Below are 71,490 nucleotides of genomic sequence, written 5' to 3'. Positions count from 1 at the left end.
AACTTTGCCAGGACCTCCTTTTGTTTTTCTTATACGCCTAATGGAAGAGGCAGATTGTCATCGCAGGGGAGGAGATAAGTTAACCTACCACGCAACCGTTGCTAGTCCATGATTCTCCTAGAGAGCAACGATGCAGAAGATAAGGCCATACATACAAGTGCAATCAAACTCAATAAAGACATTACCTAACCTTCACTGACAACACTATCAACTACCACGGCAAGATATAGCTAGCCCGTGCGCCAGGACTTTCAGCTGCACCACCATGCATGGAAACAGGAGACTTTGAGGCTGCAAACTGTTACAGGCTAAACGATACCTACTAGATAGAGAAAAGATTATCTTAAACAGGTAATAAACTAATTACTCTGTCTGCAGGTTTGCATGAATGTACATGCATATTGGCCTAGTAATAACTAATCAGCATGTGCTTGTATTCAAGTGTGTACATAAACGAAAATGAATGCACCTGCACCTGCACATGTTTGGGACCATGTACCTTTATAATTACTGGTATGGCCAGATTTTGTTGCTTGACCATCTATAAATATGAAGACGACCCGCATCAAAATCGTATGTAACAGGATTAATAGATGGTTGACATCCATGTATCACGTGCTTTCATATGTTGAAGTGAATATCTCCAATCCTGTGTATTCAAATAGTTAAATACCTGGTTAAAACCATTGCAGCAAATATACGCAACCCTCAAAGATGGGTCTTTATTTAAGAATATCAAATTACATGGATTAATCCAATCTGCAAAGCATTTCATTATCCAAGAAAGTCGGATCATATGGGTCAGAACAGAAAGGTCAATTTCAAACCATTAAAGACTTTTATGGTCATGACTCAGCAACTAATCAAGTAATTCTATTCTCTTCCTACACCTAGATCATGCTCTTACTGGTACAAAACAGGGGACTCCAATCCCACATGGTTGAGTTTAATATTTGAAATAGAATTTTGAGACACGAGGCATAGGCAAATACTATGGATTTGACACATGCAATCTAAAATACCCTGACGTTGGATTTCAATGAATGAGACCCTAAACCTTACTTTTTCCAAGAAGCATAAGAAATATTCAGTCTCACCATAATACAATTCCGCTGGCAACTTCAGCTTATATACAAATATAAGCCCAGATCAACTCACAAAAATAAAAGTTTTCTGTCATCTTTATCGCTTGGAATAATTTTCATGTCAAATTAGTGGACAAATGGAGATATTTGAAATTTAGAAGTAAAACTCCTCATTTTGTTTTGCTGGATATTTGAACTTGTCATGATCCAACAGTTACATAATGAAAATGAAAATAAAACAGAGAACAGATTTTTTTCTGGGAAAATATTTGCTTACAGCAGCAAGTTTGTCATATTACACTTGAGAAAGCTGCTCTACAATACCCCCAAGCCTTTCATATGCTTTTCTGATCAAATCCACGATAAAAGACTACAGACACAAAGATTATACTATTTGTTTAGATAACTTCAGTAGAAGAAAAAGTAAATCTAGTCCTTACTGTAAGAAGATCCGAGTGAAATTCTAAAATAAACATATTTCGTCAAGGATCCTCCATTTTATGTTCACTGCAATGTGGGTAAAGAAAGAAAATAAGTACACATTATAAAGAAAAGTTGGGAAAAACAAAGAGAAATTACCTGTTCTGGGAAAGGAGAACTGAGAAGAATATTGACCTTGGCAGCTGAACAGCTAAGGACCTGTCCAGATGAACGAATACATAATGAGCTCAACAATGGAATTCGGCTAAAATTAGGTTCTCCCTTTTCTTCCTCACCTCATCCTTTTCTTGAGGATAGGCAGAAGAAAATGAATGAAAAAAACTAAAAAAGCAACATCAAGCATAAGCAAATGCAATGTACCTCAAGTAGGGGTGTTTGAATGCCATCAATTTAAAACTTTATATTGCTTTTCCAAGCATGGTTAAATACATTCTGACTCAATCAGAAGCTAGATTGTCAGAAGATACTAGTAACTCCACAGCCTCAGATAAAGTGTTGTTTTATTAAATTGCTTTTTAGATGGTCTAATCAGTGAGAACGTGCAAAAAAGAGAGCATTATCTGCTATTTGAGAGTTAATCTCAGAAGGCAATTGCTGAAGTAGCCCACTGTTAGACAAGTCTTCCAAGCCTTTGATATCCTGTTGCAAGCGAGTTGCAGATGAAATAGCATGATCAAGAACTACAGGATCATCTGGGGGATTATGCAGAAGACTAAGCAAGGTCTGCCTATAAATTTGAGCTGCCAATAGTGGCCTTGCAACCTGCCGGTTTTTACATATCATAGCCACCTTAATGACATGCTTACAGAGATTTCCCTGACTTGACAAGTGGCAATCACAGAGGGAAAATTCTGAACCAGGATTCCAAATTGCATAAGCCAGGTTTCTATCTGTTTGCGAGATGACCTTTGCCAACTGGAGGTTCTGCTCGTCCAATATGACATCAACATCTGGTATGTGTAAGGCCTGATACCAAGCATTACTTGAGAAAGATTCGTCTCTAATATTTGGAAGATATCCTGTTTCTATGGTGTATTGATCTAACCAATATAAGGAGTGAAATTCAGTGGTCAAACTATGGATCAACCAGTCAATTCTAGGCCAGAAATTAGCATGTTGCTCCTTAAAAAGCTTGTACTTCAATCTTAGGTGATAAGATTCAATGGCAGCATGGGGCTCTGGACCAACAACAGGAAGTGACCTAATGCCACCAACCCACATCTCTGCAAGAAAAAAGGCATAGGCATTCAGAAATTTGACATAACAACACATCACTATAGTTGTCATTTGTCAACAATTACTATCATTAATTGCTAAATGGCTACAATTAATTACAGTGTTACCACATTAGTCCTAGAAGCAATATAGTTCAAAATTCATGTATAAACAGCAAAACAGACCTTTGTTATTGACTAAAAAAAGTCAACAACATATGGACACTCACCCATGTATGGTAACCATCGGCTCTTGAAATAATCCATAAAAGCAGATTGATCAACAAATATTTCCAAGAATTCTTCAACTGCATCCATCACATTTGGCCCACTTCTGGAGGAATATAAAATCCAGCCCAAGTGCTTAAACATCTCTCGCTGCACATCAATGTTGCAGCACTTCTTTAAAAGATTCCTTATCCAAGAACGGCGAACATGCCAGACACACAATAGAACCCGGCACTGGAAAGCATCTCTGCAAATAAGCAACTTAGACTTCACATTCCTTTTATAAAATCAAAATTATGCAAATAAAATAGAAACATCATATCAAAATTTACCTTACGACTGAAATCCCAAAAGAAGGGTCATCTACTAAAAAGGCATTGAGTCTCCATCTAGGGTCCTTTGTTCGGATTCTTTCAGCAAGCGAACCTATCCATTTATGACTATCTTGACCAATCAAAGAGGAGGTAATAACCCACGCAATAGGAATTGCATTTTGGGATGAGTCAAAGACGAGTAATGTGGATAGGGGATACTGTCAATGGAAGGGATTTTCACTGAGTATAAGGTCTCAATCATTTTGAAATATAATAAAGATAAAGAAATAGAGCTAAATATATATGTGATAACAAGGTAGATTCCATGCACCCGTAAGTTTGAGCAACAATGTCTTTCACTATATCCTCTTATTGTATTTCTATTGGTTTGAAAATCATTGCTATTATTTTCTTTGGTATTTTCCTCAGTTTCAAGCGTCACGTATTCTGGTAATTCCAGATTTTCATGGAATTACAGATTTCTAGCATACGCCCTTTGTCTTACGCTTTCCTATATATATATGTATATATGTATATAGATATATGTATATATATATATATATATATTTGGTTTTTATCTATGGTTTAGGATTTTTTTTTTTTTTTTGCAGTATCCTATTTTAAATATTAAGTCCTAGTAATAATAAGATTATTAAACTCTATAAATAAGCATGAAAAAACTTTCACTAGATAGAGAACAAGATTATGAGAATTTTACCAAATGTTATGCTAGATTTGGAATTGTTTCAAATAACCATAATCTAGGTGTAAAGCGTAAGAAGATCCTGTGAAGCCATGATCTTTCTCTTCTTTTCATTCTTTATTTTAAGTTTCACTTTTGTTTCAGACTGGCAAACAGCTTTGAATCATTCTCTATAAACAAACAAACACACAAAGTCACAGACGCACACATATATGTACCAACAAAAGAGTACCTTAAGTTTTTTTGAGCCAAACGTAGAATGAGAAGTTATTGAACCATTATGTCCATAATGAAGCATCTGTTGCAGCTGCCAATCTGTCTGTATCCCCAAAAGAAATGGTTCTGAACCAGAAGCATCTTGGAAGTAAAAAACATGCTTTTGATGCCTTTGTACCCATACCTTTACACTGCATTCATCATCAATATGAAGTTCATGTGAAGTATTACGAATAACTCTTTCAATGTTACGAACATCATTTCGTGTGAGAAAATCATCTCGGTTGTGCGGGCCCCCGTGCTCTTGGACCACCTCCATATGATGCTGAATTATGTTGTCCAAAGATATTCCAACATAAAGCATAGACATCACCTTCTGGCGTAATTCCTCGGAGATTCTTGGAGCATACATAGCTCTTGTTCCCACAGCATCCTGATCAAGTATCCCATGACAAGGGGCCCCCGTTTTATCCACATGTTTTCTTTGATTATAAATTATAAGGGCAAGGAGGGGACGGGTGTACAAGCGTTTTACAGTAAAGTGGCAAAGGCAACCTCTCATCATGTGGCGTCTACCTGGTCTGCTTCCCTTCCCTGTGGCAGGTTTGAAATTTGAGACATCCCCAAGACCAGACTCACTATCTCGGTAATCTTCAGGACCATATGAACACCAGTATCTGCAACATTACCAGACTACCTTTTATGTTACTTAATGTGCATAAAGATGGGATATTAGCATAAACACAAGCATTATTGCAAGAAAAGATATGGTAGAATACACACTCACGCAGATAACTGCCTGCCCACCCATCAACACTTGCACATATAAAACATGATATGCTGAAATAATTTTCCTACTAAATTTTTTTGCAGCATGATTAAAACTGCTAGCCTTTTAAAAGACAAAATATGAAAAAACTGCTATGGCCAGTTGAGAAAAAGTTTTGCACAACATCTGCTACCTCTAATCATGAAAAAAAATGGCAGACTAAAGAACTATTGTCATCAAAAAAATTCAAGAAGTATTATATATAAACAGGGTTTCAATGGACAAAGAAATTAATGAAAAGAAAGAATAGAATAAATAATTAAAAGGTAGCACAAAGTTCAACCAGCAAGGCCATAAATTTCTTAAACAACATATAGTATATAGCCATGAAACTGAAATAGAGGAGCATTTTAAGCAGCTACTAGCAGAAAGTTATTTTCAAAGAAACATAAAATCCAGCAATCTTGTTTTCTAAATGGTGTTCAATTTGCAACATACAGTGTATACTCAAGATATCCATCGACCCTTGGTTTGCTGATACTTCCTTCAGATCTCTTCCTCCTTGACTCAATACGGAAACTAGCAGGACATTCTGCATTAGAAGACTCCCCTTTTACAAAATCATCTACTCTAGCAAAAGGTATTAGAGCAATATCATCACCACCTTGGCGACCACCCTCTACTTTTACCCATTTTATGTCAGCAGCAGAGAACTCTGTGCAAGGAGGATCTTGCACCGGAAGGTTAAGAATATCCTCCATTCTTGGCATCTAAAATTAAAAAAAAAAAGAAAAAGGATACAAATAAAAAGTTAATGCAAGGCAAAGCATAAACACAAGACTCTAAAAATTGAAGGGCAAAATATCCATATTTATAATCCTACCCCTCATCTTTTCATTTTCACAAAGTGCCATATTACCACCTAATTTATCGCTCAAGCAATTAATGATTATCAATCCTTCTACTTAAGCATCTTATTTAGTTCAAAATTAGCGTTCATGTTTACCTCGGACCATACCTCTAAATTTATTTTGGATAACATCTCAAGTTGGAAGCTTAATGGTATTAAATCAAAAGTCAGAAGAAAAAATTATTACAACTTCCTTTGGATTCGATAACATGGGCAGAGATTCGTTCACATAGAATGACACACCCAGGTTACACTCAGCAACTAAACTAGTTATTAATAATAATAACAACAAAAAAAAAGACATCATTCAAGACAGCTCCCAAGTATAGATTGAAAAGTAAAGATCTTTAGAAAACAATGCTAGTACTAAACACTGATAAGATAAGAGATATTCTAGAGAAAGATATTAAATAGTTACCTTTGATTCATGGCCCTTCATGCTCGCTCTACTTGTTGAAACTACACAAGTTTTCAATTTTATTTTACTTTCTTCCACTAAATTCAACAAAAATAAATAAATAAATCAGAAACCAAAGCTCAAGCAATTGATTTGAGAATTAACTTGATCCATGAGAGAGAAATACCAAAAAAAAATATTTTACAAACAACCCCACCATGAAAATGCTTCAGTTCGGACATCCAAAGGCAAAATTCAAAGACCCCACAAGATAAAAATCAATAAAATAACTAAAAACAAAAAAACTTCAACATGAATAAAACAAGTGTGAGAAAATAAATCAGGAACAAACAATGAAACCCATGAAAACCCAACGTGAAAAATGAAAGGCTGCTTTTGAAATTTAAGAAATTTACCTTGGAGAGTGATTGTGAGAGAGATTATTATAACAGTAAACTGAAAGTACTATTTTTTTCCGGTAGAATGAAAGCTCTCCTTTCTGCTTCTTTGGAGATGGGGGGCTTTTGTTTCCTGGTCTGCGGGAACAGTGATCAAGTATGTGAAAAAAAGGAGAAACCTTTTTTTTTTTAATTTCTTTCATTTTTCGGCAAAACAAAAATTAAAAAAAAAATTACATGAAAACAAAAATGAGCTAGATAGACTTGCACAGGTACGATGTAATTTTTTTAAAAAATTATAAATAAAAAATATTATCATAATTAAATATATTACATCATTAAATAATAAAATAAATAAATTAATCAATAAAGTAGAATTTAATTAAATAAATTTAACATAAAATTACATTAATTTCACATATAGTAAGATTTAATCTTTAAATCTCAAAATTTTAGAAAATTTTTTGTTACTAAACCAATAAATCAGAGTTGATTGTAGGGTGTATATATTATACTATATTTATTAATTAAATTTTTTTTTTTTTTGATTGAAAGAAAAGTAAACAAAAGTAGTTTTGAAAAAAATTAAAAAAAAAATCAAAATTTCTAATCTATTTTTGTCCGGTAGGACTTAAAGGAAGAATAAAATTTTTTTAATATTTGTATTCATGTAAATTAAATTTATTCACGAATTAAATTGAGTTCAAATTGAATTTATCTTTAATATTAATAAATTATTTATTTGTTTAAGCTCAAACTTGAAAATTCAAACTCAAGTTTGACTTTAATTGTAAAATAATACTTAAGTTCGTCCATCAATAAAAAGTAAATTATGTCTAAAAATGAATTATAACTAACAATGTTGAGAAAAGAAAAAATTAATCACAAAATTTTGATAAAAAGTAAAGTGGATGCTTTTAAGCTCTAAGTTGTAGAGTAATGCCTGATGAGAGAAAACTAAAACAAAGAAAAGGAGAAAGAAATTTTGAAGATGTTCAAGGAGAAGAAAAACATAAAAGATATATGGAAGAGCTTGCTTTGGGAGAAGATAAAATTTACAGACAAAATCCTATAAAGTTACAAAAGTTAGGCTTTTACTGTTTTTACTCTCAATGTTTTGACATCTTTCTCAGTTTTTATTAAAATTTAAAATCAGTTTTTAATTAAAAATGTAAATTTTTTAAATAAAATCTAAAAATAATCATAATAATTTAATTATATATAATTTAATTGGGCAAACTCGAATTTTAATTTTTTTATCCAAAACTTGATACAAAATTTAAATAAAACTAAAATTTATATTCAAACCCGTTTAAGAGATCATAACTTTTTATCTAAGCCTTTTTAAATTTGAGTAGAATTTCAATCTAAATGAATAGTCCGATCCTTAAACAGATTTGGTGTAAACCAACAAAAAAGTATTATCATATAATTTTTTAATTTTTTTATCCATTAAATAAGAGATAAAAGATAAAAATTGTATGTATCAAATTCTTATCTTACATTTATTTGTATGCTTTTTTAACCATTAGTCAATAAATTAAACATTTCAATTCTGATAGTTGTTAAATGACATGGATGTAAACAACTTTCATTACTTTAGTCGATCCTAATATCGATGAGTAATGATTTAGGGTTAATTGTTATAATGTATTAGTTTGGGAGTTCGTTCGCTATATGTAAAAAGTCAAGAATAGCCATTATTTTTTTTTGTTGATGTGCGATTCCCTACCAAGTTTATCTTTTGGTCTATGAATTTAAGATTGAGTTTGGGAGTACGATTGCGGGTAGAAAATATTATAGCACCTCTATAAATACCAGTCCAAAGAGGATACCAATTAATTATATAGAATCCTAGAATCGTCTCGTTTGAATAATATTTTACTTATTTTTATTATTTTATTATTTGAATATTAAAAAATTTTCAATTATTTTTTATACTTTCAGTAAAATTTAAGAAAATTTTTTACCTTAAAAATATTTAAAGAAATCACTTATTTTCTTGAAAAGACTCTACCATCAAATTTATTTTAATATTTTGAAAGCAAAGTAAATTATAATTTCCTTATGCCAACATTTATGGTATAATAGAAAATTTTGGAAGAAAATCACTATTTGTGATTCCCTCTTAATTCCATCATTAACAAAAATTTTAATCTATTTTGTAATATTTATTGTTTATTTTATCATTTTATTTATTATTTTGTATTTTTGAAAAATTCTAAATATTTCTAACATTTTTATAATACTTTAGAAAATTTCTTTATATGAATATTAATAAATTACTACTTGTGACTTTATTTTTTATTAATAATATTGTTTTTATGTTTGAAAATATTTCTAAAATATTTTTAATACTTTTACAATATTTTAGAATTTTTTTATGTAAATATTTTAAATAAAATCATCACTTGTAATTTTGTTTTTTAATAATATTATTTTTTATGTTGAAAATATTTCTAAAATATTTCTAACACTTTTAGAATATTTTAAAAATTTTTACGTAAATATTTTGAATAAAATCATTATTTGTGATTTTATTTTTTACTAATATTATTTTTTATGTTTGAAAATATTTCTAAAATATTTCTAATACTTTTAGAATAATTTAGAATTTTTTATGCAAATATTTTTAATAAAATCACTATTTGTATTTTATAGTTATTTTATAATATTTTATTTATTTTTATTCATTCATTATTCTAAATTTCATATTTATTATTTTTTATCATTGTTATATTTACTTGAACATATTCTAAATTGTATATTAAAAATAATACTAAAAATAGAATAATAGAATAAATAATGAAAAAAATTAAAAAAAAAAAATTTGCCTATCAATGTTAATCAACGCCGATGGTCCAATCCCAGTTTGGTGCGATCTAGTGTTGTTCAACGGTGTAAGAACGGTTCGGCTGGACCAGTGAGTGGCTAAGGGAGAAACAGGTTGCGAGTCAGTTTGCATAGACCTTAAGTTGGATCCGAACCCACACGCTGATCTTCTAGCCCCTAAATGATGTCATTTTATGTTTGATTTTTTTTTTTGGTAGAACTATAAAAGGTATATTTTTTTATTTCATTTTAGTTCAAACCTTTCTCTCTCTAAAAAAGAGAGCTTATTTCTTTAAAAATAAACTAACCCACCAAAAAACCCGATAATCTCAGAATCTGACAACTGGCCATCGGCTGTTATCTCTGGTGGTTGGTTTTCATTCAAAAATAACCATAAAGCTTCTTTCAATCAGCTAATCATGAATCTAACCTTAGTTTTTCCAAAAACTAACCGAATTTGCCTAGATCTAAGTCGAAACCCACGATTTTAAAATTAAAACTTTTGCCTCTACCGCTCTCAAATGCTACTATTTCAAACTATGCCCTTTACCTATTTAAAGCCTTTCTCTTCACCCAAAAACCTAACCTCAAAACTCTTCAAAATCCCCTAAACCATAAGCCTTTTTCTTTTTTTTTTTTTAATTTTGTGTTATTTTTTGGATTTGTGGTGCTACGGTTCCTTAAAAAAGGATGTGGCTGATTTTGTTCTTTTTTTTTATGTTATGGAGGGACTATAGGTTTCTATTGTTTCAATAGATTTTTTTTTTTGGCAAATTGGTTTGAATAAAGGTGGTTGATGGTGATAATAGGCTTAGGTAGACTAGATGTGGGTGAAGTATAGTGGTGCAGGCATGCCAATTGAAATGGTGCTTGGCGATGGTATCGACTGTGGGTCTAGTAGGAGCTGGGCAGAGGGTTATGGAAAATGGGCCTGGTAGTGTTGTTTAGGTTATTTTTTTTCATGGTGATGGAGATAGTATTGGCTAGATGATTTAGGCAATGTGTTTTTATTTGAAATAAATGGCCTTCTAATTCCCTTATCATTTTCATTTTTTAGGCTCAATTTAAAAAGCTAATATGGGAAGAAATCCTAGATTTCCTAGGATTTGGAGAAGACTTTTCTCCTTTGAATTGTGCTGCCAAGTTAGGCAGTGGCAGGGTGGGCGATCAAAAAAATTTTCAATAGCAAAAATGCTTGAATTTTGGCTATTTGAAATTTTCAAGCTTTCTCTCTCTCTCTCTCTCTCTTTCTTTTACTTTTGTTTAAAACTAATTAATGAAATAATATATAAAATAATTGTACCTATAAACAATAAAACATGATCAAAATATCTGAATAAGTTTAAATTAGACATATAGATACAATTCAGATCCATTTCGATCAATCTGGATAAAATTTGGTGTCTACAATAGCTTGTTTTTTACATATTATTGAGAATTAAGAATAGAACAAAGACTAAAATATAACACTTGTGTCTGGACAGACATATGTTGAATTTTTTTTTTAAAATCAAATCTAAAAGCTCTTCTCACTAAAAAAATTGAAAATAAAGCATAGGCATCATTATAAAAAAATAACTTCAAATGTCATCACCAAAGAAAACTCAGATATCATCACTGAAAATATGCAAATGATTTTGGATATCGCCATCAAAGAAAGCTCCAAATCACCATTGAGAAAATGCAAATGACTTCACATATTGCCATCGAAAAAAATTTAAATATCAACATTAAGAAAATGTAAATGACTTCGGATATCACCATTGAAGGGAATTCAGATATCACCTCTAAAAAAAAACAAATGACTTTGAATATTGCCACCGAAGAAAAGTCAAATATTACCATCAAGAAAATGCAAAATGCAGAGAAAAAATACAAATTTAAACTTTAAACTTGGTTATCATCATCGAGTGATGTTGAAAATGTCTTGGATATCACCACCAAGAAAATGAAATTCAAGCCTTAACACTCGAATATCACCGTTAAGAAAATGTAATTATAGCTTTAACACTCGGATATCACCACCGAATGATTTTGAAAATGTCTCAAATATCACCACTAAGAAAATGAAATTTAAGCTTTAACACTCGGTTATCACCATCGAGAAAATGCATTTCTAGCTTTAACACTTGGATATCACCACTAAGAAGATGAAATTTAAGCTTTAACACTCGAATATCACTATCGAGAAGATGAAATTCATATTTTAATATTCGGATATCACCACTAAATACTCGAATATCACTATAAAAAAACTTGAATATCACTATCGAAAAAATTAAATTCATATTTTAATACTCGGATATCACCACTGAATACTTTGAAAATAATTTATCACAATATTTTTCTTGATTGATATCGATTTCATTAGGTTAACAATTTTTATGGCAGCTAGATTGGGTTTAAAGCCTTTATCTTATGTCATCGCATTGAAATTTCTAAAAATTCTTGATCTTTTGAATATGTTTTTACCATTTTTTTTCTTTTCTTTTTTTCTTCTTTCATGTTTTCAAAATTGGCAAACACCACTATGATGCAAATGTCTTCTCTTAAAATAATGATGCAAATGAAATGCAAATGTCTTTTACAAAAATGCCAATGCATACATTCCTATCAATGGTGGACAAACTAATGATGCAAAAGTAAAGTCAAAAGATTCAAATGCTCAAAAAAAAATTTTCTTAAAAAAAAGTTAATATCCAAAGCTTCTTCTAAAATTTTTCAAAATTCTCTTTTTTCAATCTCGAATCTTTCATCTCATTTCAATTCCAAATCTCTTTTTTTCTGCTTATTTTTTTATCAATATTTGCTTTTTTTTCTTTAGAATTTGGATTTCTCAATTTTTTTCCATTTTATTTTCACTTTCAAATTAAACATGCATATGATCAGCTTGAACTTAATGAAAGGGAATTGAAGAAAACAAACCATTAAACTATGGTGAAACTCAATTGTTTAAACATACTTTTGTATTAAAACTTGTTTCCCATTGTGTCGCTTATTTTCCTCAAAATTGTTTTTTTTCAAAATTTTATTTTCCTTCCTCAAAACATTTTTTAATGATAAAATTCTCACAAAAAAATTATCTAAGTCAACCTTTATGTAATAATATGACTCTTAAGTCTCTAAAAAAAATGGTGATCATTATTTTGCACATGTTTGAACAGAGTGGCAATTCCATTTTTTCAAATGGCTTGGATGATTAATTATCAAATTGAGGCATTGATTATCAAAAGGAACCTCACCACTTGATAAAAGAAAATTAAATTTCTATTTATCTAAGCTCAACAACAAATTCTTTTAAAAGGTTCTTTTAATGTACACTCATATTTGACACAATTTTCAATATCACAATATGATATTTCAATAGATGTTAATACCAACTATGGTAGGTTCAAGATCATATTGAAAAATCCCAAGATTTTTTATGATAGCTCTTGCACACATCTCAATCATTGGTTGCAATAAGTTTTCATGTTGCAATCTCATTTCTACTCTAGACTACCCATTTCTAGATTTTCACCCTAAAGCTTCATTCTTTCATTTTTCTCTCTCTCTTTTTTTTTTTTTTGATTCATCATGCACTCAAATCTCTTGTGAAGGAGAAAATTTTGCAAAAAAAAAGAGGCAAAAATAAATTGGTCATGAGAATTCTTTAAAGAACAAACTCTTTAGTTCAAGTATCCATGTTTGATTGAAATAAACTTTTTAAGGTATGTAACATAAGCTAGGGTTCGAGGTTTTAAAAGAATGGATAAATAGGCTTAAAACATGTGTTTGAAGGTGATCAGATCAATAATCATTTCATATCATGTGAAAGACTTTCTTTTAGGTATTCATCTCTTTTATTTTTTCAGTCTTAACATCTCATCATCTCATTTATTTTTCTTTTTTTTTGTATATATATTTTTGTATCATTTCCACTTTTAATCTTTCTTGCACTTTTAACTTTTGCCAAAATATGTTCAAAACTTCTAAAACTTAATTTATCTAACATTTACTGCTACAACATAAACCATTCTTCCTTTATTGTTAAAGCATGACTTCACCAAATAGATACTTCTTTGTGTTTTTCTCTAATGTAGAAAGTGATTCTCGATCAAGGTTCATTTAGAAAGAATTCACTAATTCAAAGAAATAGCAAATGGATAATTTTTTTTGTAAAAGAAAAAAGAAAGATGACCATTTGTTATCTCAAGCCTGATCACTTATGCTAAAGAGTGATTCTTTGAGAAATTTGAATTTTGTTTTTATCACTTCTCTTTTTAGGATCATTTGAATATCTAAAGTGTACGATGTAACCACTGATCTTTTTTTTTATTTTTTTCTTGATTTTCACAACTCATATGACAACCAATCTTTGTCCTATCTTGATAAGCCAACAAGGTTTATATGACAATGAAAATCATGTTGAAATGGTTTATTTAGGTCTCAATTGTACACATCATCACCAAATTAGATAGTGGTATGAACTAGGTAGTCTTGGGGTAATTGAAAATCATGCTCTTATGTCAATATGCCCCTAGATAAAAAATGGTGCATTTGTGTATTTATTGCTATTTAAATGACTTGTGTTTGAAGTATAGCCTTAACACCTATCAAATCACCAACATCTAGATAAAAAAATATTGTTGTTTGATTTTCAAAGAACTCATAAGCTTTTTCTAAATTGATTATTTCAGTGTTTTATTGCCTTGACGAGAGGTGTCACAAAGTTCAAACTTGTATCCTTTAAAGCATTAAGGTTTTTCAAGTGGTTTTGGGACATGAAAATATCTATTTGGAAAGATTCATAATAATGATCACCATTTTTTTTTTAGACTTTTTATTATGAAAAGAAAAGAAAATTTATTTTTTAAAAAAAACTTAAGACAAAAAAAGAAATAGAAAAAACATTTTCTTAATTAACATTCAAATTCAAACTTTCATACAAGTCGTGAAGTTCCCATGCTTGTTCAATACATAAGTGAAAAATTAAAAAGGAAACAAAAATGTCACATTTTTTTTTATTTTGAATCAATCAATGTCTTTACAATACTGAATTAAGTGTTCACCATTTATCCACAAAAGCATAAAGAACCATTCTTCAATTCCTCTCTTCATCTTACCATTGCATCGAAATTATTCATATCTATGCTTTGACATTCTTAGTTCACCTTTTTTCTATTATATCAAGATAAAGAGTCTTCAATGATACGATGATCTCTCTTTGTTCCAAACTCTATTTTCTCAGCTTTAATAAGATATTTAACCTTGTATTTTAGTGCGGGGTAATTCTTTGTTGAGTGACCCTGATTTTCATTGTGGTTATCACATTTTACATTAGGATCATACATTTTTTAGTAAGGGGGTTGAAAGAGTTTCTAGACATACAGGCTCCAAAAATTGATTTTGGATAAGTTGGGGTAACAATTTGATGTAAAGATATAGGAATAAGGTTAACATTATTCTTTTTTTTGTTACTTTGTTACTTTTTTTTATTATTCCTAAATATATTTGATTGATTAATTAACTGGTTAAGGCATAGATGTAAGTGTTTGGAGGTGAAAGCTTGGTTGAACTTTTAACTTGTTCAAAAAAAGATTTGATGAGATATTACTTATGGCAGGGTAGTAAGGGTGGTCAATTAGGTGAGGTTAATACAGGGCAAAACCATTGTCTCGTTACTCCTCATGAGTTATAATTTGCTCATTTTTTTCTTTATTGAATGCCTCATTTTTCTTTGTATCTTTACCATTAAGTTTTTCACTCTTGATTGCATTCTTAATTATCTCCCTAGAAATTACCATGTCCATAAATTTTTTTGTGGCATTCCCAGTCATCTTATCATAATAAAGTGTTCAAAGAGTGTTAACAAACAAAACAGTGATTTTTTCTCTATGAGTGATGGTTGAACTTGAGCAGTTACATTTCTCTATCTTTTAGCATACTTTTTAAAGCTCTCACAGTTTTTTTGTTCATATTTTGCAATGACAAACGATCTGGGGCCAAATCTATAATGTGCTTGTATTAGGTTACAAATGCCTTAATCAATTCTTTCCATGAAGTGATACAAATTTTGTCTAACTGAACATACTATCTAGCAACAGATCTCGTAAGATTATCTTGAAATACATGAATTATGAGCTTGTCATAATAAATATGGGTAGCCATTTTCTTACAGTGCATAGTAACATAGGTCATTGGGCGTTTAATCCCATCATACTTTTTAAATTCTAAGACTTTGAATTATGCGAAACAATCACATTTAGCACCAAACAAAGCTCTGATGGATCATTGATCCATAAAAATTTATTCCCTCAATAACTCGAAGTTTAGTTTCTATAAGAACCATCTTCTTTTAGGCGCTTGAATTTTTTATTACTTTAAATAAACTTTCTTTCAATTTTTTTAGTTTTTTAAAATCATCAAGGATTTGAATTGGACCATATTTATTTTTAGGAAAAATGTATCTTTGGGACTATCTTTGTGCAACAGCTGAAGAAATTCTAGGATGAAAGTGTACCCTAAAAAGTGGGTCTTGTTATGATTGTGTTTCTTAAGATACTTGGATTTGATGTGAACCAAACCCAATAAGATATGAGGAATCTTCAATTCTCTGATCATGGGCTTTTTCCATTTTTTCATTCAAAATTTTCAACATTTCCATTATCTGGGCCAAGTATCCTCTCATTTCATCTTGATCTTTCTCATGTTTCTCAATTTGACTATTTTGTTCTTGCTCCATAGATATTAGGTAAATGATAAGTAGATTTCTTTGAAACTTTTAACAATAAAGCTTTTAAACCATTATTACTACAATTAAGAATTAGGATGATGGGTAGCTACAAATTTATGCAAACTAAAAAAAATTTATATGAATGAATGGATAGATGCATGCGTTGAATGTTATCAAATAAAAAAGCTTTTTTAAAATTGAAAATCATCCTGACAACAAGAATATCCAAATAACATTCTTAAATAATCCTAAAATTTATTGCTTGGTCTTGTATTTTAACTTTAAGATCATAGTATTGCCATTCATAGGTTCTTCAACTAATACAATTAGGCAATGAACTTTCAGCAATCTTGAGCTCCCATTTATTTTTGAAACATAACAGGTTGGTTTTAATTTAACCTTGCATTTTATGTTTGAAAATGAGACAGTTTTCTATTGAATGGCCCGTATTTTCATAATGATAATCACACCGATCATCAACATTATACCATTTAGGATATGAGATTTTAGTGGCTCTAAAGAAAATGGTTCAATCAAATAGTGCTTAAAAAGTTACTGGAATAACTCAATATATGTCATAGGGATTGGATCAATGATGGCTTTCTTTTTTTTTTTTACTTAATGATTTTTTAGGTTGAGTAGTTGTTTGTCTTACCAGTGCAAGCCTTGGATTAGAATTAGTTGTATATGCCTAATTGTTCATTAGGAAACTTGGTTGCTGTATGGATTGATAAACACCAGGGTTTTGGGATACACTACTCTTAACTGAGAAATAATATGGGTTTCAATTGATTTGTAGAGGTTGAATGGGAGCAGGTTTTGTTTGGGTTCCCAAAAAAGATTATTGAAAGATAACTAGATGGGGATGTAGATTTAGGTATGAACCAATTTGTGGGGTCTAGATGAAGTTAGAAGACCTTATCTCTTTTATTTTTTTTCTAACTCAGTCTTTTTTTAAGCCATTAGATACATTAACACACCCAGTATTTGTTTGATGTATAAGCAAATTGGGTGTGATGAGGCTTCTTGAGAATGGACAATTCAAGCTTTTCCACTAACTTGGTAAGTTACTTTTTTTTTCTCGTATGTTATGACCAAAATTTTTTTGGTTGAGTTCCAAAATTTGTATCCATGCTTTTAATTAATCTCCCATGTTTTCTGAATTACTAACCTAGATAAAACAAAAGATTTCTCTATTATGCAATGACATGATAAATTAATGATAATGATCTATGAATGAGTGAAATGCAAGAAATGAGTGAAATAAATAAATAAATAAACAAACAAATAAATAAATGCAAACCTATTGATGTTAACATGATTTATGCAAAAGGAAGTAACAAACAAGAATAGAGTTAGCATCTAATATAAATAACGAAAAAAACAAAACAAGTTAGTGCATAACTTATGTAAAATAATAGGTACGTGACCTCAATTTGGGTTATTTCTACAAAAGGGAAATACATGGCTCTACCTAAAGCTGAACCCCTAAGGTTCACTATATGCAAGGTTTAAGGTTTGATATAGGCTAAAAGAGTTCCAAATTGTTCTTTACTATCATTCATGTTAGACTAGTAAGGCATTCCGATCTTCACCCATAATAGGCTTCAAACAAAAATAATTCAATTTAAGTGGGAGTATTTCACTAGCCATTGAGAAAGTTAACACCTCACAAGAGCATAGATACTCTACCCTCTCCTAAGAAATATAAAGCTTTGGTCTAGAGCTCATGTTATGATAAGTACGTGGAATGTGTGAAGGAACAAATTCTTGAACATATTTCAAACAAATAAACAAATAAGAAAATAATCAGATAGATAAATGAATAAAAAATTAGACTATTCAACCAAGACTTTAGAATCATATAAAATTAATTTTTCATTTGACTCTCTTAGTCTCCAACGGAATGGCTAAACTGTCATAACATATCAGCTTGAGAGCTCGATCGCTAGAAGTAAAAAGTTAAGAGTCGCCACTAATCTTTTTTATTGAGGTACGATTGGCTACTAAGTTTATCTTTTGGTCTATGAATTTGAGGTTAAGTTTAAGAGTCTGATTACGTGTAGGAAAGATTATAGCACCCCCACAATGTTCGTCCAAAGATGGTACCAATTAATTCTATAAAATCCTAAAATCATCTTGTTTGAATAGTTTTTTACTTATTTTTATTATTTGAATATTGAAAATTTTCTAAGTTATTTCTAATACTTTCAATATAACTTAAAAAATTTTATCATCTTAAGAATATTTAAAAAAATCACTTATTTCCTTGAAAAGACTCCATCGTCAGATTTATTTTAATATTTTGAAAGTAAAATAGATTATAATATCCTTATACCAACACTTATGGTATGATAAAAAAATTTGGAGGAAAATTACCACTTGTGATTCCCTTTTAATTTCATCATTGACGAAAATTTTAATCTATTTTATAATATTTATTGTTTATGTTATCATTTTATTTATTATTTTGTATTTTTGAAAATTTCTAAATATTTCTAACACTTTTAGATTTCTTTAAAAAATTTCTTTATAATAATATTAATAAAATCACCACTTGTGACTTTATTTTTTATTAATAATATATTTTTTTATGTTTGAAAATATTTCTAAAATATTTCTAACATTTTTAGAATATTTTAGAATTTTTTTACGTAAATATTTTAAATAAAACCACCATTTGTGATTTTTTTAACAATATTATTTTTTTTGTTTGAAAATATTTCTAAAATATTTCTAACACTTTTACGATATTTTAAAATTTTTTACGTAAATATTTTAAATAAAATCACCACTTGTGATTTTATTTTTTACAAATATTATTTTTTTATGTTTGAAAATATTTCTAAAATATTTCTAACCCTTTTAGAATATTTAAGAATTTTCTTCATACAAATATTTTTAATAAAATCACTATTTGTGATTTTATAGTCATTTTATAATATTTTATTTGTTTTCATTCATTCATTATTCTAAATCTATATTTATTATTTTGTTTTTTATCATTGTTATATTTTTTTTAACATATCCTAAATTGTAAATTAAAAATATTAAAAATAATACTAAAAATAAAATAATAGAATAAATAATAAAAAAATGAAAAAATACCAATTTTGTTGGTCAACGACAAGTTAACACCTGTCAATGGTAAGTCAACACCAGCAGTCTAATCCTAATCTGGTGCGATCTAGGGTGGTTCAATGATTTATGATCGATTCAATTGGATTGGTAAGTGGCTGAGGGAGAAACGAGTCGTAGGTCGATTTGCACGGACCTCGAATTGGATCTAGGTCCACGTGTGAAACTTCTGGCCCCTAAACGACATCGTTTTATGTTTGTTTTTTTTTTTTTTTTTGTAGCACTATAAAAGGTAGATTTTTATAGTTCATTTTTGTTTAAACCATTCTCTCTCTAAAAAAGAGTTCTTTTTTCTAAAAATAAACCAACCCATAGGAAAACCCAACAATCCCAAAATTGGACGACTAGTTGTCGTGTATGCCACCATCTTTGATGGTCGATTTTCACTCAAAAATCACTACATTGCTTCTTTCAATCTTCTAATCATGAATCTAACCTTAGTTTTTCCAAAAACCAATTGGATTTGCCTATATCTAAGCCAAAACCCACAATTTTAACATTGAAACCGCATTCGCTGCTCCTAAATGCTACTATTTCAAACTATGCCTTTCACTTATTCCTAGCCTTTCTCCTCACCCAAAAATGCAATCTCAAAACTCCTCAAAATCACCCAAACTACAAGCTATTTTCCTTTTAAAAATTTTTTTTTTTGTGTTATTTTTTGGATTTGTGGTGTTGTGGTTCCCCAAAAAGGGATATGGCTGATTTTTATTTTTTTTTTTAGTGTTAGGGAGAGACTGTGGGTTTTTATTATTGCAAGAGTTTTTTATTGTGGCAGGTTAGTTTGAATGGAGGTGATTGATAGTGATAACAGGCTTAGGCAGACTACAAATGGGTAAGGTATGGTGGTGTGGGCATGCTGATTGAGATGGTGCTTAGCGGTGGTATTGGCTGTAGTTTGGTGGGAGCCAGACAGAGGGTTGTGGAAAATGGGCCTAGCAGTGTTGTTTAGGTTTTTTTTTTTTGTGGTGATGGAAATGGTGTTGGCTGAATGATTTAGGTAATGTGTTTTTTTTCAAAAGAAATGGCCTTCCAATTCCCCTGTCTCTTCATTTTTTAAGCTTAATTTACACAATGTTTGGATAAATATTAATAAAATAAAAGAAAAGAAAAGAAAGTTTTTTAAAGGAAAGAGAATGATATATGTACCATTTATTTGGATAAGTAAAATTAATAAAGAAAAAAAAAGGAAAAGTATTCTAACAACCATTGTTTGGATAAAGAGTGAAAAAGAAATGAAATGATTCATTGTAATAATCTTTTTCAATTATACCCTTTCATTGTTTGTGATTTTAAAGTACTCCTGGATATAATAATCTTTTTATAAAAATAAAATTTTTTCAACTTTTTTTTCTTAGTTTTTTCCCCAAAATAGAGTATTAAAAAGTGAGCATTATAAGGGAAATCAAAGGTTATTGAATTTTTACTTCTTTTCTTTTCTTTAAATTAAAAGTTTATCCAAACAAAAAAAAAAAGGTTTTTATGCTTCCATTACTTTTTTTTATTTTCCTTTCCATTCTTTCCCCTCCTCTCAATCTTAACATGGTGTTAAAAAACTAATTTGGGAAGAAATCCCAGATTTCCTAGGATTTGAATAAGACTTTTATCCCTTGAATTGTGCTGCTAAGTTATACAATGATAAGGTGGACAATCAAGAAAAAATTTCTACAATGAAATGCTTGAATTATGGCTGTTTAAAATTTTCAAGCTTTCTATTTATTTATTTTTTACTTTTGTTTTAAAACTAATTAATGAAATAATATATATAATACTTGTACTCTCTAAACAATAAACATGATCAAAATATTTGAATAAGTTTAAATTGGACATACATATGCAATTTGGATCCATTTTGATCAATCCAAACAAAATTCGATGTCTACATTAATCAAGAATCATTTTATCTATATCTATAAGTTTAGATGGAGTTTAAAATGATCTTAAAATTTGATAATGATTCATGATTCAAATTTTTTTAGTATAGATATTATTATATTACGTACATATTTATTGTTCAAACTAAATAATTAAACATTAAGATTTATACATTTTTAAAAAATATAAACAATATTTGAACAAAAAATAATTTTTGCTTTTGTATATAATTTAGTTTTTAATATTTCTTTGTATCTTATTACTTTTTTTGTTAATTTTTTTTATCATAAGTCAATAGAAATATGTATTACATTATTTGAATTTGAAAACTTTTTTCTCATAAATTTACACTTTGTAATTTATAATATTTAGTTTTAATTTGAATTATAATGTTATTCATGAATTTCAATTATGTAATTATATTTTTATTTATATATATATTTAAAAAATTTTAAAATTTAAAATTGATTTAGGATTGCATTAGACCGATTCTCTATAATGATCAGTGGTCTTAGAAAGACACGAATCGATTTGTAATTTAAAAATTTTAGGTTAAATGCTTAATTTAAGATATAATATTTGGACTTTTTTTTCAATTAAGGATATCATTTTTAATTTGGTTCAATTTAAAATTAAATGTTTTCAAATTGGTTCAAAGTAGGGCTCCATCACTATAGTATGACAAATGCATATTAAACTAAAGTGAATATATATATTTTTTTACTATAAAGGCTAAAAAGAATTTTTTTCCTTCATTTTTTACATTTATATCTTTCTTTAATAAAAGAGAGAGAAAGAGAGAGAGGAGAGAGAAAGAGAGAAAGAGAGAGAGAGGAAAGAGAGATAGCATTTCTCTCTAAAAATGAAACCCACTAGAAACTAAGATGCTTGGATTTCAATCATCACCATTGTGTTGGCCATGTAAGCTACCACAAGTCGGTCACCTTTTGATCCTAAAATTTTATTAGATATTCTTCTCGATCTTTTAGTCTCAAATTCGTGTTTGATTTTGTCCGAAATAACATAGAATCGCCCATATCTAGACTTAAGTTACAACTTAAAACTTGAAAATATGCTTTCTTTCCACATGTTAAACAACTTCTCCTCTTAATATTTGTTTTTTCAAGCTGAGACCTACTTTTTCACCAAAAATCTAGACCCAAAACAACCTAAAATACCCAAACTACTTTCCCATTTCAGTACTATTTTTGTTTTTTTTTTCTTTTTATTGATCCTATTGCTTTGGTGCAGTTGTTCTCCTTTTAGGGATATGTTTTTTTATGTATTTTTTTAGTTTTTTTGTTGTTGTTAGATATAAGAGATTTTGGCTTTTCTTTTTTTAATCTTTGTATCTTTATCTGAACAAGAAAAAAGTACAAATGATTGATGAAAAGTTTGGAGCATTTTGGAAGTGCGAAAATGAAGGAAAGGTGGAGGATAAAAACATAATGAAAAATAGAATTGTTTGGAGCAAAGGAAGTAAATTTTTTTGGGGTTGAAATGGTGGGTCTTTTTTGCAGATCTAAGCATTTTCAAGTGTTTGTTATAAAATTCATGTAGATAACATGAATGAAAGAGCCAAGATAGATTAGTGGATAAATTTTGGGCTCATTTCGACGAAGAAGGTTGATGGTCGATGGTGGCTATAGTGGTAGTCGGCCATTTGGGTTTATGAGGGGTTATTGGTTTTCGGTTTCTAGGCTTTTATGTTTAATTTTGGGTTTAAAGCATTTTTAATTAATAAAAAATAATAATTTAATGGTAAAATAAACCTAATGACCATGCAAGTCATTGCCGTCATGCAATCCTAATTTGAACACATCCGAAAATGTTTAGTCCTACATTGAATTAAATTAAAATTGATATTTTTAATTGAGAAAACATCGAAATGTTTGATCCTTAATTGAGTGTTTAGCCAAAATTTTAAAACCAAACCTATATGAATAATCTATAATACTAACTTCATGATTGTCACAAATCATGCTCACCCTTATATACAAGGCCTTAACATTTGCTAGTGCTTCTAGACTAGTTTGTTTTAGTATCACCGATCAAGTTCTTTTTTAATGGCTCTAAATACACCATTCAACTTTTTATTCACACTCTAACATATTTTTTTTTCAAAAATATTCATATATAAAATACCAATTTTATCTTTTAATAAATTACAATTTTACTTTTTTTACACCCCATGTTAAGACTTTCGAAAATCTATTTCCAAGAGTTTTAAAAGGCTCTCGAAAATCCATTTTCGAGAAACCTTCAAAGTTTTCAAAATTTTGAATAGCCTTCAAATCGAGAAACCTTCAAAGTTTTCAAATTTTTGAATAGCCTTCAAAGCTCTCAAAAATATATTTCCAAAAGCTTTTTTAAAAGCTTTCGAAAATCCATTTTTGAAAAGCACAATTTTGACAAATAAACTTTATATCCTATTCACACTTCATTTAACATTTAAGACCCCGGAAATCCATTTTCAAGATCTATAAAAAGCACTTAAAAATCCATTTTTGAATAGCTTTCGAAACTCTCAAAATGGATTTTTAAAAGCATTAAAAGGCTCTTGGAAATCCATTTCTTAGAAGCACGATTTCAATGAAAAAAATTTTCATAAAATTTTAACTTTCACACAATTTCAATAAAATTAAAGAACAAAAATCTCAAAATCTTACCTATAGTGAACGAAAAACTAAAAAAATTGTGATTTAGGGGTTGGTTTGCTGGTTTTAAAATTAAGTTTGGATTGAATTTGGATTAAAAGTGAGAGGATGAAGAAGAGATGAAAAGAGTATGAAGGGAAATGTGATGTTGTTAAGATGGAGTGTATTTAGAAAAAATAGAGAATTATTTTTCAAATATGATATTTAAAAAGTGTTTTGGTGAATGTAAATAAAATTTCCCGTCCCCTTTTGATTGTAAGCCGGAATGTTTTTTTAGTATAGCTAAATGTTCTTTTAATCAGGAATAAAGAAAAAAAAAATACAAAGTAGCATTTTGGATGAATGAAGTCTATGAATCATAACTTTTCACCGATTCTTAGGATTTATTGAGATGAAAAATAAAATTGATTTGTAATAGTTATGAAGGTACAATTAGTTATTATAATAAATAAGTGATAAGATTAAAATTAATAGTGAGATATTATTATAATAAATAAGTGATAAGATTAAAATTAATAGTGAGATATGTGTTTGAATACAAAAGCAATTATGACAATGATGTAAATTATAATAAAAAAAATGATTATTAAAAGTATTAAAATAAAAATTGTATATAGTAAAAATTTTAAATGATTTAATATATATAATTAATAAATAATTATAAAAATATTAAATAATTTTTATATCAAATAATAATTTTATTAATAAATAATTAAAAATAATAATTTCAAATAATATTTTTATTATATTAAATTAACAAAATTAGTTTACTATTTTAAATAAAAATAAAATGCAAAAAAATAAAAAAACATTATAAAAATTTTTTAATTACAATATCATTTAAAAAGAGAAAAGAAAAAGCACCCAAAAAAAAAAAAAAATGGTCGACAGATTATTAAACCTAAATTGTTCAGTGACTAAAAGCTACCAAACACGCCTCACCATTAACATCCAAATGAATATCCAATGCAATTAGCACAAACTTTTATTGCAATTACCCTCTCACTCAAGATACAAGTGATTACAAACGAGGCCTAATCCAAGATAAAAGAAAGATCGAAAATCAGATTGTAAGGCAAATGGGAATTTGATGAATACATGGAATTGGAAAATGTCACATTGGATTTATGAAATTCTCCCACTGCCATATTCCCTTGTAGTAGGCATTTCATTACCAACTTTGTTAAATCTAAAAACTATGGGCCAATTAAAAAGAAAATCCAAAGCTATCTTGAAGAGTCGTAGATATAGTTGTGATAAGATTCCCGAAAATTTATTCTGAATATTGCTGTCACACATCACCAACTAATGAAAGCCAAGAATTAAAGGGAAATTCTCAAGAATAGAATTGCTTCATGTTATGTTTCAATCGTTAAAGGTGGATTTAAATCTTTTATGTTTTTAATTTTTCAATAGATTATGGTTCTTATTCTCTAATCTATAATTCCTTGTGCTGTCATTTTGGGAATATGTTTTAGTATATGAATTTTCGGTCGCATCAAATGAACTTGTTAAGGTTTTCTAGGTCACCACAAGATGCTTCACGCCACAACTAGCGGCACATATTTTATATGAAATAGCGGCCTTTCATGAGCCAAAAGGACAGTCAAAAGGGGCTTCTAAATATATCATCCAATTTTATTTTTTTTTATATTTCATCAATTTTTTTAAAAAAATATTCATATAGTAAATATCAAATTTATCTTTTAATAAAATATAATTTTACTTTATTCTTTTTTTTTTCTCTTTTCTTCTTTTTTTTTTTTTTTATTCTTCTTTCTCATATACCTAGTCAAATATGGTATTTTTATGTTTTTGAAAATTCATTTCCGAGAATATAGCATAATTTCAAAATTTTACTTCTAAAATTTATGATATATTTTTGTAAATAAATTTTTAAAATTTATGTTGTATTTTTAAAAATAAAATTTTTTGAAAATAAATTTTCAAAAAGTTTAAATTCTACATAATCTATTTCGTAAATCTTAATCTAATTTTGCATACATTTAAATCAAATCAAATGAAATAAATGTCGAAATCTTACTTTAATCAAAGAAAACTCTAAAAAACATATAATTTTAGAGTTAATTTGATGGATTTAGGATTAATTTGGGTTGAGATTAAAGAGAGAAGAAAGAAAAAAGAAAAAATATTGAGGGTATGAAGGGAAAATCAATTGTTGAAGGATGAGATGTATTTAGCAAAAATAAAAAATTTAAGTTAAAATTTAAGATATATTTAATAACAGAATGGATAGAATAAAAATAGGGTTGTAAATAAAATTCTGCCAGTCAATCTCCCCTCCACCAGCTAAGCCGTCACCTTTATAAAACCCACATTCCATTCTCATTCTCTAGTCACTGGTATAGTTCTCAGCCATGGAATCTCAAAACCCCCAAACCCCTGAAAACCTAGCTGAAACACCTCCCAGCCGCAACCCCACCTCTCCTTTACCAACCAACATAATTCATAAAGTGAAAAACAACTTTGTTTTTCAATCCAAATGGGCAGAATTGAATGGTGCCATGGGAGACTTGGGCACATATATTCCTATTGTGTTGGCCTTGACACTTGCCAAGGACCTTAATCTAGGCACCACATTAATACTCACTGGTGCCTACAACATTGTCACTGGCGCCATATATGGTGTTCCAATGCCGGTCCAACCCATGAAGTCGATTGCAGCAGTAGCCATATCTAGTGGTTCGGATTTTAATATCCCGGAAATTATGGCAGCTGGAATTTGTACTGGTGCAATTTTGTTGGTTTTGGGTGCTACAGGGTTGATGCAGCTAGCGTACAAACTGATACCTCTATCTGTTGTTAGGGGAATTCAGCTGTCACAAGGCTTATCGTTTGCTATGACTGCTGTTAATTACATTAGAAAGGTTCAGGATTTTTCCAAGTCAAAATCTCGAGGGAATAGGCATTGGCTGGGATTGGATGGATTGATTTTGGCTATTGTTTGTGCTTGTTTCATAATTGTTGTTAATGGTGCAGGCGGAGAAAGAAATGAACGAGATGCTAATGTTGATGAAGAAAGGAATATGAGAAGAAAAAGAATCAGGAAAATCATGGCTACTATTCCTTCAGCTGCTATCATTTTCTTGTTAGGTGTAGTTTTGGCATTCATACGAGGGCCTAAAGTGGTGAATGACATTAAATTTGGACCTTCTTCTATAGAAGTTGTGCAAATAACTAGTCATGCATGGAAGGAAGGTTTTATCAAGGGTACGATTCCCCAACTGCCTTTATCAGTACTAAACTCAGTGATTGCAGTCTGCAAGTTATCATCAGATCTTTTTCCAGGAAGGGAATTCTCAGCCACCTCGGTTTCGATAACTGTCGGGCTAATGAACTTGGTGGGTTGCTGGTTTGGTGCCATGCCATGCTGCCATGGTGCAGGTGGACTAGCTGGGCAGTACAAGTTTGGAGGCAGGAGTGGCGGTTGTGTAGCCATTCTTGGGGCAGCCAAAATGGTCCTGGGTTTGGTATTAGGAACTTCTTTAGTGACTATTTTGCACCAGTTTCCCGTTGGCCTCTTGGGTGTTTTACTCTTATTTGCAGGGATTGAACTAGCGATGACTAGCAGGGACATGAATTCCAAGGAAGAGTCGTTTGTGACATTAATATGCACAGCAATTTCCCTTGTAGGCTCAAGTGCAGCACTTGGCTTTGTTTGTGGAATGGTAGTGCACGTGCTTCTTAGGCTAAGGAACTTGAGCAGAGATCAGTCCAGCTCTACAGTTTGCATTCGTGGGACTCCATAACATCATGTTTTTTATTTCAGCTTTGAATAAAGAACGCCTGAAAGAACTTAATAAGTCTATGTTATTTCATTGAATTTCCTTGGTAGTAGTATTTAATAAGTTTTTTTTTTCTTTTCTCTTTTTTGTCCCTTTTTTGTTGGCTTTCAAAATCCAAACCCCGAAAGAAGGAAAGAAAAGAAAGAAAACAGAACCAATGCACAGCATATTCTCTATGATCCTGTCTTTTTATATGTTGGTTGAGACAAGCCCTCCCCAGACTGTTCACCCGCCTTTGTAAATGCAAGAATACATTATCCCTCCCACGGTTGTTCATTATGCCAAAGTCAATCTAACGCTGAAAACACACATCGTGTCACGGACTAAGCTTTCTCTCAACAAGCAATAGACCGTGCGGCACTTGAATGGGCGCTCCCAACCAAGTCAGCCTTCAATAGATCGATATCTGAACCAATAACCATAAGCCATGGTTAGTCCCAAGCATTCACAATAAGACACAATATATCGAGATCAATCTCAAGCACACACACAAGAAAGCACATTCGCATCGAGAAAAAGAAAAGCACATCGAGGCAACAATCGGGACATTCAATGGGGGTGAGTTTTATTACAATCGAGAATCATACATCGGGACCTCCCACCATCACCAGGGCCAAGGGGGCAGCCCTTGGTGGGTGGCCTAAGCTCGCATAGCAACCGATGAGACAGCCCAACACTATGCTGCCGGCTCACCTCCCTTAAAGAGCCTTAGAGATTTTAGAGCTATGCTACCAGTAACCATTACAATGTTTGAAATGGGGATACTTTTCCTAGCACAAGGGATCTACCCGGCCATGGCCCTATACATGGGTGGCTCATGGCAACCTAAGTCCTGGTCATGGCCCTATACAAGGTTGGCTCATGACATCCTCCCCCACCTATTCTATCGACGTCCTTGTCGACTTGCTGGCTTGAAATCTTCGATCTTCCTTTGAAATCTCTGGAGGTCGTGTTCTCTCTCCCAGCTGGTTTCTTCTAGTCCTAATCCCTCCCACTTCATTAAGTACTCCCGAACTAGTCTTCGAGATATCTTGGTTTCCCTGTCAGCTAAGATCTCTTCGACTCGACGCTTTGAGGGTGGCTTCATGGTGATGGCAGCTCTGGTTGGCTCCCTTCGGCTAACATCTGTAGGATCTGCATGGAAAGGTTTCAGGTTGCTCACATGAAATACTGGGTGCACCTTCATCCACTTTGATGGGTCGATTTTGTAAGAAGCATTTCCCACCTTGGAAAGGACCCTTACTGGACCTTCATATTTGTGCACCAGTCTACGATCTCTCTTTCTTAAGAACCTGGTTTATTCAGGAACTAGTCGGACAAGAACCAAATCACCAACTTGAAATTGTTGAGCCTTACGACCCTTGTCTGCCCATTTTTTCATCCGTTTTGATGCTTTCTCCAGGTAGGCTTGTGCAATCTCTGTGTTTTATTTTCACTCATTGCTGAGATTGAAGGGTCTCAGATTTTTTCCTCCATATTATTTCAAGGAAGTGTGGGGTAGCCTTGGTAATTGTCCAGTGACCACTTCAAATGGGCTTTTATTGGTGGAAGAGCTTTTGTTGGAATTAAAGCAAAGTTAAGCCACGTCCAATAATGAAGGCCAGTCTTTCTGATTGGCTTGAACAAAGTGCCTCAAGTATTCCTCTAATAATTCGTTGAACCGTTTCGTTTGACCATCGGTTTGAGGGTGATAGCTTAAGGAGATATTGAGTTGAGACCCCAATATCTTGAAAAGTTCTCTCCAGAAGGACCCCGTGAATCTCGGATCTCGATTACTGACAATGTTTTGAGGGAGGCCCCAGTATTTGACCACATGTTTGAACAATAGTCAAGCAATGTCTTCCGCTGTGCAATACTTGTGAGCGGGAATGAATGTGGCGTACTTGGAGAACCGATCGATCACTACCAAAATAGCTCAATGGTCACCAACCTTGGGTAGGCTGAAAATGAAATCGAGGGAGATGCTTTCCCACGATTTGGCAGGTACTGGTAGTGGTTCAAGCATGCCTGTAAGTTTTTTCCTTTCAACCTTGTCTTGCTGGCAAATGAGGTAAGTCTTCGTATAGTTCATCACATCTTGTCGCATGTGAGGCCAATAGTACCATTGTTTCAATAACGCCAAAGTGCATTGCCAGCCCGGGTGTCTCACCCACGGTGTGTCATGACATTCCCTCATCAGCATCTGTCTCAGACCTTCTGCTCTTGGTACAAACACTCGAGGCCCCTTGGTCCATAAGACCCCATTTTCTTGCCAAAGTACTTGGACTTCCCATCTTTCACTAGCTTCAGGATGGCACAAGCTTGTGGGTCCTTCCTTAAGTGATCTACAATCAACTTGTGAATGTCTGTGGTGGCTCTGTTGGCCGTCATTAGGGTAATTCTCCTAAGGGCCGCTAAATCTACTCATCTACTCAATGCATCGACCACTTGATTAGTCTTTCCAGTAGTGTGCTCAAAATAAAAGTCGAACTCCATTAAAAATTCTTGCCACCTAGCTTGTTTTGCCGTAAGCCTTGGTTGGGTGAGAAAATGGCTAACTGCCGTATTGTCTATCTTCACAACAAAGTGTGAACCCAACAAGTAATGTCGTCAAGCCCTCAAGCAGTGAACCACCGCCAGGAGTTCTTTTTCATGGGCCGTATACTTCATTTCAGCTTCACTTAGCTTCCTACTTTCAAATGCTACTTGGTGATGTTGTTGCAAAATCACTCCTCCAATAGCAAAATCGGATGCATCCATCTGAACTTCAAAAGGCTTTTCGATATCAGGGAGAGCTAAGATGGGATCCTTCATAATAGCATCCTTCAATCCCTCGAAGGTCTCCTGGCATTCACTCGTCCAACACCATTTATGCTCCTTCTTCAATAGCTCTGTGAGGGCCGTGATCTTGCGAGAGTACCCTTTCACAAATCTTCTATAATAGTTGGCTAGTTCTAAAAATAAGCGAAGCTCACTAACGTTTTTCGGTGTTATCCACTCTTTGATGGCCATAACCTTTTCCATGTCCATTTGAATGTGGCCACGTTCGATAATATGACTGAGAAAATGGATTTGGGTCTGAGCAAATGCACATTTCTCTCTTTTTACGTACAACTGGTGATCCTGTAATCTTTGAAGTACCTGTCGCAAGTGTTCTTGATGTTCTTCTAATGTGGAGTTATATACCACTATATCGTCTAAATAGATGACTATAAATTTGTTTAAGTAGTCATGGAACACCTGATTCACCAATGTACAAAATGTGGCAGGAGCATTGGTTAGTCCAAAGGGCATAACAAGAAATTTAAATGCATCATACCTTGTCACACAAGTGGTCTTTGGCTTATCTCCCTCAACGATTCTGACCTGATGGTAGCCAGATCTCAGGTCCAATTTGGAGAAGTATTTGACCCGGCTTAATTGATCAAACAAGTCTGTTATAAGGGGGATAGGATATTTATTTCTTACGGTGACTTTGTTCAGGGCCCTGTAGTCAACACATAATCGTAAACTTCTATCATGCTTCTTTTGAAACAGTACTGACGCTCCGAAAGGAGCCTTCGATGGTCTGATGAACCCGACTTGTAGCAGTTCGTCTAACTATTTTCTTAGTTCGACCAATTCTGGTGGGGCCATGCGGTAAGGAGCTCTAGCAGGGGGTTTCGCTCCTGGGAAGAACTCAATTTCATGGTCCACTGCTCGTCGAGGGGGTAAAATCTTAGGCAACATCTTTGGCATCACTTCTTTAAATTCTTCCAACACTTTTTCCACACCATCAGGTATTGGTTCTACTTTCGACCCTTTTTTGTAAATCGGCACAGCCACAAAGGAGGGTTCCCCTCTCTTTACCCCTTTCTTGAACTGCAAAGCTGAAATCATTTTCTTCCCACTCTTTAGTAAGATGTTGGCTGGCACCACACACGGGTTTTCCCTTAAGAACAACAAGCAACTAATGACGGTGATAGGGATGACTTGAGCCAACATCATGAAGTTCAATCCGAGAACATCAAAGTCATCCATGGGGGAAACTGTAAAGTCAACCTTCCCTTTCCATGGCCCCAATTGGGTTGTCACACTCTTGGAGCTTCCACTGATCGCAAAGGCTGACGAATTGACCGCCTTCATTCGTCCACAATCTTTACTAATCTGAAGACCACACCTCTTTGCTTTTTCTGATGTGATGAAAGTGTCGGTTGCACCTGTATCCACCATGGCCTTAGTGATTTTCTCATTGATCGTCAAGTTCACATACATTAAGCCTTTACTCTGCTCTTTCTTTATAGTGTTCAACTGGGTGCGGAGGGCATTGAGGAACCTTATTGAACCCATCCTAGCTGGCTCCTCTTCAGTTTCTTCAACGCTCTCTGGCATTTTTACAGACTCTTGAGACGAGGTCTTTAAGGCATTAAGGGCTCCCCTATGCGAGCATTCAGCCACCCGATGCGATCCCTTGCAAAGAAAGTAAGCTAACGATTGTCTAGGCTTGAAAATTCCTACGTTGCTTGTCTTGGGTTAGGTACTATCTCGATCAAAGGACCTCCTGTCTGATCCCCCACTGAAGGGCCGATCCAACCTAGTCATCTTTCTCCCACTTCCAAAGTTAAAGCTACTGCCAGCTGATAGAGGATTCTTTCGTTTTGAAGAGCCATCATTGTAATCGTGGAGACGTTCAGCTGCAGCCATGGTCGTGGCCACGTCTTGCACTTTCTGCCTTTGTAGTTCTGTCCTCGCCCAAGGCTTAAGGCCCTCAAGAAAATAAAACATTTTATCCTTTTCGGACATGTCCCGAATATCCAACATCATGGTAGAAAAGCTCCTTACAAACTCTCGCATCGTTCCTGTTTGCACCAATTCTTGAAGTCTCCTTCGAGCCATGTACTTCACATTCTCAGAGAAAAACTAGTTTTTTAGTTCTCGCTTCAGATCCATCCAAGTCTTAATCGGGCACTCGTCATCGATAAACTTGGAGCGTCACCACAGCTCGGCATCCCCTGCGAGGTACATCGATGCCATTGCTATCTTGTCTTCCTCTAAATCCGTGTGTACAGCTCGAAAGTACTGTTCCATGTCAAACAAGAAATTTTTAAGTTCCTTGGCATCCCTTGCCCTTTCATAGCATCGAGGCTCCGGCACCTTGGGCTTTTTTTCCCTTTCCATCGAGCTCGAACCCGATCTGGCCACCGCCATTTGTAGGATGCTCACCTGTGCTCTGAGCTCCTCAAACTCCTTCTGGAGAATGTTCAAAGCGTCTCTAGCCTCTTCGCTCACATTATGGAGAGTATCGGACAACTCCTACTCAGTTGTCTCGATCTCCCTCACTCGATCTTTAGTTGTCATATGAGTTTTCATTACGGCCACCGCGGCCTCAAGTTTCTCGATTCTCTGTTGATGATTGGGTCCACCACTTGTGGCCATCTCATCCATTTTTCTAGCACTTCTCAACCTTGCTTTGATACCACGTGTCACGGACTAAGCTTTCTTTCAACAAGCAATAGACCGTGCGGCACTTGAATGGGCGTTCCCAACCAAGTCAACCTTCAATAGATCGATATCTGAACCAATAACCATAAGCCATGGTTAGTCCCAAGCATTCACAATAAGACACAATATATCGAGATCAATCTCAAGCACACACACAAGAAAGCACATTCGCATTGAAAAAAAGAAAAGCACATCGAGACAACAATCGAAACATTCAATCGGGGTGAGTTTTATTACAATCGAGAATCATACATCGAGACCTCCCACCATCACCAGGGCCAGGGGGCAGCCCTTGGTGGGTGGCCTAAGCTCGCGTAGCAACACTACGCTACCGACTCACCCCCTTAAAGAGCCTTAGAGATTTTAGAGCTATACTACCAGTAACCATTACAATGTTTGAAATAGGGATACTTTTCTTAGTACAAGGGATCTACCCGGCCATGGCCCTATACATGGGTGGCTCATAGTAACCTAAGTCCTGATCATGGCCCTATACAAGGTTGGCTCATGACACATCACTTGTATTCTTTACGAATAAGTACACATTACATTGACAAAGTTAAGGATCTTGTCTTGTTTTTTTTATAAGTGAACAATGTCTACCATACAAACTAAATAAAAATCCACTAATCAGCCTTTAAAAATTATCATATTTTAGGGATGAGGATGTAGCAATATCTCTTAATGGATTATAGTCGGTTATAATAATACTAGTTTTTGGCACATTCATCACGCACGTGTAATTTTTATCTTCAAAATTTTATTTTAATAAATAATTTTTTTGAATCTATTATAATAATAGTAAATACTAATATTTTGATTTTGATTTTAGTATAATATAAGTACAATTTGATAATTTTTTATATAATTTTGATTTTGATAATCTTTGATAAAATTTTGATAATCTTGATACAATTTTGATAACTTATAATATAATTTTGATAACCGTTAATACAATTTTAGTAATCTTTTGATAACTTATGATATATTTTGGTAATTATTCATAAAATTTATGTTATCATATATTTAATAATGAATTTTTAATTTACTACTAAATTATCATTTATTTACTATTAAGTAATTACTAATTTATTACTAAATTATCAATGATTACTATTAAGTTATACTAATTATATTTAAGTTTTCAATTATTAATTATTCACTACTATGTTATCATTAATTTATGTATATATAAAAAAAATCACAACGAATACTAAATGATATAATTCCTAAGGGCAAGAAAGAAAAAGAAAAAAATTTAAATGTAAATGATTTGAAAAGCATGAGTAAATACTTTTAATTTACTATAAGTAGTTTAACACATAATTATAAGTTAAAATCATAACTTTTTATGTTAATGCAAATATTAAAATTAAATTAAATTAATATATACAATATATATATATATATACAGTCAATATTTTGAAGAGATTCTTTAAATTTTTTAATTCATGATAAAATGTTATACATTAAGATAAGCTTTATTATTATGATTAAATTGAATTATTGCTGTATATGTTTTAATACCAATTAGCAAAGTACAATTGCATATAAAAAATTAAAATTTTTGAAGTGTTCTATCATTAATGGAAGTAATAAATTTTGCTATATATTTTTATTTTTAAATATATAATTTTGAGTAAAATTTTTGTTATATATGCGATAAAAGTAATGTGAGCAAATTTATTAAATAAAATTTATAAACATTAAAAAAATCATAATTTTAAAAAATATTAAATTCACAATAATTACCTTTGCATTTTTCGTAGAGATTTTCTTGTACTAAACAAAAGGATGGTATATTTTTAATTATTACTTTATTGTTATTTACATCATTCAAAATGACTTTTTTGATATTTTGATACCAATAAACTTTTTCATTTGGAAAGAGTAAAAAATATTGTACGGGATAATAACAACTCAAATAATCTTTAACTCTAAGCTATCTTCTCAAGTAAGTATGAATTATGATATCTCTTTCTAATGAAATGTTTTTCTTAACTTATATAACAATAACATAATTAATAAATGAATGGTTATAAACTTATTGATCTAAATTAATATTTTTACAATACAAATTTCAAAATCCTTTATATTTATTTTTTAATCTCTATAAGACTTGAATATAAAGATTTTTTTTTTAGAATTATTATTACTATATCCATCAATTTTGCACTTAAATTTTCATTGTATTTTGTTCTTATTCTACTTTTAAATTTATTATCGATGTCATAAAAGTATAACTAAAATAACATAGATTAATCAACTCAAACTTAAAATAATTAAAAACTCAAATTGAATAAAAATAAAATTTTACTCATTTTAAAATTTAATTTAATTAAAAATAATATAATGCACATAATTATAAAATGGATTAACTTGACTTGATTTCAATTGATTTTAAAAGTTAACAATTTAGGAGTTATTTAAAATCCGAAATAATTGAACATAACCAAAATATAAATTTAAATAATAACCCAATCAAAAATCTAATATTTCTTATCTATCTTTCATAACAATTTAAAATTTCATTATTTAAGCTTTTTTTTCTTCATCTTCGATATCTTATTTTTATTGTTTTTGTGGTTGAAGTAGTTAATTAATTTTAAAAATATTTCTAAAATAAAATTACAATTATAAATAATTAAGTATAATTTTTTATTTGGATTTAAAATAATTTCAAATCAGTTTTTTAAATAAAAAAAAACGTGCATCAATTATTGAGTCAAATTTGTTCAGTTACATAAATAAATAATTGAGTACATTATGAATAGAATTAGATAAAACTTGACTCAACCTAATTAGTCATTAATCTTAAGTTTAAAATCCAACTTAAAATTGTGAAAAGTCAAAATTCAAAATGATTGAAATGCTAAATACACAATTAAATAAAGATTCATTAAATAAATTTTGCTAGTGAATGCTTTTAAATCACTTTTAAGTTTAATTAAATTATAATTTATAATAATATTTTTATATTACATGTAATGATGATAATTAATTCGATAAATTTAAATTCATTTGAACAAATATTACCTAATATGGCATCTTAAAATTTTTTATATAACTGTGAATATTCTTAAACTAATATGAGGAAAATGAAGGAGTATACAATATTTTTCAAATAAAAGAGTTTTATATTAATCTTAAAGAAATTTAAAACCAATACATTTGTATATTTTTTATTGAACATCATATAGCATTAACTTTCTTTGTCATATAAAAAAGATGAAATTATACATAATTAATTAATCTTTTATCTCATTTTTTTTATTTAGGATAATCTTTCATTGATTCTTTCATTAATTGAATATAATTATTCGTTTTATCAATAAAAAATTTTAAAATTTTTCTTTATTAAAAAATTTTATTGTAAATAAATTTTTATTATATAAAAATATTAAAATACATAATTTTAAAAAATAAAATAAAATAAAATCCTAACCTTGGTACTTTTCATGTTTTATTAAAAAAATTTCAATTTTAAGAATAACAAACTTGTTATATAATACCTATATAATTTATAATGATTTTATTTTTAGCATTAATAATATAAATTTTCATGAATGAATATAATTTTAGCATAACATATTCGAAAGATATTTCTAATATATTTTGTCACACCTTAAAAGAATTCACCAAAAACTATTAATTTTACCTCACTTGATAATTTTTTAGTTAAAATAATTCACGTTAGGGCGTTCAATCACTTGGATGACAAAAAAAAAGTGAGCAATTTAATATGATTGAAAAAGATTAAATAATTTTTAGATATAAATTAATCATATATAAACTTAATAAGATAAAAATTGAGAGAAAATTAAATCAATTATTGTTTTAATCAAGGATGAACAGTTCTCATAGCAATTTGACGGGATCCAATATTAAACTATTGGTAGCTCTACCATCTTCTGAATTATCTAATTCTACAGACGAAAAGTCCACTTAAAATGTTCAATGAATCACATAATGCTAATTTTTTGTGAAAAAGGTGCAAGTGATTTGCATTTGACTTAATATTAGTTTTTGTTCATGGAAATCAATTATGAAATTCTAAAGAAAAAATATAAAAGAGAAATTAATTATAAAGGTCATACTAAAGTATAAAAATGATATATTAAAGAACTATTTCAAGAGACAAAAAAGATTTATAAAGAACTATTTCATGAGACTAAAAAGATTTAATTATGTTATCAATGATTAAATGATCAACTCATAAACATATAAATAATAAAATCATTATCATACATATATAGTTAATATATTAAAAACAAAAAATTAAAAAGGCAAAAAATAGCAAAAAATGCTTAAATGACTTAATTATTATTATTTTTAATGAATTTATTTATCAATATAAACTGCATATACAATTGTTTTTACACAACTAAATAAATAAATAAATTTCATATAATTATGTTATTCTTATGCACATCAAGCTTTTATATTGTTCTATTTGTATTTTTAATTTGTGTAAAATTATTCTACTTATAAAAAAAGAGTTTAATAATGAAATTAAAATCATTTAAATTAAATTTTATAAAAAATTACTAAAGATATTTTAATCTATTATTTTTAATATTTTTGGAATTAAAATTTTATTAAGGGTTTAATAAAAAACTTTTAACATTTTTTAGTCTAATTATAAAAAAAATCTAATAATAAAAAATTAAAATTTATTAAAAATTTTATTTAAGATATTTTAGTCAATCACTTTTTAACACTTTTAAAATTAAAATTTAAAAAAGTTTAATTTTTTATAAACTCTATTTTTAATTCTAATTTATTTAAATTAAACTTAAATAAATTAATAAAAATTAGATATTTAAAAATAAATTTATTAATTTAGAAATTTATAAAGGTATTTAAGTGGATCATTATTAACATTTTTGGAATTCAGGTGATATGTATACAAAATGGTGACTACATCAGATAAATTGCCTGAAGAAAAGGAAAAGGAGGGGGATCAAACCAAGCAAGAAGAAATGAAAGAAGTAATGGCAATGAGAAATTTACATGAAGGATTAGTCTTGAGAATGTACATCTTGGTCCAGAATGGTCCATTTCATGCGTCTTTCAGATCTTTGATACTGTAGTTCTCTCAGTCAAAGATACAGAAGTCAGAAGACATCATCATCAGTCTGCAGCCTTTGTTGTCGATTTTTCAACTAGAAAAAGAGCCTGACTTTTGTTTTGGATTTTTGGACGCTCAAAGCAAAAAAAATGGAAGTAGGACTAGGTCTTTTTATTCCTTTATCCAAATGGATTTGCCCCCGTCGTATGAAAAGAGGTTGGAGGATTAGATGCTGAGTGTCCTCCTTTAGGTCTCTGAGTTGTATTTAAGGAGCCCGAAGTAAATTCATCACTGCCGAAGCCACCAATTCCTTGTGGTCTGCGATGATAATACAAAATCTTAACTATATATCTCTTTAACAGAGAAATTCATATCAACCTTAGCCACAAAAGTTCATTATATACAGAGAGAATACTTGGTGATGGAGAGAGAGGGAAAGGAAAAGAGATCCATTCACAAAGTTATTAACTTGTTGTTTTAAACTCTATTCTTTTTAAGCTTAACATGCATGCTGGCTGAAGGAACACACTACTGTTATGCCTGCAACGCTTTTGGCCTAGATATCCAGTTATAGGAAAGCATCGTCCAACTTTTAGACCTTAGCTAAATTTTATTTACACTGGCATGTTTTTAACTTCTGTCTTAGGACTATGTGATGCATGCAGATAATATAAGACAGCCAGACTGAAATGTCACCTCGAAGGTGGCACACCAATGCGTGATTGATCTCCCACGTACGCACCTAAGATCATAAACTCATCATAAGCATAATAAAAACCATATTAATATGAAAATTTAGCATATTTAGAGGAGAATTTAATTTACTAGAAGGCATAGACGATGTGAAAGGTGACTTTGGAGTCATCAAAGATGCAAGATATGATGACTGAGATGCCATTCCTGAAGAATGGGAATCAACACTGGGTGTATGAGACAAGCCAGTAGAATCTTGGACGCTAGTGAGGGCTCCTAGCAAAGATGCCATTGAGGGAAACTATAGAACAAATAACAACTGACACATGTAAATTTGAAGGTTATAGCAAGTGCACTCAGAGACAAAAGATATTAATATTTTTGGAGAAATGGATGCCATGCCAGTGTATCAGAACAAGAATAAGAACTCTTGAAACCTTCAATCAAAAAGTTTTTATTATGAAACTATTATGGTATTCATAAAATGATGGTTATCAACTAAATAGATAACACGTCATTAAAGTAACTAAAAGTAGAAAAGGGGAGCAGAGGCAACTTTTATCTTTTAAAATATTAAGAAGAAAAAAGCAGTGATAAAAGTGTGCAATAAGTTGTATGTGGTGCCTACTGAAGGGGCTTGAGCTGGAGTCGTTTCACTGTTAAGATCAAATGGATTTGCCTTTGCACTGCTTGGAAATGCTGCATCATGCTGTAAACATATACATACATTTTAACATCTCCAAATATCAAGCAAGCATTAACATAGAAGTTACAGAATTCGAAATTCCTAGAGCCAAGATACCATTGCATTAGGATAATACTGCAAGCCAAATCGCGTTCCATGTGGTGGACCATTTTGCCAACCCAAAACTGCTGCAGGGGCTGACATATAGCTTGCAGTAAAGAGATCCTGCAGAGAGAGCAGCATATACTGTTAAGAAAATTCATAAATATTTGAGACAATTGAAGACAAAAGCATCACCTCTGGAAGTTCCTTTCTTCCAGTAGACTTTGTTTCTGCTGAAAGAGGCTGCACTCCAACTTCAGAACTTGTTTCTTCAGCTGATTTTGAGTTGGCTTGAGATGATTGTTCAGTAGTTACATTGGAAGATTCTTTAGGATTATGCATCAACGGTGAAGTACCATGCTGAAAACATGAACAGAAAGCAACAGGGTTAGCAAGTGAAATGGAATTCACACCAAATTTTATTAAAATACAGGGGTATATTCTTCATGTTTATTTATAGTTTCCTCCAACTTCTAATCAACTCCAATGATAACCTGGCTATTCAATGCTTCAACTGTTCTAGTACTTCGTTGTGCAGAAAAGCTATTATCAGAAGCAGAGAACATAGAAGACTGATGTTTTTGCACGATGGGAAAGACATGCCTCTCAGGAGCTTTGACAGTGTAATCGCTATTAATATCAGTTGAGCCTTGAAGAGGGCTCACATTGGAAGGTTTTTGTGGGATATTTATAACCAGTGGAACTGTTGAAGAACCAACGGTACTTGTCAATGCAAAAAACTGTTCTGTAGGTGCTGATAGAGAGACACTGTCTAATGAAATGTTCTGTCCAGATGCAGTTGATGGAGCACCTGCTGTGCCTGGTACTGCAGAGGCATTATCAACAGCTACCACAGATGGAGCTGACAGATCAAATAGTAAAAATTCCAAAGCATTCACATTGGTGGCAGGAGGTGCTTTTCCATTTGAAGAGAGTTCATCTGAAGACTGGTTACCACCATCACTTGATGGAGGCACTTGCTGCATATTTGGTGCTGCCACAGCATTAGAGGGCTCAGAATCCATACTGAAATCAATCAAACTTTCCATGTCACCAGATGACGCCATCTTCTGCAAAGTGACAAAATAACAGGATTAAGTGCAGAGAAATCGAAATAGAGTATGATAAGCTGCCAAATTAATAAAATCATGTAACAAAAGTCAAACTGCAAAACTACAAATAAAAAGTATCCACAGGTTCTCATGGGCACAATTCAAAACTGTACTCTATGAAACCAGTTCATGCACAAATCTATTTATATGTATTAAGCATACAAATATTAAATAAATGGTTCAAATATGCACGTGAAATCCTACGCAGAGTTTCCTAACTTAATTACAAACATCCCTTTTGAGATAACAAGAAGAAACTCTGATAAGGAAAAAATACCGAGGCTCAGCATAGTTTACAAGTAGTCACTACACCTTCTGCAGATTGTGCACTTGCTTATTCTAAACTTCTGAGTCATCATTGTACATGGTTAAGTAAACGTAAGCAATTGTGTTTCTTAGAAACAAAATAAAAGAATAATAAACAACAAACCTCTAAAAGGGAACACTGTTAAAGCCATATTTAAATAAAAAAGTAGCAATAATGTCACCTGGTTTTTAGCAGAACCATCAGGATCCCTTCCAGCTTTTTCTTTTGAATATTCACCCACCTGTAGAGCAGGAGCATTCTCCCCCAAAATATCTCTAACTGGGTGCACCACTAGAGACCTAGACCGATCTATTTGGTGGTCAGATAACCCGCTTCGTGTCGCAGGTTCTCTATGCGAAAAGCTGTGATTATCTTTTTGCCTCACACTTCCAGAACCATCATATCGGATCCTGTTATCAACAATCTCAATGCACACAGGGTTTCTACGGGAACCTCCATATCTTGAATTTTCTTGGGCGTATCGCGGACTTCTTGTCTCATTATAGACACCCCTAACAGTATCACTTCTTCCAGCAGTACTAGATCCTTCATTAGAACTCCATTCATGTCTATCTTCATAAAGTGGACTTTTGGATCTACCACTAAACACACTGACCTTCTTGCTTTCAGAGGAATCTGCCCTGTGTACCTGTATAATATGTACAAGAATCTATAAAAACATTGGAGTGGCATCTGACTGTGAGAGCAACCAAAAATGTGTTGACAATGTCAGTAGCACAAAATTAACGTGTCCTCAACTTGTTGAACTAGCCACTTATAAAATTAGAAGCTGATCAATATTGGCAACAACGAGTCGATAGAAGTAATGATAACAAACTAGAATCTATACATATGTTAACCGGAAAAATTACCAATCTCAGATTTGGAAGCCTGTCACTCCTCTCACCAGTGTATTTCCTATCCACATAGACATGCTTGATGAAATCTCGGAGCCTATGAAGATTACTGAAAGCAAACATACGTGAATCAGGACACATTCCCAATGGAGCATCAAAAAACTAAAGAAAGATGCTTGATAACCTGGCGTCAGGAAAAGAATGACGTTGAGGATCCCATGCTTTGAAGTAAATTTGTCTAGCCCGCTGCGAAACAAATGAGAAACAAATTAGATAATAAAAAACTGAAAGCAACCATATCACTGTTGACTATTCATACAGACCTCATTTCCTGCTGCTTGAAGAGCACTCACTTCTTCTTCACTAAATTTAGCCATTGATACAGATTTCACCCTATGAGTGAATTCCCTACTGAAATAGTTTAAACAACGCTTATGGTTAAATATGAACTGAACTGGGCAGTTTTTTACAACCCTGTAAGAACCTCATTCTAATTGTGATAAGAAAGCGAATACGAAAATTTAACTCTAGAAAAAGTAACAGAAGCAGGAAAACATATATGCTAAAACTTAACTGTATTCCACTACAAGTGGTGCAAACAAAAGTCAAGAAGGTGGTACAAACGTATTGGGGACCCTGCCAAGAACAGAGAATTAATTAATGTTAAGACTTGAATTTGCTTTAAAATTCATATTTCAATGCTATCAACAAGAAATTTAGGGAAAATTAGAATCATGGAAATTACAGTCTAATGCTTTTGATGATTTCCATACATAAAAACCATGAAACTTGAAATATATATATATATATATATATCTATATATATATAACAAATAGAATATCTAAGTGTGAAGAAGAGAAAACGAAAAGCATACCAAAAGATTGCAATTGATGCATCGTTTATTCTCGGGAAGTTTGAGAAGAGCCCGAATCGTCCTCTCGATTTTTTCATCTTCCTTTATCTTCTTCTTATTCACCATTTTCTCAAAAAAAAAAAAAAAGAAAAAGAAAATTTATCCCTCCTTCAACCAAAAAGAATCAGAATCCCAAATCATTCGAGATACAATCGCTTTGATAGAAAACAACATGATAATGCTCAGTTCATTTGGTAAATTGAGAAAACAACCTTATTTAAACTTTTCTCAGGAAAACAAACCAGAAGGCATAAATGAATAATTATTAGGCAGAGAAAGCAGGTAAATGAGAATGGAGATAAAACAGAGAAAGAAAGACAGAGAAAGGTGTGAAAGAGACAGGGAAATTTGCCGGGAAAAAAGGTTAGATGACCGTTTTGAGCCGTAGAAGTTGGCTCAGATTCCGCTTTTGTAGAGCCATTTTAGGTTAAAATATTTGGATGATTATTCTATCCATTAGATATAGAGATTTTTCATTTAATAAAGGGTAAAACAAAAAGAAGCTTCATATAAAATAATAATCCACCAATGTTTCGTTGCATTTTCTATTTCAACGTCAAGAAAGAAGCATTGGCCAAATAAAAAAGCATAACCAAAAGAATCAGGTCAGATCTTTTTGCGTCAAACGGCGGATTCCCCTTTGTCAATTTTTGCCACTGTGTTACCAAAAAAAAAAAACCAGCAGTTTATTCGGAAAAAGAAACCAACATGTACTTTTTTTTTTTATTTTGAGCGTAACCTAAGGTATAGTTAACTATAACATTTTTGGCCTTCACGGCCGCAGGAAACAAGTTTAGGCTTTCAAGCCAAAAATCATCAGGAGAGAAGTCACTGGTCAGAAGAACTAAAAGGCCTTGCTTGTGAATAAAAAAATCAAAAGATGAAAGAGTAGAAGAGAAAATTAGAAAAATAAATAATATATATTTGCGTGCTTCGTTAAAAAATAAAAATAAAAAATATATATATAACTTTTTTTCATTCATTAGAGTTGAAAAATAATAAATAATAAAAATTATATGATTTTTTTTTTTTAAAATTAAAATAAAAAATCCAAATATAATGATTAATCCTATAAATATATTACTCTTATACCAAACATACTCAAAATTTATTTTCTTTCTATTTTTCTACCCTTTCTATCTTTTCCTTTTACACCAACAAAAACACTCTTAAGGCTTTCCTTGATAAGATAAATAAAAATAAATAATTTACTAATTTAATAATTAAGTTATAAAATAGGAAAGTAAATAAAAAATTAATTATGAATTTTAAGCTATAAAATAAATTAATTAATTAATTAATTATGAATTTTTATTATCGAATTAACGAGTTTTTCATTTGCATTATTTTCCATCCCTCCTACTAATGGAAATGATGATGAAAAACTTAATAATTTAATGATTAAATTACAAAATAAAAAAATAAACATAAATTTTAATCAGTAAATTAACAAAATTTTCTTTCTCACCCTTTTCCATTCTTTCTATCCAACAAAGCCTAAAGAAAATTGTTGAAATTAATATTAGTGCTGAATTGCCTTCATTCCATTCCAGTACTTCTATCAACCACCACTAATGCACCCATCCTATCACCAGAAGCCCATAAATGCCACAATCAAAAATGGCAAATATTACCATCCCACCGCAAAGGTAAAGAATTGTGAACGGCTGAGTAAGGCTCTAAATGAATTAACTATACACGGATATATATTTGTTTTTATTCGTTTATTTTTAAAAATATTTATGTTCAGTTTTTATTCGTTAAAAAAATTATTTTGTTTGTTCATATTTATTTATTTAAATAATACATTATTCGCGTTTGATTTATATTCATTTAATTAAATTTAATGAATTCATTCGTAAACATTAAACAAATATATTTACGAATATATATAAATAAATATATTCATTAATAATAAAAAAATCATAATCAAATAAAATTAAACAAGCAAACACTAAATAAATACAAACGAATTCAAATATATATAAATAAATCTTAAAATAAGATTAAAATAAAAGATAAATATGTAAATTTATTAATATTATTATACACGAACAACAAATGAATAATAAATAAAAAATAAACAAATAAATTTTAAATAAATTTATTCATGAATATAAACAAATTAAACAAATATCTATTCATATTCAGTTAATTTAATAAATAAATATAAAAATATTATTAAAAATTATTTATTAAACTTAATAAACTAATATAAACAAACAAAAACTAAACATATTCATGAATAGTACATCAAAAATTCGATTTGTCTACACCCCTAGATGGAAGAACGAGCAGATCAAATCTATGGAAACAGTTTCCGGAATCAAACTAGACGACGAAAGTAAGACTACCTAGTTCGCCACATGTTGCTGTTATTTCTTGAAACAATGATGAAGCAACACAAAAACAAAACAACAGCCTACATATAATGGCTTCCGAATTCATCCCTTGCTTCAGACAAATCAAAATCAATAGACACAAGAGACAGTGAGGAAGCAACAAAAGATTCTTGCCCTTCAATGAATCTCTATGAAAATTTATAAGATAATTACTTACAGCATTTTCTTTTTCTCATTTCAGATGTACGCTTTGTTTCATACATATCTACGACATGCTCCAAACATTTCAATCAGACAGGAAATTTTAATTTGATTCCAAAGGGGTGCTGTATTATATCGGCCACCTGCTACTCTGATATCAAGGCTAAGGGGAGAAAACAAACAAAATAAGAGGTAAGGGGGAAAAAATTATGTACAAAGAACGGCTGTCAAAATTCCCATACACCCCTTAGCGGCAGGATTAAAATAACAGTTGCACTGAACGGAGTAACCTGCTGTTGGGGTTAAAAAGAAACCTAATGGCCGGAAAAGCTGTGAGGTTGCACAACAAAAAACTGCCATGATACGTAGCAGAAGCAAAAAAGTACTCTTGCTGCTCCCAGCTCTCCTGTTAGAACTTTTACACTTGAACAGTCCATGACAACTCCACGCCACCATCACCGAGAAAGGAAAAACCAGATCCATCCCAGGGAAAACAATGTCAATTCTTTTTGGTAATCTTCAATACCAGAAGTGCATGGTGCTGGCTAATTTCATTCTATCAACACTCCAGGCTTCATCAGATCATTCTACCCATCACCATTTAAATTCTCAGATGATTCTTTGATTGCCTCTGCAGTCATGAGAGCAACCACAGCCTTGTGAATTGCTAGATCTGCTCTGAAGAGCAATTTCTGAGCTTTTTCTTGCTTGAACTTGGCCATTTTAAGTGCATGCCAGGCTGCGCTAGATGCATCACGCACTCTGAACTCATCAATATCAGAATTATCCAACTGTTCAGGACCATGCCTTTGAAATCCATCTGAGAAGTAATGCCGCTGGCTTGGCCACCCAGAAAAGCTCATGTTCCCCCTATGAATTCTATCTCTCTTGCTAATTAGTCTCCAACTATATGAAGTCATCATGTGTGTGTCATTTGAGGATAGAAAAGTCCCAAATTTCTTTGACTTGCTTCTTTGAAGTTTCTGGTGATGATTCTTATCAAACCCATCACCGCCCATGGGGAAATATCCCATGCTACCTGCATCCCGTGGAGAAAATACCCTTGGTGATGCCTGAGACAGCGGGGAATCTTCTAAAGATTCATAGTTATGCACAGGATATATAAACTTTTCATCCCCAAAAAGGAACCCATTTGATCTTCTGCCTGAAATGACAACAAATGAAGTCAGACTCATAAAGGAAAACATAATAAAAAAGCCAGAAGAAATGAAATCATAAAGAGCATTACCGAAGGAATGACAACCCTCATGATCTTCCAATGCAGGGTGGCTTTGACCATAAACTGAAATTTTCCTGTGGGATCTTTGTTTTGACCCTTTATTTGGAACTTCCAAACCCCGGGGTTTCAAACAGAAAGCAAACATGGGTGGCTTCTCAATCAGTGGAACCTTATCTAAGCATCCATTGGACAGAATGGGGTTAGCTTTAGACATACCTAGCTCCCACTCTCTCATTTGCCGTTGGTACTTTTCCCATAATGGCAGCTGAATGACAACCAAATATTTTATCATAAGTTAGACTGCATAAAATATTTAAGATAAAATAAAACACATGAACAACAAACAAACCACAGTAAACATGGTATAATTATCAGGTAAAATCAGAGCCTCGAGAGATGAACTTGAAAAATTCTGAGGGCTCTAAAATTAGATAGTAAATAGATGCAATACAAATACGACACCCCATCATATACTCAATAATAATTAGGCTTAAAAAAAAAGAAAAAGAAAAATGCAAACAAATAAACAAACAACACCTGAAGACAACTTACTCTTGGTGACAAGCACAGAGTAGGTAATCAATTTTTTGTTTTCTTACATTTAGAATGAATAAGAATGATAAATAACATATAATTCTTCAAAATATAATTGATTTAGTGAAGGCTCAGAACTTCAAACGTAATAGCAACAGCCCACCAAAAATAAAAAATTGCAATCCCAATACGAAATACACGTGCACATCCAAGGGTGTGATTGTGTTGATAATGGTCCAAGTGAGACAAGTTTTTAAGAGGACACATGAACAAGAAAAACAGCAATACACCTTATAACATAGGGCCACAAGGGGCTGGATTCTAATACAATTCGCTGACCTGATTCTTGCGGAAAACAGAAAGCATTTAAGGAAGCATTTAAGATAGCTAAGTTTCACACCTAGGATGCCATAGGAGTCACAACTAAGGTTGACTGCAATACACGATCAAGACAAGGAAAGATCCTAAGCTTCACAACCAGGGACTTTAGGAGTCACACCTAAGGTTGATTGCATCACTCCATCACAAAAACAATAATGCTGGAAATAATCTGATAATAATTTATATCTCAATAGAAAGAGTATATTGGTTTATACAGACTCCTAGAATCCCTAATCCACATGCTATGTTCAGGAAGATGAACTTCAAATAGCGAATTTAGATTTAATTTTTCATATAAATTTCAAGGATGAATGCAAATATGGCAAGGACAAGTGTTTGTGAAGAAACTACATATAAATAAATTAATAGATGAACAGTATTAAGACTACTGAATACATATGGAAAACCAAGTACTTCAGTAAATCAAGTGCACTTGCACCGAAAAGATGTTGACAATTTCAATTAGCTTGTACAGTAAAAGGCATTGCTATTATAAAAATAAAAGGAAAGAAATCCACAAAATAAAGGCATTTCAAACAATACCTGGAGATGTCGAATTAAAGGCATTCCAACTCTCTGCCTTTTCTGCCGCCAATGCTCATAGATTCTTCCTATTACTTTCATGGACTCAACTCCAGCCATGAGCTCTTGTATTTCATCATAATTAAACTGATCGCGCTGTTGAGTATAAGCATACTTCTCAAACATGTCCATAGTCTTCTCAAACATTTCATCAGAAAATTCCAATGAGTTGCTGCTAACATCACCTTCTGCAGATTTGCGAATTCTCGAAATCCAATGTTCATCATCACTATCCATGTCATATAAAACACGAGATGGATCCAGAGCAATCCCAACATCAGTTTCGACCTGCCGCAAGTACTTGGAAGAACTTCGAACAAATATCAGTTCTGTTGCATTTTTATCATATTCTTCTATCAAGCGAACCCCAGGAATAGGAATGTTCTTAACTGAAGCAGCTTGAACATTTCGATTGTAGCACTCTTCATGCATCTCCTTGAAAAGAGCCCACTGGCTCCTGTCAGTGAACTCCAAGATCCAATCCTTTCCTCCTTTCCACATCATAGCGTGCGTAAAACGATTGGTAGTTCCAGGCTGCAGGAACTGATGTGCCTTGTAAGAGTACCTCGTAGACCCTGACACCTTCACAGCTAGCTTCCATTCATTATGATCAAAGAGCTCAAGCACAACCTGTGCTCCACATTCGCGCCATCCTCTGTCACCAAGGGTAATTAGTACGTTTGCATCACAAGATAATAACTCCAAGTTTCTTTGGGAACCTCTAGAAACATCAGATGATCTCTTCTCATTAGCCCTCCTAATTCGCTTATGAGGAAGACCTCTCTGGTGATGGCCTTTATTCTTTGAGCTGTAATCTAAACCTCCAAGGGGCATTGAGTAAGATACCTGAGTTCGTGGCTTCTTAGGTCCATTTCCAAAATTATTGTGGAAGAAATCAGCCTTTCCATCTGACCATCCATGGGCATCATAACCTATCGATGAAGAAGTAATTCTATTTCGATGCCATGTACTTCTAGGGGCAGTAGGATTAGGACTTGGGATAATGCCACTGTTCATATTCCAAGTCAAATCAGAAGACTGTTGTGTAATGAGTAATTCACCATCAACATGCTCTTCATATCGATCAAAGGGTGGAATCTCAACCCTAATACCATTCAAAACAGAACTAGACCCTGTAGTCTTCTTATCACAATCAATTGGAGACTTCGATGACGAAAGAATTTGCTGAGACTCTGAATGGTCACATTGTTGCTTCTGTAATAGACCAATGGTCATGGCTCCAACTTCTCCAAATTTATGAGAGCTGGCAGAAGTTCCATCAACAGTTTGATCACCATATTCGTATGTCCTCAAGGACTGTGTCCAAAATCCACTACCACAAACAGGGAGATCAAGTGTTTTTAACTGAGTGTCAGAAGCAACATCCTTTAATGAAGCCTTCATATTTTTTTCTACGATACTTTTAGAACTTTTTTTCACGTGGTCCTCTCTACTAGAACAGTCATCCACCAACAAATTACCAGAGCTTCCTGGTTGCTCAATAGAGTCATGATCCTGAAAGCTGATGCAAGCAATGCGATGTTCCATAAGTAGCTTAAGATGCAAACCGAAAAAGAAAGTAGGTGCAGCACCAAAAGAAAGGGCAAACAGAGGAACATCTCTGTGCCTCTTCTCAGAATTGGAAGAAAATTGACCAACTTTCAGAAAACTAGATTCTCTGGAGACACCCATAAGGTTGATGCACGGCCCATACCTTCTCCTTAAACCCTGGTCAATAGCAAACAAATTTCATAACATTTAATAACAGCCACCAAACAAAAGAAAGACATTAGCTATCTGACCATACAGCAATGAAAAAACTCTCTGGAACGCATGGCTGATAGTTAAATGACCACACAAAACTAATAAACAGCCGAGGAAAGCTCAAACTAATTAGAGTGTGTTTGGTTCAGGGGAATCCACAAATTTTCTCCCGGAATCTTGATGGTGGGTATTTGTTTCCCACGTTTGGTTAAGGGTAATCCAATTACGGGGGGAAATGTCAGATTCCCAACAATACCCAAAGTTCCAGAATCAGAAACCTACCTCCCTATGGTATTTTAGGATTCTAGGGGAAAAGTTTGCCTTATTTCCAAATTTAACCTGAATAAAAAATGTCACATATCCATTATCCTTTTGAAAAGTACATCTAGAACTCAGTTTTAGCTTTTTTTAAAAAAACATTTGCCTTATTTTTAACTTAGTTTTAATATGTGGCAATTAAGGTGTTTCAAGGAAGAAACGCCTTAATTGATTATCAATTAAGGCATTTCCTTTGAACAAATGCCTTATTTGATGCTTTTTCTAAAATCTTTACAAAAGCATTAAATAAGGCGTTTCAAGGAAAGAAACGACTTAATTGATATCAATTAAGGTGTTTCCTTTGAACAAATACCTTATTTGATACTATTTCCAGAATCTTTACAAAATATCAAAAAAGGCATTTCTTTCTTGAAACGCCTTAATTGATTAAGGCGTTTCCTTTGAACAAACGCCTTATTTGATGTTTTCTTTAACATATTTACAAAAGCAAATAAGGCATTTAGCTCTTCCAAACGCCATAATCGATTTTTTTTATATTTTAATAAAACAATTACGGCTTGATGTCTAATAAAACGCCATAATCGGGTATATTTAATTAAAAAAAAAATCTTTCTTTTCTTTTGCTACTAAATGCATCATTTGTCGTTTGGGTTTTTTTTTATTAAAACAAAATGAAAGGTTGCCTACAACTTGTCAAGGAGATTAAGATAATTATACATGAATTAATAAACCAAGATTCCCCCCAAACAAACAAGTGAATCTGATAACAGGATGCCCTGAAAATCAAACAAAACCCGGAGTATCAAACTTTCCCCCGGTATCCAAAATTCCGCGAACTAAACGCCCCCTTAGGGTCTTTCTGAGGCATGGGTTTCTTTTTTTCCCCTTCTTTTTGCAAGGGCAAGTGTGGTTTTTATATGCCAATAGTAAAAGATAAAACATGTATTTCCATGAGAAGACGATAATCACAAGTCACACACATAAAAATAAATCACCTCTGAGATTTCAATAGCCAAATAACATGGAAACAAAGCTTACCTCAAGTGACGAGGAGTCTTTGCATGAAGGAGAACTAAGTAGCAGATTAGTTCTGTCCCGAAGTGCCTTAATGTTATCATAAGTGCACTCAGACAAGGGTAATTGCCCATTGAGCAGACAATGTCTTTTCAGCTTAGAATCCAAGGACACCCACTTTGAATGCTTCACTTCATGGAAGTTGTAAAAAGCAAAGACAATCTGCTTCCTAAAATCTTGAGAGCAAGAAAACTTGAACCTGACTGAAGTTACAGGCAACTGCAAATCAGCAAACTTACCTTGCTTGGTAGGTCGATAAAATATCATCAGGACCTGGAAAACAAAAGCTACAGCCTGTTTCAGGGAACCTTCAAACAGGAGAAACCTTAGTCCAACTTCATTATCAACAAAAAGAATCTCTAGATGAACCATTGGCCAGACAATCATCATCATACCACACTGAAGTAGCAACTTATGAACCAGCCAAATGCTTTTTGTTCCAAATAAGTTATTTGCAACAGAAAGCATAGGGACGCTCAACCCAAACCTGAATCGTTCTGAATGTAACAACAAAATATTTAATAGTAAATGCCCTGCATTATCACTAAAAACCAAATCTCCTTGAGGATCCAACCTTCCCACACAAACATCAAGTTCTCCCAAATCCTGAAATTCATCAACAGAGCCATGGGAAGTGATAGATTCAGACACACTATTGGCAGAATAATTGCATTGCGAAGCCTGACACCATACTTTATCTGTCCTGCGAAGCCGCCTTCTAAAATAAACAATAGGATGTTTGCTGTTGGGGCAACTAATGCTATCCAAGGAAGAATCTTCAACCCTTCTGCCATCAACGGGTCTGTCTAGCAATGAAGAGGCACTGAACAAATTAACTTTGTTCCCCTTCAATGAAGCCTCAGACAGACAACCATTTTCATCTATAGCTTCATCATACGACAATGGCTGCCCCAGCGTACTAAGAGACGAAGCAGATGTTTTCTGTCTCTTCACAGCATGAAAAGGGCAGGATTTGATAAGATGACCAGCGCGAGCCAACCAGGAGATGATAGGCTCTGAATCCATACAGCTCCCATTACCACTGTCATCTTCTGTCATGACATTTCTGTTCCTCTTCTCTTTGTTGAGCTTCATGCTCCTGGTTCTATCATCAGAACTCCTCTCTCGCCGAGATCTTTTCAGCTGAAACTTGCTTCGAACTTCACTGGGAAAAAGCAGGAGTTTAAATCTCTCATTCTGTAAGTTTATCCATTCCTCATCGCGGTCATCATATTTTACATGGTGAAGCTTTCTCTCTTTGTCATAGTCATTGACAAGGCCATAATACCAACTCTTGTCCAAAGGCCAAAACACTTTGATTCTTCTATTCAACACACAGTGTGCATCCATGTCTCCAGAGAAAATTTCATAAAAATGGCGCCTTTTCCTTGAGTTGGCCTTCTCTTTATGACTTTTCCTTGGTCTCAATACCCTACCAGAAGCATCAACGGATGCAGATTCAGAACCAGACAAATTCTTGGACCCAGAACTAGCATTCCGACCAGAAGATAAGAGAAAAGACAGTCCATTCTCAGATGGTGATACAAAGACTTTGCTGTTTGAAGAAAATCCAGTACAGCTTGGGTCAAACCGTGATGATAACATCCTTGCCGCATTCTCTTCAAGATTCTCTTCATCATCTTCTTGAAAATCATCACATGTCTTAACAGACGAATCTAATAAACTCTCAGCCTTCTTAGCACCACCGTTACCACCCTTTACAGAATCCTTCCTCTTCCTAGGCTTCCTCTGTGATTTTTTTAATGAAGAGCCACCATCATTTACAGCTGAGTAACCAGTAACACCATCTTCTTCCTTCAAATGCTGAACTGAACTAGACTCACTGTTTCTATTTTTCTTAAAATCATCAATAAACTTCTCCTTTTTAACCTTCAAAGACTCGTTCTGACTGCCAGAATCATCACAGGCTAGCTTCACCTCCTCACTAACAACAACAACTTTACTACTAAATCTCCCTGCCAACTTCAACACTTGACTATCCTCAAACTTGTTCCGCCCCACAAACCCACGTTTACGCCTCGGGATCCTAGCACCACTGCCACCCAAATTAAGTGAAATTCCATTAACAGTGGAACCATTCTTGGATGTCTGACTCAAACCCAACTTCTTTAAACTTTCTGAACCATGCAACCTCGAACTGCAACCCCCAATATACACTTCAGTTAAACTCTTGCTACTATTGCTATCATGGACAGTTCTAAAACTAATGAGAGGAGGAGCTTTCCTACTCTTCTTTCTCTTGTTATTATGATTACTATTCCTCTTCTCACCATCATCTTCTTGCGAACTTTCTTTCCTCTTTAAACTCTTACTTTTAGAAGACTCCTTCAAATCACCAGATTTATACAAACTCTTAAGATCCAAAGATCTTGATTTCTTAGGAATTTCCACTCCATGAGAGTTTCCTATTCTGTTTTCCATCAACAATCCCTCAATCCAAACAGGGAAATCCCAATCTCCCACTTTTCACATTCCCATCAAACATGCTTCAGATCTGTAAAACCAGAAATGCACCCCCAAAAATCATGAAAAAAGAAAAATCCCTCAAATTTTCTATAAATTAGACGATCAATCCCGATATTCATATGTTCAAATCATTTCTTTAACAAATTAAACAATTAGCAAAGAAAACCGCAATAAAATTTATTACTTACTTGGATCGGTGTGTCAAAGAACATCAATTTCTCCGCTGAATCGTGAATATCAAGAGTACGAGCGTAGGCTAGGGTTTGAATCTAGGGATTTTGAATTGAAAATAATTTCTGACAAATTATGTCGATTTTTTTATTAATTTCTCAATAAATTTTGTTTTCTGAAATTCATTTTTTTGGTTTTTTTTTACCGTACGAGACGGGACGAGCCCTGGGGTTTCTTTCGGTTTCACGAGAGCAAGGGTTTAGATCGAAAATAACAAAAAACAAAAACAAAAAAGAATTAATAAATCAAAATTTGAAAAATAGGAAAAATGTTTCTAGGCTTTTCGATTAAGCTACGTGGCAATATGCTAACCCTCGGATTTAGAAAGTGTGGTGGAGTTCTTGTTCTGATTATTTAAAGCTGCCTGATTTATTAATACGGATCCACATTTTCGGGGTAAAAAAAGAGATTATCGAACGGCCACAATTGGGTATAAAGAAGAGTGGACGGTTTAGATTTTGAATGGATATGAGAGATGTGTGGTATTTAACCGGCACAATTTTGCTAAAAAACGGTAAATTGGAAGAAAAAAAAAAAAGAAAAAGGTTTTATTTCACATTTCCATTTTCTTATTAGTTAACTGACCCTAATGATTTAGGGAAATAGCAAAAATGCCATCAAGATTTAAGTTAGTAGGCGCCATTAAAGAAGTGAGAAAGCCACTCGCCAAAATGGAGCGTAGCGGAAACTCGCTTTAATCTGAACACGTGGCAGATGAATGTGACCAGTGTCACGTATCTGGACTTAAAACGGCGAGTTCGTTGTTGTTGTACGTGCGAGGGAAGGTACTGTATGAAAGATGGTAACTGTACAACAGACGCAGACTGACGTGGTGAAAACTAAAAGTTAGATGACACTTCTATCCTTCAAATTTTCTCGTAATCACACTTTTGTCCAAAACGAAAAAGTTTTTTCCTCGGCATAACAAGTCATTAAATAATCCATGATATAGTAGCATTGTTAATGTTAATTAAATTATAAATTTATAATAACTAGAATTTGATTGAGAATAATGTATTTTCAAATAGATAAGAAAGTTACCGTAGTAAAAATATGTTAACAATTTTTTTTTTTAGAGTAGGTATTTTTTAAAGAATATATGTTTTTATAAAATTTAAAATATATATAAATACTTTCAATTTTATTTTTGAATATTTTTTAACTAAATTATTAACACTTAATTCATGAAATCAATTCAATTAAAAACTTTATATGTAATATAAATAAATAAGTCATCATATATAATATTATATTATAACATACATAAAAATTTGATAATATTTGTTTATATGGATGCTTAGGTGGATAACTTATATTATTAACACGTAAGATATTTTTAAATAATTAAATTAATTATTTAATTTTTAAAAATTTTAAAGTTTCAAATTTTACATTTATCAAAATCTTTTCAAATATATAAGATTTATTTTAATTTGAATATAATAAAATATATCTTCTCATATTTCACTATTATCTAATTCAAATAGTTTTTAAAGGTTAAATTTTAAAATCTTAAAAATCATAAAAAAAAAATTATACACCGTCTAAATTAATATTCATATAAATTTAAATTAATAAAATTTGTGGCTGAATAACTGTTATTTACTAATTTCTATCTTTATTTTTTTATAATTTAAAATAAAAAATTTTATCTCAATTTAAAATTACACACATATCTAAATTTAGAATTATAATGACTTTTTTTATCTTAATTTAAAATTAAACTTTGATAAACTAAATTTTTAAAAATTTAAATTTTTTTAAATTAAATAATTATTAAATATATATTTATGATTTTTTCTCATAATCAATTTTTTTTCATCGCAAAAGTTTGACAAGATAAAATTTCAAACTTAAATATGAAAAAGTTTTTCATAATATATCACATGTGTAAATATTAGTTTTTATATTAAAATAATATATACTTTTAAAAATTTTATGTAATTGTGAATAAAATATTAACTTTTTCATTGATATTTGTATATAATTTTACTTTCATAATCTAAAACTTTTGTAATACTTATTTAGATTCTTTCATAATAATTTATATATCGACAATTATTTTAATTTTAAATTACAAATTATAAATGATTGTGATATTTTTATTTATCTATATATAATATAAAAATTAATATAAATTAAAAGTTTAACTATAAAAAAATATAATAAAAAAACTCAAACATGGCACGGATAAAAAATACTAGTTGATTTATTATTTTACCCATACAACGAGTGTATATTAATAATACTTATTATTGGAGTATAACACTAGTATTTTATTATTCCTAAATTAATTTAATTTAAAATATTTAAGTCGCCTTATTCACTCAAAATAAGAGCTGAAAATAGAATATTATTATATAGATTTAAAACTTGGTAAATCAAAATTTTCTTAGAGAAAAAATCCATATATCGTATTGATGGAAAAATAAATGGATAAAAAAATGAAAAAAGATACTCAGGATTATTTTATCACACATTAGAAAACATGTATGATTATTTTATTTCTATTATGTTTAATAATTACCATTATGATTATAAATGAAGAGTATCTTGGTTGCTAATTTAAATTGTGCTTAAATGGATTAAATTATTCCATGTGAAATATTTACATACTTGACATGAATTATTTGGATTAGATATTTATATTGCTTATATTATTAAAATTTTTTATTAAGTTAATGTTACCGTTAAGCAACATAAATTCAATTAGTGAATTACTTAAAAGTTAAAATAAAATAATATTAAAAATATATAAATAGAGATCGTTACATTTTTATACATTTTTCACATATATTTTTTTTAAAATTGTCCACTAAATTTATCAAGTAACTTTTTTTATTAGGTAAATTATTATTTTTTACTAACATCAAGAGTATGTGAAAATAATTTATTTTTTAAAAACAAAATAACTGATTTTTACATGAATTTAATAAAAACAACCCCACCCATCAATGAACTTCGTTTGATTCTTAAGACACTCTTTTTGTTCACTTGCGTAATGAATGTGGCCACAACGATAAGATGCGGAAAAAGTTAAAAGAGCAAATTCGAGCAAAATTCTATTGTTGTGGCTTGCTTACTTGCCTTAAAAAAAAAAAAAAAAATGGCTAAAACGGTAAAATATATATCGAGGGACTCCAATGCAAAAAATTACCTTAGTAGATCATTTACGCGGCTTACCCATTGGCCATTGGCCCCAAAATCTTCTGCCAAGCTCTTTCCTCCATTTCGGATGTATCGCTTCGTTACCTGCTAAAGCCACACCCGAAATTCGTTGGGTTCAATTTCACCCTCCGATCGCATTAATGTGATGAAAAGAAGCTTACACGTCACAAATTATAAGCGTTTATATCGATCTCGATCAAGATCTAACGCTTCAATTTCGTCTCCTCTTGAAAATTGGACCATATTCGATAGCGTTTTCTTCCAAATTAAGGTCGATCTGGAAGATTAGGGTTTCAGATCTCTCCAATTCGAAGTAAGAATCTCCGTCCATACCCGTAATTTTTGCTTAATTTCGAAGAAAACGCAGGAAATTATGCTTTTGTAGCCTTTCCGTTTTCCTTTTTCTTAGGGAATCAAATGCTAGGCTAGGGATTTTGCGAGTGTTTTTTGAAGATCGGGGAGGTTAACAAAAAAATGCCTGTAAAAGTGGTTCAATCGTCAGTTAGGGATCGGACGCAAGAATTTCAGAGCGCAGCAGAGAGGTTAAGGAAGTCGTTCTCGTCTGGGCCGGGCCAAAATGGACTGAGTAGCAGTACGTCTAGAGCGGACGAACAGAGATCTATGGTTGCGCATCAATCGGAGTTTAATAGGAGGGCTTCTAAGATTGGATTTGGGATTCATCAGACTTCGCATAAGCTTTCAAATTTAGCAAAATGTAAGTACTTTTATCTGCTTTACTTACATTTAAAAAAAAAATTTAAGAAATGCACAAAAATAGATGGAGGTTTATATGGTATAGTATTTATCAGGATGAAGGTAAGCCAGATATGGGTTATTTAAAACCTGAAATTTAGCTTCTCAGGACATATAGCTTAGAATTTAGGAGCGTTTTGGTTTGGGTTGGAAAATCAATCTTTTAAACTGAAAAGCTACATTTTTTTATTTGTTTATCATAGTGTTTGGTTCAAAAGCAGCTTTTGAATGCAAAAGTTGCTTTCAACAGCAATGCTAAAGGAGGCCTTAGTTACTTAAAAGAATTTCAATCTGGTTTAATTTTTGAAAAACTGTACTTGAATAGCTAAAAAACTCCTGTTGGGTCAAAAAAGCAGTTAAGAGTAGAAGCTAGAAGCAAAATGTTCATTGAGGCTTTGTTTGGTAATACGTATGGAAAAGTGGAAGGATAGAAAATTGAGAGAATAGAAAAGTGGAAGGAATGAAAATATAATTTTGCTTCTTTCCTCTGTTGGCTTTCTATACAATGCTTGATAAAATGAAAAGTGAAAGAAAAGAAATGAAAGTCACATGATTTAACCTTTTATAACTTTTGTTAGTGGAGATAGAAGGCTAACTATTTTATAAAGGTGGACAACTTTGTACATTTGCTGCATTTAACTTACAAAATAGACCATTCTCTCCCTTAAGATTTCTAATTTGAGAGGATTGAGTTTTTGTTAGTATGGGCAGGGCCAGCTCGAGCCTACTAGGCCTCCCTCTTTTACAAATCAACCTTGAGTTCGGTCCTGTCTGCCCATTTATATATTATATTATTATCAAAATAATAAAATATTATTTTATATTAATATTTCAGAATATGTTTTAGAATTAAAATTAAATAAGTATATTATTTATTAATAAATAATTTAATTGCATTGGACCTTTCCTCTGGCCTAAAAGCCTGGACCAAATTGGAATGGGACCAAGGGCTTGGCCAGGTGACCAGGCCTTGAGGATGCCTACAGAAAATGGCATTTGCACATATTATCGATCTTACCAAGCATGAGTCAAAATCATGTTCTTCCATCTATTTCACCTTCCCCTTTCCATTCTCTCACTTTCCTTTTCTACCAGGTAAAGTCTTTAATGATGCCAGTGAATGATGATATTTGTTTGGTTATGTTTATACATGATTCATTTATTGTACATGAGTGGACTAGGAAGCTACTCATTTGTCAAATATTACTCTGCTTATAAGTTGATATCTGTGCAGATATCTCAAAACCATCCTTCTGCTCTCCCCCTTCCTTTTTTTTTGTCTGTGATTTGATGGGAATTGAATTAACATATGCTAGACTTGACCATCAAAATTGAAGTAGGAAATGATCCCATCTTGGTGGTCTTGGTTTAGATTGTACTATTGTTGTAGCTGAACTTGATGAAATCCATTCCAGTCTGCACAACTGTCAACGACAGCTATAGAAGACAAACAGACTAGGTATTCATAGGAGTATGCCATTGCTGTTATTGTTATCATAGTTACTATGTTCCCACATATTTTTCATTCATTATGTTCTTGTTACCCTATATTTTGCTTACTTTTGCAGTGGCCAAGAGGACTTCAGTTTTTGATGACCCTACTATGGAAATCCAGGAGCTTACTGCAGTTATCAAGCAGGATATCACTGCACTTAATTCTGCAGTGGTAGACCTTCAGCTTTTCTGCAATTCTAGAAACGAAGGTGGTGTCTCCAGTGACACTTCTAGTCATTCAACCACAGTCGTTGATGACTTGAAGAATCGCTTGATGAGTGCCACGAAAGTGTTCAAAGAAGTCCTCACCATGCGAACAGAGGTAAGGCCAAGCTTTTTCAGTGTGTTTGCTCACTTAGTTTACCTAGATCTGTTTTGTTACTATTCTTTGTAGTTATGTCATTAGTAATTCATTCCCTTTACAATTTACAGTAATTGAATTGCCTTGTACAGAATTTAAAAGTTCATGAGAATAGAAGACAGTTATTTTCTTCTGCTTCAAAAGATTCTCCAAATCCTTTTGTACGACAGCGCCCCCTGGCTGTCAAATCAGCAGCTGGAGCTTCAAACAACCTTCCTCAATGGGCTAATGGGTCTGCATCTTCATCACAGTTGTTTCCCAGGTAACAGTTCTTCAGATTTTTTGCAGGAATATAATTATAACTAATTTTTTTTCCACAAGTAACATACCTCTGACTTATTAACTGGATAAAATGATTTAGCACTTAGAAGTCTTGAATTTTCTTTAGGAACTTCCAAGTCCATTTAACAATAATTTGTTATTGAATGCTCATTGAACATTTCTTAAAATTGCTCTTGTGCTTTTTAGCAGCTGTGACAATTGCATACTGCTTTTCCTTTGCCAGAACAGCCACAAAATTCTATTTTCTTTTTTGCCATGCATGTAGGGCGTGCATGTGCTTGTGATGGTTGAGTGATATTGCATTTGCTTTAATTCTTCATGCAGTCTTTTTTTTTTTTTTTATATATATGTTAATATTCATTTCTTTTTCTAATTCTTTTGGAATCAACTACTGTTTATTGCTTCTGTTTTAGTCTAGTTGTTTAACTTCTTATATGAACTATATCAACTTGAAATTCTGTACAACATTGAACTTCATTTCTGGTTCTTAATTATACAGAAAGCAGGTGGATGCGGAGAGTCAGCCATTGTTTGCGCAGCAACAGCAGCAGCAGCAGCAACAACAAATGGTTCCATTGCACGACAGTTACATGCAGAGCAGAGCTCAAGCTCTTCAAAATGTAGAATCTACTATTCATGAGCTAGGCACCATCTTCAACCAGCTAGCTACTCTGGTTTCTCAGCAAGGAGAGATAGCTATCAGGTGTATTTATTTATTTTTTAAAGTAACTCCACTCAGCATACATATTACTTTTTTTTCTTTCTTAATGTATCACTTGCCACATAAGGTGTTTTATGTCATAGTATGATGCATTCTGTATCGTTATAGTAGTTACTGTTCATGTTTATCCTGTTTGGAATTCCTAACAGTGTATATGGTCATTGATGAAGTTGACTAAGCTGTTATTTGATTTGCAAGCAAAGTTTGACCAAATAATTTATTAAGGCAGTGTAAAACTTCTTAGGCTTAAGCTTAGCAGACTTTTGCATAGGGGTGAGTGTTAGTCGGTTTTAACCGAATAAACCAACAAAAAACTGAAATTCAATTAAATTGGGGTCCCTTTTTTTTGGTTTTCGTGGTTTTCTCGGTTGCATGTTCAGTTTTTGCTGTTTAATCGGTCAGTTTGCAGTTTTGCAAATCATGAACTGAACCAGCCCAAAAAACCGACATTCAAAACTTACCCAGTGTGAAATACCCATTTACCCAACACCCATTTATGTTATGAAACCCCAAGTCTGTTTCTGATAGATATGTCAACAAAAGACAAGAAGAAATTGATAGATATATCAACAAAGAGATGGGATCTTTCAAGGGTCATGCTTTGCCATGGACTCTGTTTCTGATGGTTGGCGTATGGCACATATGGAGTTCTGTGGCTTGATATGCATCAAACCCCAATTCTTTTGAGGTCAGAGTGTGGAACCCAGTTCCTGGTTTTGATGGGAAGTTGAAGTACTTGGAGCTTTATCTTGTAGCCATTGGTGCTTTTATTGATTTGTGTATTGAGCTTTTGTATTCAACCCACCTCAAATTTTTTGTCAATGCAGTCTTGAATCCATCACACTTGAATGATTTTGAGCATTCCAGGATGCTTCTCATGTTTTAAATCTTAGGTGCTATCTCTCTACTTTTAGAGAAAATGAGGTTAGTCGTGGTCTTTTCATTTGTGTCTGCCCTTCTTTATCATGTAATAATAGCTTATGTTTGTTGTCCAAAGCTAAGGGAGGATGGGTGGGGGGATTTTGCCGTGATTTTTGTTTTCTTTTGGAATGGGAATGGGAATGGAGAATGGCATTTGAAATGGAAAAAACCGACTTATTTCAGTTCAGTTTATTTCAGTTTTCACTCCTTTAATTGGTCGGTTTGGTTTTTGCTAAATTAACTTACAACCAAATTAACCAAACCTGATCGATTGCTCACTCCTGTTTCACCTAATTGCATTATTGTGTTAGAAGCAATGATAGAATTCAATAATCAATGATAAAGTGGCGGTTGTCATCCTAGTATTTATAATTACTTGTGGAATTATTAATGTAATTATTGTTTTATTGGTTCTGAGTTTGTGGTCATAGATGTTGTGGTCTCCCAAATAAATGACCGGTTATGCGGGATATCCTTCCTATTTGGTTACTATTTAGTTATTTCGTCTGAGTATGCATCATGGATTGCTACTTGGGAGAATTTGAGAAGTCATTTGTCCATCAGAGTAAACAAAGTTATGATGGTTTTTTCATTTTGCAGTAAAGTTTGGCATGAAACATCTTGAGAATCCAATTGTTAGCTAGCATAGAGAACATGTTTAAACCCCAACAAGAGCAGTTGCTTCTACTGTTTGGTGGTCTAATTAGGTAGTTCTTCCAGGGAATATTAGCATTCCTATTCAGATATTAATCAATTCCTCACAAGAGAGTAAATGGGCATACAAATTAGATAGATTCACTGATAAAAGCCATCAATTCATAGTTACTGTCAAAAGTTATGAATAATATCCAACTATCATAAATAATTTCACTTGTATGGAGAGAGATTCGGTATTCATCGATATTGCAGCCTGAATCGTTTAACTGATCTGTGGACTGCTGGACTGTGTGATGTTTTGCTTTCAGGATTGATGAGAACATGGATGACACCTTAGCGAATGTGGAGGGAGCGCAGGGAGCTTTGCTCAAGTACCTAAACAGCATATCATCTAACAGGTGGCTTGTGATCAAGATATTTTTTGTATTGATTTTTTTCCTTATGGTTTTTCTATTCTTTGTGGCATAGTCAATAAAGCGAGATGGCAGGCTGGTTGAAAAGAGAAAAAGAGAATGATATTGCCTTTTCTTACTGTTCTGGTATTTTCATATATACCATCTTTTTTGCTTTAAGCAACAATCCAGTCCTGCTGGGTTGTGATTGGAGCCATTTTTATTGCTGTGATGTATCATGTATATGTACGGGTACATGTAAATTACACGGTGTTGGAAACAGTGAGAATGGTAGAAGCTATTCCTTTTTTTTTTTATTTATTGTGGTGTTATTTGAAAGAATGTTTCCTAATGTGCCTGTAGATTTTATAGTTTTAAACATATATGTTAATATGACAAAAAAAATAAGATAGAAAATATAAAAATGATGTAGTTTAAAATTTTAATAAAAATCTAATAAAATTATATATAAATTTAATAAAATAAAAAAATATTTCGTCAATGAGTTTCGATATGATGATCGACTGTTAAGAGGTTCACTTTAGTAGTAGTTTTCTGATGATTGCCTTATGATATTGTAGCTTGTTTTTTTTTTTTTTAAATCTTATGTAAGATCTTCGGTTCAGCGCTCAATAAGTTAGTTTTATTTTGTCCAAACAAATTTCGTCCTACGTGAAATGGGTTTTTTTTTTTTTTGAGAAAAATTAGTCTCATTTTGTTATGTTGCAGAGAAGCCAGGCAAAAATTAGATTTGGTTCATGCCTTAATGAGAGATTTTATTTTTACTATCAAGAAAAAAATGAACAAGGGACTTACCGATCTACTTCGACAATATATTAGGAGAAAAAAAAGAAAAGAAACCAATCCGAAAACGAGGTCGTTCAAGATTTTACCTCGTTCAGTAATTTTCAGAAAAAATCATATACTACCCCAATTTTCCCATTCGGAGGTTAAAATGATAAAGACAAACAACAACCCCATATTAAATCCCACGTCTTTCGTCCACCACCCCACCTCCTCCGCGTTACACATTTTACGTTATCTCCTCCAATATAGCCCCAACCCTACGTTAAGTGGTTTTTATTCTCTGCAACAAATAGGCTTCATTTCAAACCCTAATTTTATCATCCCTCGTCATTTTTCCCGAGAAACACAAACTCCTTTCTCATCTCTTATCAGTTCCAATTTCAACAAAGTCTAAACATTCATTTCGTTCTCTCCCAGTATTTTTAAACAAATCTTCCTTTTAACATCTCGATCTCTTTTTTTTTTTCGTTTCGATTTTTTTGGTTATTTGTTTTGAGGAAGTAGGGAGAAATGGTTGGAGGAGGAAGCAGGAGAGATGAAGGATCGTTGGTGATCAACAATACGAACGTGTTTGCGGCTCTCGAAACTCTCCGGAAGAAGAAGAAATCTGACAAGGACCGAGGTTCTTCTAAAAAGTCTTCTTCCAAGTCTCAGAAACAACAACAACAACAACCTCAAAAAGAACCCGAATCGCAGGTGTTTTGGGCTCCGGCCCCGCTCACTGTCAAATCGTGGGCTGATGTCGATGATGACGATGATTATTATGCTACAACCGCTCCTCCTCAGTCCGGTTGGGGATCCGCCGAGCCTTTTCAGAGTCATGAAGATAAGACCGCCGATTTAGAGGTGAATTAACTTATTGGTTAAACGATTAATTTTCTTTTCTTTTATAAATGGATTGTCATGATGGAATCCATTAATGCAATTTTTTAAAGATACATATTTTTATTATTTTGTTATTATTTGAATGATTGAAATTAATATGTGATGGGAAATCCTGGAATGGAAGCCTCTTGGACGATGATTGAAAAGTGAACTTTGTTAGAAGTCAGTGGTTTGATCAATTCTTTGATGGCTCAAACTGATAACATACTTCTTGTTGGAATTTGGCAAGAGGGTGGAGATGTTGATTTGAGTTCTCATATATCCGAGATTGAATTTATTGTTTTCTACCTGTTGTTCTTAATTTAAGTTTAAGTTTGGAGCTATTTTGGGTGTTAAATTATTAGGAGTTTGTGGTGATAGATGTGATACTTGAGAATTCTTGCGTATAAGTCATTCATTGTTGCTAGAATTTTTTTTATAGAAATTCTTTTGAAAAGGTTGTATTGAAGGTCGGGAGACCTTGATATTATGCTGAATGCATCTATGGGAACTCCAATCTCTTCGAAGGAACTGGTAGAGTAGGGCTAAGCAATAAAATAACTGGCTGGATTTTTCTAAGTAAAATTAGTAATAGATTTTACTCATGGTTCTTTTTACCAGCATTGAACTAAAATTATTCAAGCTTATGGTGAAGACTGGATATTTGTCTATCCTTAGAATGCTTATTATTCTGATTGCAATACTAAGAAATGTACTATGATTAACATTGTGCATTTGAGAACCTTACTCTCAAAAAGAAATGGGAAAAAAAACTTACATTTGATACATGAAACTAATGTCTGATGGAGCTAAAGTGAAAAAATATTTTTTTCTTATTCTTTCTCCGTGGATGAACTGTCTTTCTTCTTTTTCTTTTTATTTTTCATCATGCTCTGATAGAAATCAAGGGTGGTGTATTTTTCTTTTTATTTTTTATAATGCTCTGATAGAAATCAAGGGTGGTGTATCTTTGTTTCATTTGTTTGGTTTTATATTTTATTCTAATTTAATTTTGAAACCCAGTAGTAGTATTATAGCACTTCCAGCACTTGAGGATCACATTGTTATAAACTTACCAAAATCTAGATATTTTTTTTATGATATTGAATTTTTTCCCAGAAACATGATCTACTTTCGCATTCCTGCTTTACCATTTGAAGTGGATCTTACTTGCTCCTTGTTTTTCTTTGTCAAAAGAATAGATAGGAAAAGTTGTTTTGGTAATCCTCCCAAGGGAAGAAGGAAAAAGGCTGGTGAATTATTGGTTTATCTTGTCATTCCGGTATGGCTGTACTTTAGTTTTGGAACTTTAAGATTTATTCTTAGTCTTGTTGCATAAATAGTTAAATCCTTGAGGTGTCAGATTATATTTTATTCCTCTCTTGTTCTAAGTGGAAGTTTATTGTATGCTTCTTGCAATTTAAGGTTGAAGAAGAAGGGTAACAAACAAGTGGAATGGGCTTGACTTATACTTGTCTTGGAGAATAAGTTAATGGCATATAAGATAGAACATTGCACTACAGTTACTGGTGGAGAGCCGGCTGGGTGTCGCAACTGGGCCCTCCCAAGGCTCAGGTTCATTTATGCTTTTGTTATTCTGCCAAAAAGGATGAGACCCTTGAGCATAAATGATTTATCCTGTATGATTGGATGGCTATACTTGATTCAGAATGAATGATGGAAATTAGTTTGTGTTTTGACAAGCAATGTCTCATTCATTTTTAATTTATCTGGGATTACAGGATAGTGAGAGCGAAGAAGATATTTTAGACGAAGGTGATGATGATATGGAGGAAGATCATGACCATGAACCAGAGGTTCAAGTACATCCAGAACCTGTGCTGAAAAAGGCTCCTGAAGTTCCTGCACTGCCCAAGGAAGCAGAAAGACAACTTTCAAAGAAAGAGAGGAAGAAAAAGGAACTTGCAGAGCTGGAGGCTCTTCTTGCTGATTTTGGAGTGACTCAGAAGGAGAGCAATGGCCAGGATGAACCTCGTGGTAATTTTAGCCAACTTAGTGCTTCTATTACTTTGTATGGTACTCTGTAATTGTTTGCTTGCAACATTGTTCCCCTAGATTTGGTGGAAAGTCCTTTTTTTTTTTTTGTTATTTATTCCTATTGTTGAGGTAAGAAAGCAGTAGAATCAAATCTTAGATGATCCATGTTTTAACAAACAATATTTGATGATTGAGGTATTGTCTCCTGGGACGTGATATGTAACACAACCTTGAAGCTGTTTGTGAGTCCACGTTTGAAATATGAAATTCTCTCTCTCAAACACATGCATGCAACCTTTTGTATTTAGGCATTATCCTTTTAATATCATATGTTGCTTGCTTAGCTGTAAAGATGAACTCTACCCTTGTGAAGATGGTATTTCTTGTCCTTATCAATCCCTTTGCTCAAATATTTATTATTGAAAGTCTCTTCTAACCTAGGTCTTTATCGCTTATATGTGCAGATGTTGAACAAGAAAAGAAAGATGGAGAGAGAGAAAAGAAGGAAAATCCTCCAGGAGAGTCTAAAAGTGCCAAGAAGAAGAAAAAGAAGGATAAATCAAAGGAGGGAAAAGAATCACAGGATCAGCCTACTAGCACAGATGCCACCAATGGGCTGGATGAAGCTGCTGGGACTGAGCAGACTGAGGAGGATGCATCTGCTGTTGATGTGAAAGAGCGGCTAAAGAAGATGGCATCTATGAAGAAGAAGAAATCTAGTAAAGAGATGGATGCTGCTGCAAAATCTGCCGCACAAGAGGCTGCTGCAAGGAGTGCAAGGCTTGCTGCTGCAAAGAAGAAAGAGAAGAACCATTACAACCAGCAGCCAATTCGGTAAAAGCCCCCTTTTGATCGACATACATTACGTGAACATCTACTTCTCGTTGTTCATATGACAATGCGAAATAACTAGTGGGCTTTGCTTCCTTAAAAATATGACCTTTTTAGCTGTATCCGAATGGACTAAAAGAAAGTTTTTATTTTTTTTAGCTTATTGGATCTTATTGTTGCTCAGTTATCATCGAACACATTGTTATGGCAGTTTTGTTTACCAAAAATTCTTCATCAGACAACAGCTGAGCTTAATTTTTTCTGTGTATTACATACCTTTTGCTGCTGAGATTTTTGTGGATGGGACAATGATATGCTGGATATAGCAAATTAGCTATTCTGAGATGTCAATGCACCATTAATTATTAATTATTATTCACTGAGAACCGATGCTTCTCTGCGTTCAAGTGTGGAGTATTTGACTTGATTAGAAACTATTATTGTGAATGCCGCGTTGCTAAAGCTTCCTTCCCATTTCCCCCATCTATCATGAGAAGTTTAGGCTTTGTCTGTTGGGTTTCACAGATAAAGAAGCTGAGTGCAGTTGTTACGGCTTGCATCTGGGTCAGACCCGTGGGTGCTACTGGAGTCAGAACGATGTTTGAAGAGCAGCACAGACCGTAGCTTAAGTCTCCACAAATGGGATGGCTGCACGGTTTGCATATTCGCTTATTTTCAAATAATAATAACAATAATATAAAAGCTAAACATTTTTTTTTTTTTGGAATGTTGAGCGCTTGACAAACACGTTAGAGATGAATTTAAAAGATTTCAGAGTTAGAAGTCTCATTTATTTTCCTTTTCCCTACCAATATTCTGAATCACGATTAACTCCAGATAATCTATTCGGTACATAATTGTTTACAAAATATTCTAGATAGTTTTCTTTTAAATTTTGGTTAAATACATTTTTGGTAAGCAAACTATAAAGAGACTGTCAATTTGATACATGAAATTATAAAATATAATTTATTTTTATCGAACAGTTCGCACTTTTTAACTAAAAGACTTAAAAGGTAGAGTGTAAAACAACATTCAAATGATTGATTCAGCAAAAACATTCAATAAAATAATGTCATGTGACAAAAAAAAAGGTCTTGTTTTTTTTTTTTTTTTTTCAAAATTTTTATTTTAAATTTAAAAATTAAAAAAAAAGGTTGTCATTTTTTTTTCATTTTTGGAAATTTTCTTTTTTTTTTAAGATTTCTATTTTTATTTTTTTAATTTCAAATTTTTTAAAAATTTTAATTTTCAAGATAGATAATTATTATTGACCAACTAAACTACGTCACATTTAATATTAATGGAATTAGTCCATTATCAATATGCCTCATAGAATACAAGTTAAATTAGATAATTATAAATTACTATTCTTTTTAAGTTTCAAATTGATAATTATACTCTAATTTGGGTTCCAAACATGTATTTAACCTTTCATCTTTTCTAAATTATCAATGACTAGTCCATGTTTCTACAACTATCGACCAATGAGGTTAATCTCGTTGTTTTGTATATTCATGTTGTTTTGGTTATGGGTAATTCTAAACATGTCGCAATTTTTATTTTGGTCAATTATACAATAAGTATTTGTACTTTAATTAAATTGTAAAATTAGTCCATCTTTCTTAATGTGTTCAAATTAGATCTCTATACTTAATTTAATTATCGAATTTAATCAAATTATTAACAATTCAAATTTTTTTTATTAAAATTGATAATGTGACATTTTAACTTTTTTAATGTGATATTTTTGCTTACATGACGGTGAATTTATTAATGTGTAAAGTTTACTTGGTTAAAGATGACGATGACATGGTAAAATTTTTTGACATGTCACCATTTTTTCACACCAAAATTTTTTCAAATTGTACAACTCATCCTGGTACTTTAGTTAAATGGTGGAATTAATTTTTTTATTTTAATGTATGTTCAAATTTCATCCATATACATAAGGCTGAGTAAAAAGTTTGTTCGATTAATTCAATCGTAAAAATCGAATAACCGACTTAATAGATTTAATTTATTATAAAAATCGAACCGACCGATATACATAAAAAAAATAAAAAGAATCGAATCGAATTAAGGTGATCATAAACATAAATTTAAATAACAGTCCATAATTTATCTAGCACTAGCAATTCATAACAGTCCATAAATACAAACTTAATTTATCTAGCATTGACAATCCATAAAGTCCATAAACACAAACTAGTAGCAACAAGGATACTCAACCAATGAACAATGATTACAATCCATAGACCATAATAACAGTCTATAACATGCCACTACCAATCATTGAGCAAGCCTGAAAAAAAAAAAAAAAAAACCCAAAGCAAAAAATAAGAATAAAACAAAATAAACTATTCAACAATAATACTCAGCCAATTATATTCAAGAATACCCATAGCCAGTGAGCTTGCTCAACATTAATCATAAGGTAGTAAGTTTTCTCAAGAACAATGCTCAGCAAAAGCACAAACAAAAAATAACTAAAAAATTAATATAAACAAAATAACAAAAAATCTACTCATGTTACTTTAATTTATCAATATACTTTACTAATTAATTATAGGATGCAATGTAATCTTGAATAAATTTAAACATAAATAAAAAAAAAAGTTAGCTATAAAGATTTAAAGAAATAAGAATTAAAAAAAATAATGGTAGAAATAAAATAATTATCTAAATCAATCTTATCAAGTTGTTCCACTTCATCCTCTATGGCATTTAAATCAAAATTTCACAAATAAGAGCTTGCATAAATTTAGGAGTTAAAGAACATCTATATGCATCAAGCATATGACCATCAGTGCTAAAAGCGGATTCAGAAGCAAATATGGATATTGGAACAGCCAACACATCATAAGCTAGATGGAAAAGGATAGGAAACCTATGACTAATGAGTTTCCACCAAAGAAAAATGTCAAAATCCACTCTCTCCATAATAGCATTGGGCTTCTTATTCAAATACTTCTTCAACTTTGATTTATTCTCTTCTTTACCTTGTTTGTTTTCTAAACCTTCTAAATATAGCCATAATAGTTTGTGAGTCACATAGATTTTCAATTCCATGTTCATAGGTGGATTCTGTAACTTGACTCGCATAGCTACTTTCACCAACTTGTTCAGATTGAGGTTGTGACATATTTTTGTATTAATCAAATAACTCACCATTGCTTTTTTCATCTTTTTCATCATCACTAAAGTTTGATCATAATAATACATCTTCATAAAACAAAACTCCATAAAAGTAAATTTTTTTCTAGGATCAAGAATGAAAGTAATATCAAAGTAACATATTCATTTTCTTCACATTCCCCTAATACTTATCATACTTATCCTTTATTTTTTTAGCTATTACACTCAACTCAACATCAATATTCAATTGTCAATCTTACAAAATACCATAAAACACCACAAATATTTTCAAGAAAATTATTAGCGGTGACATATAAAGAACTTGAAACTCTAACTATGAGGTTGTAAAATTTTTGCAAGAAATGGCATAATATTTTAACACTTGCCCAATCACTTTGATCGGGTACCTCATCTCCCAACACAAGCTCACTTATATAGTAAGGATCAACATTATCAAAAGCTTCGAAAAGCTTTTTCAAACTTTTGAGCTTGTTCCAACATTAAGTAAGTGAATTTTCACCTAGAGCTAACATCCAAGTATAACAAGCTCTTACTTTGAATTCATTGGCAACACACTCTTTAAATTTAACTAATTTAGAAAGTAATTGTCTTACATATCTAGCTGCCTCTCTAACACGAATAATTGAATCACTTATTTCCTTTAACTCATCACTCATAATAAAGTTAACAATATGAGCAATGTATCTTAAATGAAGATATTTGCCTCAAACAATACTAGTTCTTGCATTGTTAAATTTTTTTCTTAAGTATGAAATTGCAACATCATTGGAAATAACATTATCAACTATAATAATAAAAACTTTATCAATTCCCCAATCACACTAGCATTTTTTCCCTACCAATAGCCTCATTTTTATGACTAAAATTAGGACAAAAGTATAGTATCCTTTTGTTAAGTTTTCAATTATTGTTTATAAAGTGAATTGTGAGATACATATAATTGATTTTTTACAATAAGGTCCATGTGTTAGTGGTAAGAGACACTATTATAGAAGACGATTTCAAGAATTACCTTAGGGAAGTTTTTTCATTCACATAATTTTGATCACAATCCCTAGCAGCAATGTA

General features: G+C 32.1%; 5 protein-coding genes and 1 pseudogene across 24 annotated transcripts in view; 3 read left to right on the top strand and 3 right to left on the bottom strand.

Annotated features, from left to right (window-relative positions):
• The window catches only part of LOC111285324 (uncharacterized), a 7,043-nt gene extending 228 nt beyond the window's left edge, over positions 1-6,815 (bottom strand). Inside the window, exons 1-13 of one of the 14 annotated variants that reach the window (XM_089762453.1) lie at positions 6,694-6,815; positions 6,299-6,375; positions 5,469-5,740; positions 4,218-4,878; positions 3,301-3,500; positions 2,971-3,215; positions 1,887-2,749; positions 1,665-1,724; positions 1,526-1,592; positions 1,363-1,455; positions 500-649; positions 186-319; positions 1-117 (exon numbers count right to left, since the gene is read on the bottom strand). The exon at positions 1-117 is cut by the window's left edge and continues 228 nt beyond it. In XM_089762453.1, the coding sequence (XP_089618579.1) occupies positions 2,055-2,749; positions 2,971-3,215; positions 3,301-3,500; positions 4,218-4,878; positions 5,469-5,740; positions 6,299-6,319 (2,094 nt within the window). In that variant the 5' untranslated portion in view covers positions 6,320-6,375; positions 6,694-6,815 and the 3' untranslated portion in view covers positions 1-117; positions 186-319; positions 500-649; ... (2 more) ...; positions 1,665-1,724; positions 1,887-2,054. Of the gene's footprint in view, positions 323-499; positions 650-1,362; positions 1,593-1,664; positions 1,725-1,886; positions 2,750-2,970; positions 3,216-3,300; positions 3,501-4,217; positions 4,895-5,468; positions 5,741-6,298; positions 6,376-6,693 lie in introns of all 14 variants that reach the window. The other 13 variants (XM_089762451.1, XM_089762457.1, XM_089762450.1 and 10 more) reach the window with 13 other exon arrangements.
• A 19,424-nt stretch (positions 6,816-26,239) lies between these two features.
• LOC111285662 (molybdate transporter 1 pseudogene) lies at positions 26,240-27,874 on the top strand (annotated as a pseudogene). The gene has a single exon (XR_016342970.1). The product of XR_016342970.1 is annotated as a molybdate transporter 1 pseudogene (transcript).
• Positions 27,875-38,007: 10,133 nt separating this feature from the next.
• Positions 38,008-43,834, bottom strand: LOC111285942 (ArfGap/RecO-like zinc finger domain-containing protein). 5 transcript variants are annotated; one of them, XM_022875652.2, is made up of 13 exons: positions 42,861-43,679; positions 42,560-42,621; positions 42,309-42,396; positions 42,170-42,231; positions 42,001-42,094; positions 41,310-41,777; positions 40,204-40,779; positions 39,905-40,069; positions 39,725-39,832; positions 39,551-39,631; positions 39,055-39,223; positions 38,926-38,971; positions 38,008-38,547 (listed from the first exon to the last, which is right to left on the bottom strand). In XM_022875652.2, the coding sequence occupies exons 1-13, from the start codon at positions 42,963-42,965 to the stop codon at positions 38,409-38,411; spliced, it is 2,163 nt and encodes a 720-aa protein (XP_022731387.2). In that variant the 5' UTR covers positions 42,966-43,679; the 3' UTR covers positions 38,008-38,408. The 5 variants fall into 5 exon arrangements, with proteins under 5 accessions (XP_022731387.2, XP_022731389.2, XP_089618573.1 ...); XM_022875654.2 differs by having other exon boundaries at positions 40,375-40,779; positions 42,861-43,640; XM_089762447.1 differs by having other exon boundaries at positions 42,001-42,082; positions 42,861-43,640.
• A 1,241-nt stretch (positions 43,835-45,075) lies between these two features.
• On the bottom strand, positions 45,076-54,242 carry LOC111286444 (uncharacterized). Its single transcript, XM_022876401.2, has 5 exons — positions 53,972-54,242; positions 51,261-53,811; positions 48,141-49,907; positions 46,692-46,947; positions 45,076-46,607 (listed from the first exon to the last, which is right to left on the bottom strand). The coding sequence occupies exons 2-5, from the start codon at positions 53,736-53,738 to the stop codon at positions 46,030-46,032; spliced, it is 5,079 nt and encodes a 1,692-aa protein (XP_022732136.2). The 5' UTR covers positions 53,739-53,811; positions 53,972-54,242; the 3' UTR covers positions 45,076-46,029.
• Positions 54,243-57,169: 2,927 nt separating this feature from the next.
• On the top strand, positions 57,170-63,102 carry LOC111284793 (syntaxin-32-like). Of its 2 annotated transcripts, none has more exons than XM_022873746.2 (6): positions 57,170-57,495; positions 57,592-57,897; positions 59,504-59,751; positions 59,883-60,052; positions 60,572-60,775; positions 62,680-63,102. In XM_022873746.2, exons 2-6 carry the CDS (start codon positions 57,657-57,659, stop codon positions 62,837-62,839), a joined length of 1,023 nt encoding a protein of 340 aa, XP_022729481.2. In that variant the 5' UTR covers positions 57,170-57,495; positions 57,592-57,656; the 3' UTR covers positions 62,840-63,102. The 2 variants fall into 2 exon arrangements, with proteins under 2 accessions (XP_022729481.2, XP_022729482.2); XM_022873747.2 differs by having other exon boundaries at positions 57,568-57,897.
• Positions 63,103-63,728: 626 nt separating this feature from the next.
• On the top strand, positions 63,729-67,552 carry LOC111285249 (uncharacterized). Its single transcript, XM_022874591.2, has 3 exons — positions 63,729-64,416; positions 66,177-66,432; positions 66,897-67,552. Exons 1-3 carry the CDS (start codon positions 64,081-64,083, stop codon positions 67,268-67,270), a joined length of 966 nt encoding a protein of 321 aa, XP_022730326.1. The 5' UTR covers positions 63,729-64,080; the 3' UTR covers positions 67,271-67,552.
• Positions 67,553-71,490: the final 3,938 nt, after the last annotated feature.

This window comes from Durio zibethinus, chromosome 6, assembly GCF_047325235.1.
Source record: "Durio zibethinus cultivar Kanyao isolate XHJ-2024 chromosome 6, ASM4732523v1, whole genome shotgun sequence".
In the NCBI taxonomy this organism is placed as follows: domain Eukaryota; kingdom Viridiplantae; phylum Streptophyta; class Magnoliopsida; order Malvales; family Malvaceae; genus Durio; species Durio zibethinus.
The sequence above is the reverse complement of the archived record's forward strand: the minus strand, read 5'-3'. Positions and strand labels throughout refer to the sequence as shown.

What these genes read in the sequence shown, in the direction of transcription:
- LOC111285942 (XM_022875652.2), bottom strand. Translation starts at nt 42,965, where the DNA reads ATGGTGAATAAGAAGAAGATAAAGGAAGATGAAAAAATCGAGAGGACG. An exon ending in ACCACTTGTAGTGGAATACA is followed by an intron (nt 42,397 to 42,559) that starts GTTAAGTTTTAG and finishes AAACTATTTCAG; the next exon opens with TAGGGAATTCACTCATAGGG. An exon ending in TTCAAGCAGCAGGAAATGAG is followed by an intron (nt 42,232 to 42,308) that starts GTCTGTATGAAT and finishes TTTGTTTCGCAG; the next exon opens with CGGGCTAGACAAATTTACTT.
- LOC111286444 (XM_022876401.2), bottom strand. Translation starts at nt 53,738, where the DNA reads ATGGAAAACAGAATAGGAAACTCTCATGGAGTGGAAATTCCTAAGAAA. An exon ending in CTTTAATTCGACATCTCCAG is followed by an intron (nt 46,948 to 48,140) that starts GTATTGTTTGAA and finishes GTTGTCATTCAG; the next exon opens with CTGCCATTATGGGAAAAGTA. An exon ending in TGAGGGTTGTCATTCCTTCG is followed by an intron (nt 46,608 to 46,691) that starts GTAATGCTCTTT and finishes TTGTCATTTCAG; the next exon opens with GCAGAAGATCAAATGGGTTC.
- LOC111284793 (XM_022873746.2), top strand. Translation starts at nt 57,657, where the DNA reads ATGCCTGTAAAAGTGGTTCAATCGTCAGTTAGGGATCGGACGCAAGAA. An exon ending in GCTTTCAAATTTAGCAAAAT is followed by an intron (nt 57,898 to 59,503) that starts GTAAGTACTTTT and finishes TTACTTTTGCAG; the next exon opens with TGGCCAAGAGGACTTCAGTT. An exon ending in TCATCACAGTTGTTTCCCAG is followed by an intron (nt 60,053 to 60,571) that starts GTAACAGTTCTT and finishes TTAATTATACAG; the next exon opens with AAAGCAGGTGGATGCGGAGA.
- LOC111285249 (XM_022874591.2), top strand. Translation starts at nt 64,081, where the DNA reads ATGGTTGGAGGAGGAAGCAGGAGAGATGAAGGATCGTTGGTGATCAAC. An exon ending in ATAAGACCGCCGATTTAGAG is followed by an intron (nt 64,417 to 66,176) that starts GTGAATTAACTT and finishes CTGGGATTACAG; the next exon opens with GATAGTGAGAGCGAAGAAGA. An exon ending in TGGCCAGGATGAACCTCGTG is followed by an intron (nt 66,433 to 66,896) that starts GTAATTTTAGCC and finishes TTATATGTGCAG; the next exon opens with ATGTTGAACAAGAAAAGAAA.